Below are 72089 nucleotides of genomic sequence, written 5' to 3'. Positions count from 1 at the left end.
TGGGAGAGAAGACTTTAGAGAGGAGCTCATTGCAAGACCCCACGGTGCTGAGGAGGGGCTCAGCTGTCAAGGTCTTCTCCTAAGACTCATCTGCAGCTCCTTTGGGGGTTTAGGGAGATCTTTTATCAGAGTTCCAAGCACTTCAGTTGATTTTCAATTCTCTCCTCCCCCTGCCACTGAATTCCCATGGATGGGAGCCAGAAATGCAGGTGCTATTTATCAGAGGTACTAAACTCTGGTGCTGAGAGAATGAAGCTGTTCCAAAGGGACCTTTGAGAGAGAAATATGGGTGTCTTGGGCTTCCCTGGTGGCTCAGAGGGTAAAGCATCTGCCTGCAATGCAGGAGACCTGGGTTTGATCCCTGGGTCAGGAAGATCCCCTGGAGAAGGAAATGGCAACCCACTCTAGTACTCTTGCCTGGAAAATCCCATGGACAGAGAAGCCTGGTAGACTACAGTCCATGGAATCGCAAAGAATCAGGCATGACTGAGCGACTTCACTTTCACTTTCAGGAGTTTTAAAATCTTTTAGGTATGGACTCAAGAGGGCAGGAGGCTTTGGGCACAGGACTGGCTGTGGGGCCAGGAACCTGGACTTTAAGACAGGGGTGGGAAATGGGGAGGAGACAATGTGAGAGTCTCGGGCCACTGCTAGAAAGGTGCTGTCTACTGTGAGATCCTGGGTATCTACAATTCTTCCTCCTTTTCTGGAAGAGATATCAGGGCTCCCTAAAAAAGGACAGGATCTGTCAAAAGACAGGACAGAAAAAGGCAAGAATGTTTACTCTCACCACTTGTACTGAACTGTATACAAGAGGTCCTAGCCAGTACACTTGGGCAAGAAAAAAACATTAAGAAATACATATTTGAGAGGAAGAAGTAAAACAGTCCTTATTTGCAGATGACATGATCTTGTTTGTAGAAAAACCTAAGGAATCTACAGAAGTCTACCAGAATCAGGAGCAAGTTTCCAGTTTGTGGCATACACTATTAACAAACAATTGAAAAATGAAATTAAGAAGATAATTTCATTCACAATAGCTTAAAAAAGAAAAAATACTTAATGAAGTGCAAGATCTGTACACTGAAAACCTCAAAACATTGCTGAGAGAAATTAAAGATCTTAGCAAATGGAGAAATATACTATGCTCATGGTTCAGAAAATTCATTGTAGGAATTGTCCCCAAATTGATCTATAGTTTTGACACAATCCATATCAAAATTCCAGCAAGTTTTTTGACAGGATTTGGCAAGATGATTCTACAATTTAAATGAAAATGCAAAGGAGCTAGATAAATCAGACTAATTTTGAATCTAAACAACAGACTTAGAGCTCCACATTAAACCTTATCCTTGTTTACCATGCTTTTCCTGGTAACCTCATAACTCCACTATGAGCCTCCCCACACACAACTTTCTTCTGTCTTTAGCTGAAGATGACATTTAAGTTAGTAGCTTCGGCCACCTCAGAGAGTTAGTCATTCTTTCCTGGGTATCTCCCATATATGCTTGAAGGTATACATGTTAACTCCCTTTAAAAAAAAATGTAAGCTCGGCCAAAACTAATGAAACTCAAGCCATGATGTCTCATTGCAAAAATTCATTGAGAGACAAAGAGATAAGAGGTGGATTTGTTAGGATCCAGAGGGAAGCCACTCTTCAGGGTGTGAACCATTGCCAAGGGCAAGGGCTGGGGCCACGGAATTAGGCCTGTCTAGGTTGGTGGCTCAGATGGTAAAGCATCTGTCTACAATGCAGGAGACCCAGGTTCAAGCCCTGGGTTGGGAAGATCCCCTGGAAAAGGAAGTGGCAATCCATTCCAGTACTATTGCCTGGAAGATCCCATGGACAGAGGAGCCTGGTAGGCTACAGTCTATGGGATCGCAAAGAGTCGGTCACGACTGAGCGACTTCACGAGATTTTATTTATTTGTTCATGGCTATGCTGGGTTTTCCTGGCTGTGCAGGCTTTTCTCTAGCTGCGGTGAGTGGCAGGCTACTCTTGGTTGCAGTGTGCGGGCTTCTCATTGCTTGGCCTCTCTTCTTATGGAGCACAGGCTCTAGGGTGCTTGGGCTGCAGTAGGTGCAGCAGGAGGGCGCAACAGTTCCCGGGCTCTGGAGCACAGGATCAGTGGTTGCGGTGCGCAGGTAGTTGTTCTGCAGCATGGGTGACCTTCCCAGACCAGGGATCACACCTGTGTCTACGGCACTGGCAGGTGAATTCTTTACCACGGAGCCATCAGGGAAGCCCCTATCTATCTTTTTTACTACATGGGTCTCAACCAAGAACTCAGAAGCGTAGAGGGAAAATTGTTTTCCTCCCCCTACACCCCAAGCTGGGAATAAATCCAAATGTCCATCAACTTTTACATAATAGATAAACAAAATCTAGTACATCCATACAATGGAATACTACTTACCAGTAAAAAGAAATAAACTACTGATACATACAATAGCATGGATGAACTTCGAAAACTTGCAAAGTAGAGTCAGACAGTAAACTACATGTTTTCTCATTTGTGTAAAGTTTTTAGGAAAGGCAAAGGAATAGAGACAGAAAGCAAGTCAGAGGAGTGAAAGCGGGAATGGGAATTGATTGTATAAAATAGGAGGGAACTTTTAGGTGCAAAGGGAGTGTTCTAAAACTGGATTTTATGATAGTTGTGATGATTGTACAACTGTTTAAGGTTACTTTAATTATCAAATTGTACACTAATGATGGTGAATTTTATCGTATGTAAATTATACTTTAATAAAACCTTTTAAAATAAAGTACAGGGAGAGTGCTGGAGAGACTTTTGGAGAGAAGGTGTGGTGGGGTATGGTGCGTGTGTGCGTGTGTGTGTAGTTGTCACAGGAAGAGAGTAAACACCTACGGGAGATAGTTATGAATTTAAGTGCAGTGGAAAAACACAGGAGCTCTGTACCAGGTTATGGGTCTGAATCTGGTTCTACTACGTGTATGAGCTTGAGACAAATGACTTAACATCTTTGAGCCTGTATGAAACGGACTCATGATAAACACCAAGCATGTAGCCCAGAGCCTGACGCCACAGGAGGTATTTGCTGAGGGAACATTCTGGACCAATTACTTCTGCATAAGATTCAGGGCTTGGCAGTAACTATAGAATTATGGGTTTTATAGCAGAATGACAAGCCTCTCACTGACCTGATTTAGCACCTTTATTAATGAAGAAGCCTGGGAGCATGGGCCAGAAGCTTTCGGGTCCAGTACTGCTTCTACCACAATTGTACTATATGACTATAGCAGGATTCCTTAAACTCTCTAGATTCCTAAGATGTACCCTGCCTCCCAAATAGGGTTACTGGGATGCTTCAGAAGTCAGATCTCATTGCCAATATTAAGGGTCCTGTGTAAGGTAACAATGGTAGACAGCACACAGTGGGGGCTGGAGGCCAGCATGAAAGAAATATAATCTGACCAAGGTCACTGTGCCTATGGGCTGGGATATGTGAATGTTAGCTTAGCAGGAGGCCATGGAAATTTTCACAGACCAAATTGGCATTTGGAGCTGAGCTGGAAAGCTGTGAACACAGGATGTTACTGCAAATGGGGCTGGGGCCAGGCTGCTACCTGAGGTTTTGGCAGGCTTCACCCCCTGCCAGTTGATTGAAGGATGTTGGATCATCAGGAAACAGGGATTTTAAATGATCCCACAGGAAGGTGTGAATAACAACAGAAGCAACAAACAAAGGCAGCCAGGCCAGGTCTGACTGGGGGAGGCGGGGGCATTGGGTTGAGAGATACGTGAGTTCTCACTTTCTTCAACACTTTAGGAATTTCAGAGGAAGAACCCAGCTGGTATTCAAAGATGGTTGTGTGATAGATTCCTCCACCTCCCTTCCCTTCCTCCATCCATCTGTCCTGGAGGAGAAGGAAAAGTGGTGGCTGGAGGGAATGACCCACTTCTGGCTCAGGACACTGGCAGCCCTCCATGGGACAGTGTGGAGTGGACACTCGCTATACTTCTGGATGCCTAGCATGTGCCTTTACTTTTTCTCTAATAAGGTTACTTGGATTCTTTTGGGGGGAATTTTCTCTCCCTAGTATGTACAGTCTAGGTGAAGCTGTCAGTACAGGCATTCTGCCCTCCACTGGCCAATTAAACTCTCCCTTCTGTACTCTGAGTTGAGATGAGCGATGGATAAAGATTAGGGGGAAAAATAGCAACAACAACACAACGAAACTGCTGGGGAGTAACTGACACGAGGCCCTCACTCAACCTTTACTTATATCCACTACTTGAAACCCAGCTCTGCCCCCGTTTCTCAACTCTCCATCTATTTTTCGAGCCCCTGATATCATTCCCAGAAGTTCCATTTTGCGTAGGTTAGCTATGATCCATTTCTGTTTCCAAGGACAGACACAGAAACTGGCTCTGGCACTCTTGCTTGGGGTAGTTTTTGTAGAGGACATGTGAGGGGGCAGAAGAGCTTCCACCTTCTAACCAGGTGACCACAGGCAAGTCATTAAATCCCTCCCGGCCTCAACTTTTATAAAATGGAAATACTGTTACTTTGTAGAACTAATTTCATTCATTAGGATTAGGATTAAATGCATTAATTTGTTCATCTATTTACTATATGTCTAGCAGCCATTATTTTATTGGTACTCCAAGGAACCAGAAAAGTGATAAGACAGACATAGCATAGTCCTTGTCTTCATGGAGCACAGAGTCTCCTCGGAAGAGAGTCACTAAACTTAACGTTTACAAATGTAGTGATGTTATAATACTTCAAGGCACTGTGGGCATGGTTAATAAGGGGATCCAGGAATTCAATAGAGGGCCGCATATGGAAGGCCCTTAGCAACTGTGACTTTCTTTCCCCTTTCTTCTCCTGTTTTCTTCATCATGGTTCTTACCACAGAATAGCCCCCTTATATCCATGTTCTTACAGTAGAAGGAGGACACTCCAGAGAAATCCTGACTTGATTCAGTGACTGAAGATTTGCCTACTGTGTTAAAAGCAGAAGTTGGAAACCACTCATCCCAACAGACAGGACAACTTGGTGGGGAGTCCTTACCCCAAGATAGAGGGGGCCAAAATTTAAATGATGAAGAGAAAAGGAAGGTACTAACACCTTCAGATTTTTTTTTAAACGGAAAGCACATTAAAATATTTTTTTTCTTTTTTTTTTGACTGCATCGTACAGCATGCAGGATTTTAGTTCCCTGACCAGGGATCGAATCTGTGCTCCCTGTGGTGGAAGTGTGGAGTCAACCACTGGCCCGCTAGTGAAGCCCCATATCTTCAGAGTTGACTGCTTCTCAGGCTGATAAAGTTCAGTAGGAGTCAAGATGGAAGATGCTTGCCTAAAGTTGATACTGGCAAAACAAGAGCATGCAAATTCCTTGATCTACTAGGTACCTTTCTAGCATCACAAAGTCTCAAAAATGATTTACCCTATGTTAGCACCAGAAAATACTTTAGAGGACATTTAGGAAGCTCTTTCATTTTCAGATGGGAAGCCAAAGCTCACTGGAATTAAGTCTCTTATCTGTCGTGGGTATGTAACCTGTGACACATTTAGACATTTGCTAAACAGTGAGAGAGCCCAGACTGGTTCCTTTTTCAAGTAGACAAATGCTGATGGATATGCCTCCTGAAAATAGGTCTAGGTTAACCTCTTGAAGGGCAGGGGCAAAAGGAATGAGGCTCTGTGCTAGGTACTGGGGAGGGACAAAGATGGCAGCTTTAGAGTCCTTCTGACATAGCTGGGAAGCTGAGACACACACCACCCCATATAATCACACAAAGGAGCGATACATGCGAACTGCCCATTGGCCATGGTCCCAGAGATGCACTGGTACCACTTCCCTCTCAATATCTCTGAAACCCATCTCATCATTTCTGTCCACTTTTTTCCCCAGTCTCCTACTGGAGGTACCTTTTTCTCAGAGGCCTGTATCTATTAATAGTAATAATATCTTCCATCACAAAGACTTGAAATAATACATTCCTGTCTGTTCCTCATCCCCACATCCAGTAAGTCACTAGGTCCTGTTGGTCTGATCCTTAAATTCTACCTCATCCTGTCCAAAGACACCAAGAAGTATTCTTAATACACAGCTCTTACGTCATCCTCCTGCTCAAAATCCTTCAGGGCGCTGCAGAGGAATTTGTAGAATGAAGCCCAAACTCCTTCACTGAACATCTGTGGTTTCTCCTAATCTACTCCCAATTCGTATTTCCTCTCTTAGGTTCTGCTACTTTCCTAAATATCAGCTGTGTCTTTTATTTATTTGGTTCTTTGACATCTGAGGCTTGCTGACCCCAGGAGGGCTGCTTCTCCCAGGGTTAGCCAGTTCCTAACCCCTGAGTGTACCTTTCAAAGGCAGAGCAATCAATTCAGAGCCCATATCCCCACCACCTCCTCTATTGGACTCTCACACCAGGACTACTATTCCCCTGCCCTAAACACCCCAGGGCCAAATACCAAACAACTGGGAATGATCTCTGTGCCCCAAGCCCTCTGATATTCAGATTTGCCAGTCCCAAACCTGTTCGTCCTGTCTTGCCCACTTCTTTCCCCAGAAATCACAATAAAGCCTCTTGCCCATGCTTTCCCTGCTCCCCCTGCTCCCTGACCTGAGTCTCCCCTGAGTGGTCCCCATGGTTTGGCATGCTCCCTTCTCCTGGGAACCAGGAATATATTTTCCTCTTTTTTTTTTAATTTTTATTTTTACTTTATTTTACTTCACAATACTGCATTGGTTTTGCCATACATTGACATGAATCCACCACGGGTGTACATGTGTTCCCAAATATGAACCCCCCTCCCACCTCTGGTGCACGGGAATATACTTTCAATGACAGTCCTCTTCCAATCGGTTGTTCTTGTCAAACCTAAATAATAACAAAACCCATAAAGGAACATTATGTTCTAGAGTAGCACTCTCTTTCCCAAATAAGACCTGTTCTCCTGAACCCATGTCTTTGTCGGTGCTACTTTTCATCCTCAAAATGAACTCCCCCTGCCATTTCTGCATCTTAGGATTCTACCTGTCCTTTAATGCACTCTTATCAGCACTGGCTTGAATCACCGGTGACCAAGATGAGTGTGTGAGGTTCAGAGTGGTTCGTGACTGGTACTCTATGACAACTAGGTAGAAGGCACGGTCAGGCCTCAAAGCTTAGAAGGCTTTCTTTGTGTCCTTTTCCATCATTGTATTGGCTCAGGTCCTTTGAATATGTGCAACAGAAACAGACAGCTAGCCAACTTGAGCATAAAAAGGAGTTCCTGGAAGGATGTGGGGCGGTTCAAGTCATTGGAGGAGCTAAAGGGCCGGACCCCAGATGAATCGGGAACAAAGGCTTGCAGTCTCAGCGAGATGAGTACTTGCATCTTCACTCAAAATCCCAGTCTTCAATAGGACCCAGCTCAAGTCCACTCCGTTAGTTTCAAATAGCTGAAGGTAAACATTTGAGAGACCCTACCTAGTCAGACACAGTAAACCCCAAATCATTTGGCTGTGGCAGGGTGTTTGGGAGGGGACAAGGTGACCAAACACTACTGTGATCATCACTCCTGTGTGTGAGAGACTCTTCCCAAATAAAAAGAGAACTGTTGAGACCTGGGCACATACCCTAACTCGAGTTGCCTACAGCCATCTTTCTAATGTTTTAAATACTATGTTCTCCAAATAAAATTGGATAATGGAAGGGTTTGGTTAAAACAGCTCCAAAGCAAAGCATCTTTAACAGTTCCACAAATAGTCATTGAATCCTTATTCTGTGCAACGTACTATGCTAGACACTGGGTGGGAAGAGAAATATGGCTGGGATGTGAACAGCCGTGAGACCTGGCTCCAGGAGAAGACAGGCATATAAACCACAGCAAAGCAAGTCAGGATAAAGGAAGCGATGCCCCAAGAGGCACAAAGTGCTGTGAGGTTTCACAACATGGAGAGATTCCATAAAATTCATATATGGTGGAAAACTAAAAAAGCTCAAGTCCATATTTTCCTTCTTACTGCAACTTCATCATATGCTGGAGAGATTATGCATGGCTCCATGTGGAATGGAACACAGTGTTCTTATTTCCACCTACTGCAGCCCAGCTGCCAATTCAAACATCTGTCATGCCTTAAATGTGCACTTAGGGAAGCATCAGGTGCAGGGAAGTGTGCCACTTCCAAGCCCCTGCTTCAGTGGGCTGTGTCAACAAGGTATCTGGGAAGGAAAAAGGGAATTGCCAAAGGAGAGTCATGCCTAGACTCTGGTGAGGAATTCAGATATTCAGGGAGACACTTCTGAAAATGTATGGGCACAGATAAGAAGAAAGTTGCGTGGAATTCTTGCATCTAGGGTTAAGGACAGAGTCCTTTGCCGATAACATCACCATACAAGGAGTTTCCAAAACTTTTCATAATAACTCAAGAGCCACAGGCTCAAGGCTGGGCTGTTGTAACATATTTGGATCCATCTCACTTTATGGTACTGAGAATGAGAATTTAAACATGTTGGTCCTGTCAGGATTATGCAAGCAGCCTCTTTATTGAGAGCACCAGGTGTACCTCTTGACCTCCAGGGGTCAGGAAAGATCAGTCTAGGATCTGATCTAGGGGCTGGGAATGCCAGGGCTTCTTCAATTACTGCCAGCCATTTGGCTTAGGAGAAGCCAATGGCACCCCACTCCAGTACTCTTGCCTGGAAAATCCCATGGACGGAGGAGCCTGGTAGGCTGCAGTCCATGGGGTCGCTAAGAGTTGGACATGACTGAGTGGCTTCACTTTCACTTTTCACTTTCACGCATTGGAGAAGGAAATGGCAACCCACTCCAGTGCTCCTGCCTGGAGAATCCCAGGGACGGGGGAGCCTGGTGGGCTGCCATCTCTGGGGTCACACAGAGCCGGACACAACTGAAGCAACTTAGCAGCAGCAGCAGCAGCATTTGGCTTACCTTTAGTCAATCGTTACAGGAAGAGGCAGGGCTCTAGGGAAGGCAAAGGAAGGGAAGGCTGAAGAAGCACGAGATCTGGGGCATTCAGGAGGGAGGGGTGTTCCCTGGTGGCTCAGCAGTAAAGAATCCCCTGCAGTGCAGGAGATGTGAGTTTGATGCCTGGGTTGGGAAGATTCCCTGGAGAAGGGAATGGCAAACCACTCAGGATTCTTGCCTGGAGAATCCCATGGACAGAGGATTCTGGCTGGCAATAGTCAGTCCATGGGGTCTCAAAGAGTTGAAAAGGACTTATCAACTAAACAACAATAAAAAGAAAGGGTGCATATGCCTGGAAACAGGGCAGGAAAACACAGTAGTCATTACCTTGGTTTTCACTATTGAAGCAGGGGAGACTAAACGATCAGTCTCACCTTTAGCAGGAGAGCACCAGGAGGTGATCTGTTGAGGGAGAAAACGAGCCAGTCAGTTAATATTTCTGTAGGCCCACTTTGTGTCAGGTACTGTTGCCTTTTTTTTTTTTTTTTAACCTGGCAAATTACTTAGAGACAGAGAAAGCCCCTGTATTTGCCCCTGAAAACTTACAAAGATGTGGCAGACATTTCCTCACCCTTTAATGCATAAATGGGTTTCATCCCTAGAACGCAGCTCTCTTGCAGCCAGGTGATCAGCCTCCAGCCCTGCGTCAGAAAGCTTAGAACACTTTTGTTTGGAGGTTGAGGGTTCATGCTCATGCATGGATGAGGCACCTCAATCTTAAGACTCCAGTTGGTATTGAACGGGAGTCAGAGTGGGTAGGGGTGGATTTAATGCCCTGCTTATAGTCGTGAGACGAGCAGAGCCTCACATTTAGACTTCTGACATTTATCTCCAGATGAGGTTGTTTTATGGAACTATATGAAACATTTTGTTTTTCAAGAACAACAAAAAAAGGTTGAATATCAACAATTTCAAGGCTTAACATATAACATACATTGTAAATTATATATATGTTAAAGATGTTAATTTGTTAGATGAAATATTTATAAATTACATTTTTGTAAACCTACTTTGTCATCTTGTCATTTTCTTAAAAATAACGTATGGGGACCTTTAAGGAAAGATTTAGGGCCTTCTTGACTCTGGCTAACGCTGCCTCTACCTTGAGACCCTCTGACACACATGGGCATGTGCCTCATGTGCTGGTCAAGACCCAGAGCACATCTTTAGAAATGCTTCTTGTGCTCAAGTCTGGGCCTTTTTCTGAATGCTGCACCTCAGCCTCCTTTCTTTATCTGTCTAAATCTAACTTCTGTTGCATATTTTTATATCATCATATCTATTTGGTCACCAGATGACTGCTTACAGATATCTCTTCAAATCTTCTGCAGCCTCCCAAACTCTTGCTTTGTAAACCATGTTCAACTTCCTACAAAGTTTGACATGAATTCTAAATCCACTCAAGAATTCAGACCAACATAAAATCTATCCATTTAGAGCAGCTGCTATCAAAGCCCACCTGGCTGACTCAATGTACAGATGTTACCATAGAGGTGGGAAAAGGGCCAGTAGAGGTCCCTGCTTCCAATCCTCTTACTCTGCTTCATTGAGTTCTTCAAAAAGAACAAAATCAGTTGCTTCACTGTGATCATACTGTGTGCCTATGTGTATAGTATAGTTCAGTTCAGTTCAGTTCAGTTCAGTCGCTCAGTCGTGTCCGACTCTTTGCGACCCCATGAATCGCAGCACACCAGGCTTCTCCATCCATCACCAACTCCTGGAGTTCACCCAAACCCATGTCCGTCGAGTCGGTGATGCGATCCAGCCATCTCATCCTCTGTTGTCCCCTTTTCCTCCTGCCCCCCAATCCCTCCCAGCATCAGAGTCTTTTCCAATGAGTCAACACTTCGCACGAGGTGACCAAAGTATTGAGTTTCAGTTTCAGCATCAGTCCTTCCAATGAACACCCAGGACTGATCTCCTTTAGAATGGACTGGTTGGATCTCCTTGCAGTCCAAGGGACTCTTAAGAGTCTTCTCCAACACCACAGTTCAAAAGCATCAATTCTTTGGCACTCAGCTTTCTTCACAGTCCAACTCTCACATCCATACATGACCACTGGAAAAACCATAGCCTTGACTAGATGGACCTTTGTTGGCAAAGTAATGTCTCTGCTTTTGAATATGCTGTCTAGATTGGTCATAACTTTCCTTCCAGGAGTAAGCATCTTTTAATTCCATGGCTGCAATCACCATCTGCAGTGATTTTGGAGTCCAGAAAATGCGCTCATTTTTCAACAGGTATTTACCGAGACCTGATTTTATGGCAGGCAGTGAAGATTCAGTGGTGCAGATGGACATAATTCTTGTTATTAGGAAGTTTATAGTCCAGCAGGCGATATAGGTAAGACTGAAGATATAAGCTCTAAAAGCTATGTACTGGAGGGTACAGCACACTATGGGAGCACAGTCATGTCTTAGCATAGAGGTCTGAGTGTCTACTTGTCCCAAACACTGGATTCTACTTGTCCCCAAATCTAGACTCTAGAGAATGAGATGATAAATAAGTAAATTAGGAGGCCTGTTTAAGGAGGCAACATTTGAGGAGGGTACTGAATGGTGACAGGACCTAGGAATTGGGGAAGAAGGGTACCATGCACTAAACGCAGGATGAAAGACCCAGGAAGCTTTCCTGGAGGTGATGTCTGAACTGAGTCCTGAAGGATGGACAGGAATTATCCACGTGATAGTGGCTGGGGTTTGGTGGAAAAGTGTTCCAGGCAGAGGAAGCAGGATATGCAAAAACCCAGGAGAGAAGGGTGGAACATCTGAGAAGTTTGTGGCCGTGAAAGATGAGTGTGTGATAGATGATCATTATGTTTTGACTGTGTAAGGGCCAGTAGTTTTGTGTACCTTCTTGCCTGTTTCAGTAGCCTTACTGATCCACCAGTCCAAATTTGTCTAGACAGCTGACAGAACGTGCCAGAGGAAATCCTGCCATCTGGTGGACAGACAGATCATCACCCTACGTAAATGTGATGCTACTTCAGGGTCAGGCTCATAGCATCCCAGATTAGGGCAATTTTCCACTCAAAAGGTATAAAAGCCCTGATATGCTTTAAAAACATTAAAAGGTTAAGGAAGAAATCTATACAAATATTCCCCTGTATGGGGGAGATGAAGGGAAAATTGGGGTAGAAAAAAACAGCTGTGTACTGTGTGATTACATCCAGGGCCCATGCTCTCACTTATTCCTCCAAACAATAGATAGGCATAGCAACCCCGTTTTGCAGCCGAGGAAACCAAGACTCACAGTGAAGGCAAAAGACTTGGCTGAGTCCTTTACGTTATGCTGCCTCTAGTCAGGGTTTGTTTTTGTTTTTTAACTTGTTTTTAATAGAAGGAGAAGTGCTTTACAATGTTGTGTTGGTTTCTGCCATATATCAACATGATTGGTTTCTGCCATACATCGGCATGAATCAGCCATAGGTATACACATGTCCCCTCCCTCTTGAACCTCTCTCCCACCTCCCACCCTATCTCACCCTTCTAGTTTGTCACAGAGCACTGGATTTGAGCTCCCTGCAACATGCAGCAGGTTCCGGTTAGATAGCTATTTTACACATGGTAATGTATATATGTCGATGCTACTCTCTCAGTCCTCCCACTCTCTCCTTTCCCCACTGTGTCCTTAAGTCTGATGAACCTGTTTGGAGGGGAGGAATACTCAGACATAGGGGATTTGTTTTTCATTTGACTGTGCCTCACAGCTTGTTGGTGGGCTACAGTCCACGGGGTCGTAAAGAGTCGGAAATGACTGAGCAACTTCACTTTCACTGGGCTTCCCTGGTGGCTCAGAGGTTAAAGCATCTGCCTGCAACGCGGAATACCTGGGTTTGATCCCTGGGTCGGGAAGATTCCCCTGGAGGAGGAAATGGCAACCCACTCCAGTATTCTTGCCTGGAGAATCCCATGGATGGAGGAACCTGGTGGGCTACAGTCCACAGGGTCGCAGAGTCGGGCACGACTGAGTGACCTCACTTTCACTTTACAACTTGTGGGATCTTAGTGCCCCAACCAGGGATTGAACCTATGCCCTTGGTAGTGAGAGCACGGAGTCCTAACCATTGAACAGCCAGGGAATTCCCTCGGATTTATTTTTAATTGACAAAGGGTGAGTAAGGGGGCATTAGTTCCCCTTACTTTTTAAGTGTGAGGACCTCAGTGAAAATACTTAAGGCCCCATTTGGTGCTCAAATGGTCTTAAAAGACTGTGTTTTACTCAGTAATATATACATCAGCTGGTTCCCAAAGAAGAGAACCTCAAATGCCACGTTATGAATATAACAGACATATTTTCAAAGCTAAAAAACTAGAATGCGTTTCTAACAATTTCACACTACTTCTAGTTAAAAAGACATTCCATACAATTTGGATGCAGAAAATGTTGGAATTCTCAGAACACATCAATGAGCACTGACATTTTTGTAATAGAAGCTGCCTCAGGAAAATCCAAGATGAATAGGGTTCTGCATGTATGAAGATGAATCGCGTTAGCAAAGCATAATAATGTATATAACGGTTTACCATAGGTATTTACACATGCTTTTAAGTCCTTACTTGGCACACAGTAGGCACTAAAACCATGACTATAATAATTATAAAATTTTTGCTCACTTGCCTCTTATACAGGGATGTTAAGGGTTACTACAAACAGAATGTCCACCAGCTGTTCTCTGTCTCTGAGGTCAGCGCAATGGGAATTGGAGTGGAGAAAAATTAGAACTGATACGGATGGGAAGGGGGTGAGAAGCTGGGAAATTTTAAGACAGACGACCACAGGAAAACATTATAATCCTATAGATTTTTAAGAATATAAGGGCTGAGATTATGTTGTTGGGGTTTGGAAATAACCCCTGGTGTCAGTCAGGTCCTTAGTCAATCCCAGTTTTGACTGAGTACTTAAGTCTCTAAAGTGTTGATACAAAATGTATGTGTGGGTTGGGGAGAACATAAAACAATCTCTACCTTCTTATGATTTGAGTATAGGGAACTGAGAAAACGATCATTTGAAATGGGATGGGATGGGACTACTGAGAGCCTACTAACAGTGGATACATCTGGCTAAGGGAGGGAAAGGCAACTACAAGTCCAAAGACCACTTTAGGGCTATGCTGAACCTAAAGCCTGGCATTAAAATCTTGCCTTCACTTACATTTCATATGCAAGGAGAGATGAGGCATTTATTTTTCCTACAATTTGGTGTCACTCCCTATAAAATAAATTGTACCAAACAGGAAAACAGGCACCCTTACTAAGAGAGGTTTTGGCTTATATCTTCCCCCCAAAAGTAAATTAATTAAATGTAACTTAAATGTATTCACTCAACAAATATTCATTGAATACTTGCTCAATAAATGCCTCAGTCATGTCCAACTCTTTGTGACCCTATGGTCAGGGTCAGGTTCCTCTCTCCATGGAATTTTCCAGGCAGGAATACTCTGAGTGTAGCCATTCCCTTCTCCAGGGGATCCTCCTCCTGACCCACGGGTTGAACCCAGGTCTCCCACGTTGCAGGCAGAATCTTGCATCTAAGCCACCAGGGAAGCCCCTAACACTTAAATGCATTCACTCAAGAAACATTCACTGAACACTTGCTGATGCTTCTTCATAATACACAATATAGAGATGTAAAGATGCTGATATTTAACACATAGAGAGTAATAATGAGTTTTTTTTTTAAGTTTAAAAAAAATTTTTAAGGGGAGTACACATTTAATATGGCCATTTATGGAGTTTTAAAAAAAAAGTTAAAATGACAAAATGGACACTCACAGAACACCAGACATTCATTTCACTAACCGTGGGGAGAAGTGTAAAGGAGCATTGCTAATACTTGTCTAAAGATTACTCATATATGTATACATACAGTGGGGCTGGTTTTTATTTCAGTCAGAACATTAGTGTGTAGGAAGACCAGCAACATGCCAGAAGAAACAGAGAAACTTCTATCGGGTGAAAAAGCAGTAAGATGAGTGTCTAGAGAAATAAGAAGGTGGCTGGATTCCCCGGACCCCTGATCTTTTGCTTACAGACAGAGCTGAAATAACAATGTGAGGCTACAGAGCCATACATCTGTTTCTGATTTACTGTCTTAGTCTTGTCCTAGTTGGAGTCATTTCTAGATCATATGCTAGTCTTCAGAGAAGTTACAGAAGGAATTTATACTAAGGGTGAATACATGATTAAGCACAGATTAAAAAAACACACCATGAATAGAACATAGATAAGAAACGTAAGCAAAAGTTCTGATCAGGAAGAACTGTCAGATGGCTCTTTCACTTTCTGATGTGTGCCACTCACCCTTGCAGCTGACAGTTACTGTTCTGATTTCAGGATGTCAGAAGCCCATCCCTTGATTCATCTTCTTGGTTCCTGCTAGAGAGTGACTTTGGCCTTCTCTAAATCAAGTACTAGAGATGATTCTAGAAGCTATTTTATCCTTGATATCCCTTCATAAGATAGGATTTAATTTTCTAGTGCTAAATCCTTACCTTCCTCAAAGAATTGCTTCAGTAGGGTACAAGATGGAATCTGCCTAAGGGATAGGACAGCATCATATGCATTCAATTTAAAAGAGCATTTTGCTCATGGTGCATCAGGATCCTAAGCCATTCACATTTTGGGTATCCCCTGAAAGGTCTAGTGGCGAGGACTCAGCACTTCCTTGGTCAGGGAACTAAGATCCTATAAGCCCTAGCACAATGAAAAAAATTTAAAAAATAAACCATTTATGTCCATTTTGTAGTCATCTCTCTTGCCTTATAAAAGTTTTGTACACACTCTCCAAATAAATTTTTATGCTCATCCTTTTGAATTCTTTTACATACCTTGATAGTTTTTTAAAGTACTCAAAACAGAGATCTGGGAAAATTCTATTCTTTTAGTTCATTTTCCTCTATTGAGGAAAAAAAATTAGCAGGTCAGTTTAAGCACAAACTATTTTGCAGTTACTTTGTTCAGAACTTCACTTTTGTAATTTTCTCACCCAACTTGAAACTGCATTTCAAAGATCATGGCTTTTCACTTCAGATCTCTAAAATGTCACTATTTACTATATACTTGCCTTAGCACTGACCTTTGTGGTTACTTTGCTGAAACTCTTGCTGTAATTTGACACAGTATTAACTACTTCTGATTACTTACCTAGTTAGTACATGGGTGATAATACCCACCTTTCAAGAAAGGAAGATAGTTCAAACACACAATTTGACAAAATTAGGAAACGGCAACATCAGTTCTAAGAATATAGGAAAAAAATCTGAACAGACAACTGACATTTCTTCCTGGTGTTAGATAGTGTTCTTTAAAGACCACAGACAGCACGCACAGTTGTAGGCGGAAACAATCCATCTGCAGACACTGGCAGACAGCATTACCCGCCAAATTTGGCCACAGTTTCTTAAGATAAATAACTTTTCGGTGACGCGAAGGGCTGAAATTACATAAACAGCAGAAATTACTAAAACCTAAGCCTACGAGTTTTGTGGGTTTCAAGATTTCATGCAATCAATATTCTGACATCTGTAACACCATTTTGTTGCTAAAATGCTGATGCCAGAAACAGATTAACAACATTACTTGATGACTTTTGTTCTGATTTTGAAATAAACTAAGTTTAATTCTTTGGAATAACCATTCTTGAGCCACATTTTCATTTAGGTCATTAAGACAACCATAAGCATCTCCTTATAAGGAAAAGTTTCATTAAAAATGCTGGAGAGCTGCAGCCTGTTTCGAAAACCAATACTTGTAGCTTGTTACATTAATAGTTCTAGATGTCTATGGCTTATTAGATGAAAATACCCATAACAGCTTTATCTCAAGAGTCTGAGCAATAAGAATTTTAAAAAGCTGACAATGAAAAATAGCTGAATATTCTGGGAACTTACAAAATAATAGGAAATGGCATTAACTAGTTATCTTCTCAGTCCTTCCCTAGAAATGACTATTCTGTCTAATATCTTTTAGGGAGATGTCTGAGTTTATAAAATAGTCTTCAGAAGGCTGAAAAACCTGAAGAATATGAGAAGCTCTTTGCTAATCTTTATCCACAAAACAGCCAAAATTGAGGCAACATTATCTAGTTGGATTGAAATTCCCTGAGAACTAATTTGTAACACTGCATATCTTTCGGAAGACTAGCTCCCTTTTCCTTCCCTTGCATAACCACCAAATTCTATTCTTAAAAGTCGAATGTTTCAACTTTTCTATTCAAAAGACATTAATGGAAAGTTGAAACAATAACCCTGAATATTAAACTTTCTAGAGAATGTCTCCTTACTTGCATTTTTAGTAAATTTTTCTTCCTGTTAATTTTCTGAGAACATGTTGATTGTGAACCCACATTTCTATAAAAAATTATCTATCTTTCATAAATTACTCGAGTCAGGTCTACATCTGCTAATCTATTACCTATTATTTCTTTGAGAGAGAACTCATTAATGCCAGAAGGAAAATGTACCTAGTGGTCAATACTATTTTTTTAAAAAATGCATTTTTCAAATGAGTAGTTTCTGACACTGACATAAAAAATACGAGGATGACTTTATTAAACATACAAATTCAAGAACATTCTTTTTTTTTTTTTTAAGAGAAAAAACTATAGCATTAGAAGACAGCAGATCAATAACCATGGTATACAAGTATAATACTTGCCAAATGGAATATGGATTATGGCAAACTAACTTCAATGCTCAAAACAACAAAATGAATGTTAAATCCCCCTAAGTTGTATTATACTCTGTGACTACCAAGTGGGAAACTTCTCAGCAGACCTACACCCCTAGACTCAATTCCCTTAGTAAATCTGACATGTTGTCATTGATATATATATATATATGTAATTTTTTATGTCACAATACATAAACCTCTATCTTAGTTCTTTTTCTACTTTGCCTACTTCATTTAGCACTCTTTCCAATGCACCAAAGACTCTAGGAAGCGTCTTCCTCTGACCAGGACCGACTTACTCAAAATAGGATAGAGAGATCTGAATGGCTCTAGGCAGAGGAGGAATCTCCAATAACACTGTCAATTCTGTGTTCACTCTCCTTTTAGCAGCTACCTAATTATATCTATGACAAAATGCAAAAACCATATATATTCAGAGAAAAAGAAAAGCATTTTGAACTCTGAATCTTTACCTTGGTCCCACAGCTTCCCTTTATCAACACATTATTTTAACTTTCCAACTATGAACACAGGCGGTATTTAACAAAGTACCCAGAAGCCTTGGAAAGCACCACAAAATTTCCAAGGAGAATGTGTTTTAGATGTGGGTAGAGAAGGCAGAAAAATCAAGAGAGAAACCATTAAGAAAAACATGGCAATTCACACAAAAAAAGTATTAAAAAATGAATAAATAAAACTCAATTTTAAGTAATATCCCAATATTTTCTCATTGTTTTAGTGTTCATAAAAGGTATAATCCATGCCTCTAAAAAAGGAAATTATCTTCTCTACCTCCAGAATAATTAGAGGACCAGCATCGGGTTGAGTTTTCCAGAAATACATATAGCTCAAAAAAAAAAACAGAAAACTTGAAGGTTTTTGACTCACTGAAGTCTTTAATCCCTGTCACAACCCTCAATTTCAAGACTCATACCTTGAAGCCCTATGTACCAGGCTAAAACTGTTCATATTTCTGCAGATGGCAGTGACAAACAATTAGGTAAATGAAAGATCTGATTCTTCCTGGGTAGATCTAAAAAGATCATTTTGTCAGTCCAAGAACTATCCTAGGGAACTTAAGTCATCTTAATCTGTATTTTAGAATCTCCTAGGAGAGCAAATATTAAATAAATTAATTCACCCTGACCTGGTCTCTAATCAAGAATTTATGGCTATTACAAGTAACTCTTTTTTACTTTACCTCACAATACATAATAATAAACATTAAAGAATAATCATAAACTCATATCTTTAAAAAATGGATGCAACAAAGCTTCCGCTGCTGTTATTCTTGAAGCTGGATTCAGATCTAGGAGTTTATCAAGCAGGTCATAGGCTTCATCAGGCACCTCATCCCAGCCTTCTAGACTGGTAGCAGACGCCTCAAAATTGCCCCCACAGCCACTGCTGCCACCTTCATATGATGAACTCCCTGAGGGCTGCGCTTGAGGTGTCTGTATGCAGTGAACAATTTTATGGTTTTCTGTCTTCTCTGAAAAAGCTGGGTCATGAGAACTGCACTCCTGTATATCACTTGTTAATTTAGGAGTGTGAGAATTTACACCTCTAAGCTTCTCACAAAGTTTTCTCAAGTCTTGTGCTGGAACTTCTTTGCTACACAATATTGACTTGCCTAAAAGAGAAAAAATATACATATATCATATTATTTGAATATATCAGAAGTCTCTCCCATGAGAAACATGCAAGTCCAACTGTTTGCTCTGTGCATATATTTACACTGAATGGGAGATACAGCACCATGTGCTGTATTTTAGTTGTGTTTTACATCATGCAGTTGAAGGTCAACTCATAAAGTGGGAGATGGTAAGTAGAAAACAGTGCCTTAATAAGTAACATAAAGGACTCTCCTGACTCTGCCAAAATCTTCAGCTTCATCGTATTCTATAATCTTTAATCAGCTGCAGTTCCCATTCCCTCTTCCCCTTCCAAGCTTCTACATGTTTCTGACCACGTTTCCTGTCTTTGATGAGGATGCCCTGCACCCCCTCCACCCTATGCCCAGAATACTCCCACTTACATCACCACTCAGTTCAAGCATTACTACCTCTATGAGGCCTGACACTCTCAGAGTTGATCATTCTAAGCCTCTGTTGTATCCTGTGACAACTTCTATTATTCCTTTTGCAGTTCTGTATTGTAACCTGTATTGTAATATCTGTCTGTCTCACCTACTAGACTATGAATTCTTTGAAGATAGAAGCTATCATTTTCTCAACCAACTGAAAAACATACTCATACAAGAACACAATTTCTGATGTAACAATCTTGCTTTCCTTTATGGTTCCATCTCTCAAGTATGTATGCCGTACTTCATTCTATTACTCTCAGATAAAATTTTCTTGTAACACTGGGTTTGTCGAAAGGTTCTTTTGGGTTTTGGGAAAAACTCCAAATGAACTTTTCGCCTAACCCAATAGTTTCCAATAAGGTACAAGGTTGTAGACTGACTCTGCTGCAGGACCACAAGCGCCACTGACTTTTCCTGGTAGATTAGACCGCGCCACTCGGATGGATAATCATTTTTGCAGTGGTTCTTACTCAGAAATAGCTCTTGGTCAAAATTACTTGTTTTCTCAAACTAACAAATGTCAACCCTTTCTATGTATAACATTTTTCTGAATCATATTTTCCAGGAAAAGGTGGGATGAGACCAGTATATGTATTTCCTGAAGTTCCTCTGATAATTTTGATATGCAACTTTGATTAAGGCACACTGACTCTGGGGCTGGGCAAGAGGCAGCCCTGACTTTTGAGGTGGGTTGACTGAAATTTTGTCCCAAAGGAGTGTCCCATAGTTTGTAGTCACTAACAGCAGAGAACTTTACGAACAAAGGACATGTTTATTTGTAAAGAGAATTTTGTAATAATTTATTAAGTGATCTGCAGGAGATTAGCAAAGGTATGTGTTTCATTCTATAATATAAAACTGCTTACCAAAAGTTTTAGCAGCCTGGATAGTTTCCCTGGATCCACGAATTGTCATAATTTGAGCCAAAGCAGTTAAATCATCACTTGCTTTATAAAATGGATATCTTCCACTAAGCAAAGAAAGGAATATGACGCCTGCAGACCACATGTCAATTGCTGTAACAGAAAACACACTTTAAAAAAAAAATCCCCAATCTATGATACTTCTACATCAGTAGCTCTCAGTCTTTACTGTGCATTTAAACCCTCTTAAGAACCTTAGAAGAATTCTGGTGCCCTGCCCCAATCTCCACAGAGGTTCTGATTTAATTGCGCTGGAGCAGGGCTTAGGCATCAGTTTTTTAAGTTCCTCAGGTGCTTTTACGTAATTTCAAAGTTGAGAATCCCTGGTCTAACATCCTTAATGCAAAATACAGTATTTCCTTTCTTGAGCAACATGAGAGTTGGTTAAGTTTAAAAGGACATTTTATCACTAAGTGAATGCACATTTTATAACATCAAAATACATCCAAAGTAGCTACATAGGAAAGAAAAATTGAATGCACCCCGTGAGTTACACAGCATAGTACTGAGAGTGTTTCACGTTAGTGAAAAGTATTAAACATTAGAAGTTCATCTTCAGCCAGATGCTAACCCTAACTTTTATTGTGGAAACTTTAATCTCTGTAGTTCTTGCAGTTATGACTAAGACCAGCTCAGCCTCATGTGAAAAAACTCATTAAAAAATTCATATTTAGGGATCTCTTCTCTCCTAATGGTTGAACTCCCAGTATCACCAGCCCCTTGACCACTGCATTATCTGACTTTCTTGGTTTCCTCTGAACCTCTGCCTTCTCCTTCAATGTTTTCTCCAAGCCGTAAGGGCTGAGTTTCCCCAGAGTTCCAACTTCTATCCTGTATACTCTCCCTGACTGGCCCTTCATCTACTTCACAGCTTCAATTATTAATACCTTTTAGGCAGTCCAGACCTCCCTGAACTTCACTTACTTTTTTTTCTGTTGGACATCTCTGTGGATTTCTATAAACATCTCAAATCAATAATGACCCCAGTCATCTTTATCTTTCCCTGTACACGTTACTTCTTTATTCTCCCCTTCCCTTGGTTACTGGTACCCATTCGAATCTCCCAAGCTAGAAATCTGATCAACATCCTGGATGTCTTTTCCCCACCAGCTCATACCCAAGTCCCACATCCAATTATCCATCAAGCTTGGCCGCCTTTCCAATTCTTGACTTTCTGCTCATTCCTATTATTAATGCCTCGTTCAGGTTTTCACCACCTCTCATCTGGACCTGCACACACCTCCTCTCTGCATACCTGCCAGAATGACCCATCTAGAATACAATTATTACCATCTTTTTCCCTAGAAAAACTTTCCAAAACCTACAGGATATAGTCTAAACCATGTAACAACTGTGATCCAAACTTGTCTACCTCTCTCCAGGTTGGTTTCTCACCACTCCTTGACTTTCACCATACATTCTAGCAACACTAAACTTTTATTGATTCCTGTATGACCATGCTATTTCTTGAGTTCCTCTGCCCACGAAATCCCCAATTCCAATTCATTCTCTTCTCAGACATTCTCTCTTCTATGAACCTCCTTCAATAATCCCTTCAGGTAAGAAGAGTTCAGTTCAGAGGCTCAGTCGTGTCTGACTGTCTGCGACCCCATGAATTGCAGCATGCCAGGCCTCCCTGTCCATCACCAGCTCCCGGAGTTCACTCAAACTAATGTCCATCGAGTCGGTGATGCCATCCAGCCATCTCATCCTCTGTCGTCCCCTTCTCCTCCTGCCCTCAATCCCTCCCAGCATCAGAGTCTTTTCCAATGAGTCAACTCTTCTCGTGAGGTGGCCAAAGTACTGGAGTTTCAGCTTTAGCATCATTCCTTACAAAGAACACCCAGGACTGATATCCTTTAGAAAGGACTGGTTGGATCTCCTTGCAGTCCAAGGGACTCTCAAGAGTCTTCTCCAACACCACAGTTCAAAAGCATCCATTCTTTGGCGCTCAGCTTTTTTCATTAAGTATCCCTAAATACTCTGTATAAAGTTTTATAACCATACTTAACAGTTACTTTATAATTATTTGCAAGTGTGTCCTGACTAGAGTGGAAGCAGATGGTTTTATTCATTTTTTTAGGTCATTAGCAAGCATAGAATAAACCCACAATCAATGAATACATTTCTGTAAAGTCCATAATATAAGTGAATATAACAGGATTCATCTATTCAATAAGATGTTTTCTGGGTTCCTGCTCCAGGACAACTCTTTCAGGTTACAGACTTTTTTCTTTTTCAACATAGTCTTGGAGGTCCTAGCTACAGCAATCAGAGAAGAAAAAGAAATAAAAGGAATCCAGATCAGAAAAGAAGAAGTAAAGCTCTTACTGTCTGCAGATGATATGATGCTGTACATATAAAACCCTAAACATAGTATCAGAAAACTACTAGAGCTAATCAGTAAATTTAGCAAAGTTACAGGATACAAAATCAATACACAGAAATCACTTGCATTTTTATATACCAACAATGAAAAATCAGAGAGAGAAATTAAGGAATCAATCCCACTCACTATTGCAACAAAAAGAATTAAATACCTAGGACTAAACTTACCTAAGGAGACAAAAGAACTGTACACAGGAAATTATAAGACACCAATGAAAGAAATCAAAGTTGACATAAACAGATGGAGAGATATTCCATGATTCTAGGTAAGAAGAATCAACACTGTGAAAATGACTATACTACCAAATGCAATCTACAGATTTAATGCATTTGATAGGGATCAAATTACCAATAGCATTTTTCACAGAACTAGAACAAATAATTTCACAATTCATATGGAAACATAAAAGACCCTGAATAGCTAAAGCAGTCTTGAGAAAGAACGCAGTTGGAGGAATCAACCTTCCTGACTTCCGATTATACCACAAAGCGAAGTCATCAAGACAGTATGGTACTGGCACAAAAACAGAAATATAGACCAATGGAACAAGATAGAAAGCCCAGAAATAAACCCATGCACCTATGGGTACCTTATTTTTGACAAAGGAGGCAAGAATATACAATGGGTCAAAGACAGCCTCTTCAATAAATGGTGATGGGAAAACTGGACAGCTACATGTAAAAGAATGAAATTAGAACACTTCCTAACACCATACACAAAGATAAACTCAATGGATTAAAGACCTAAATGTAAGACCAGAAACTATAAAACTCTCAGAGGAAAACATAGGCAGAACACTCAATGACATAAATCAAAGCAAGATCCTCTATGACCCACCTCCTAGAGTAATGGAAATAAAAACAAAAGTAAACAAGTGGGACCTGATTAAACTGAAAAGCTTTTGCACAGCAAAGGAAACTAAGCAAGGTGAAAAGACAACCCTTAGAATGGGAGAAAATAATAGCAAGTGAAACAACTGACAAAGGATTAATTTCCAAAATATACAGGCAGCTCATACAACTCAATAACAGAAAAACAAACAACCCAAACAAAATGTGGGGAAAAGACCTAAACAGATATTTCTCCAAAGACCTACAGATGGCTAACAAACACATGAAAAGACACTCAACATCACTCATTATTAGAGAAATGCAAATCAAAACTACGATGAGGTATCACCTCACACTGGTCAGAATGGCCATCATCAAAAAGTCTACAAACAATAAATGCTGGAGAGGGTGTGAAGAAAAGGGAATGCTCTTGCACTATTGGTGGGAATGTAAATTGATACAGCCACTATGGAAGATAGTATGCAGATTCCTTAAAAAACTAGGACTAAAACCACCATATGACCCAGCAATCCCAGTCCTAGGCATATACCCTGAGGAAACCAAAATTGAAAAAGATACATGTATCCCATTGTTCAATGCAGCACTATTTACAATAGCTAGAACACAGAAGCAACCTAAATGTCCATCAACAGATGAATAGATAAAGAAGTTGTGGTACGTATACAGAATGGAATATTACTCAGCCATAGAAAGGCACACATTTGAGTTAGTTCTAAAGAGGTGAATGAACCTAGAACCTATTATACAGAGTGAAGTAAGTGAGAAAGAGAAAGATACAGTATTCTAATGAATATATACAGAATCTAGAAAAATGGTACTGAAGAATTTATTTATAGGGCAACAAAGGATAAACAGACATAAAAAACAGACTTATGGACATGGGGAGAGAGGAGGAGGAGGGGGTGAGATGAATGGCAAGAGTAACATGGAAACTTACATTACCATATGTAAAATAGATAGCCAAGGGGAATTTGCTGTATGGCTCAGAAAACTCAAACAGGGGCTCTGTATCAACCTAGAGGGGTGGAATGGGGAGGGAGGTTCAAAACGGAGGGGATATATGTATACCTATGGCTGATTCATGTTGAGTTTTGACAGAAAACAACAAAATTCTGTAAAGCAATTATCCTTTGATAAAAAATAAATTTAAAAAAATCTATTTAACACTATTATACTGTTTTCACAATAACAAAAAAATTTTTAATCTAACACACAATCGTGTGTCACACAAGAATTTTGAGGTATTAGACAAACATAAAAAGTTACAAGTCTTAAGTTAGCAAAGACTACTAAATACAACTTTTCCCCCCACAAAGGTAATATTAAATTACTTCTAAATCATCTCATAAATAGATAAGCAAAATGCAATCTATTGGGGGAAAAAAAAAGGCAACACTAGATTTCATTAATAATACTATCTCAAAAAGGGAATGTCACACTGCTGCTGCTGCTGCTGCTAAGTCACTTCAGTCGTGTCCGGCTGTGTGACCCCAGAGACGGTAGCCCACCAGGCTCCCCCGTCCCTGGGATTCTCCAGGCAAGAGCACTGGAGTGGGTTGCCATTTCCTTCTCCAATGCATGAAAGTGAAAAGTGAAAGTGAAGTCGCTCAGTCGTGTCCGACTCTTAGTGACCTCATGGACTGCAGCCTACCAGACTCTTCCATCCATGGGATTTTCCAGGCAAGAGTACTGGAGTGGGGTGCCATTGCCTTTTCCGGTCACACTGCTAGAACCACTTATATAATTTAGTTAAAAGCAGAAGAGCTCAAATTTAGTCATAAGTAGACAAAAATCATAAGATGAAATTTATGGCAACCAATTTAACTGGATTTTGTATTTCTGGTGCAACATACCTGTAGTTTGATTGGGGCACTTCGTCAAGACCTCTGGTGCTCTGAATCCTGGTGTACCTGCCCTGGGTGCAACCTGTTGCCGCCTTATGATGATGAAATAAGTTTAATTATTTAAGACCAAAAATATAACACTCATCAGTTTAGTTCACAGTAAACTCTACTTTGACATCTGTATAAATAAAAGTTATTATAAAGTAAATGATAACCCAGTGGGATGAAAATCCTGGATTTTGCTTCTATAGGCCTCTCCCCACACACCAGTTCCTAGGCCTTATTTCAGAAGGGCTTCAAGGTACTTTCACACATAAAAAGAGGTAGTGTAGGATAAGAGTCATAACAGAAAAATAGAGTAAAACAGGAACTCTGGGATATAAAAAATTTCTGTTTGGCGTGATTAATTACAGAGATACTTGTTCACTTATACACTTGAGTTAATTTGTTCACTTATACACTTGAGTTAATCAGGAAAGGCTCATGAAAGCTTATGAAAGTCCTGAATGGAAAAAAGGAATTCATGTGTGGCAAAAGAGTTGGGAGGTGGGAGTGAGAGAAGAGCTCTAGTATTTGGTTCAGGTTACTCTACACAGGCAGGAATAAAGAAAAGAAGACAAGCTTAAATCACCAAAGTAAAGCATGCAATTTTGAAGTTTCAAAAGAGCTATCCCTACCACTACAAAACCATCTCATGTGAAAGCAAATGTGCTTCCCAAAGAGCACATGTGTGTAAAGGGACAAGCATGACAACAGCTGTCATCTACTCTTCAAGGTACTTATCTGTATTAGTACCTGTGCTGTTCACAGAACCGCCTTTCTCCTTTTCACTCACTTATATCAATTGTCCATCAAAATCAATGTAATTTCTCATCTTGTCTGGCACCATACTGGTGGTTTTACAGCACCATCAAAACACATTACCTTGAAAGGCAAATACTGCAAACTTTATCTGTTGCGTAACAGTCACAGGTCAGGCTAGCTGGGCAAGAACTGGCAGTTTTCCTCATCACACCACTATTCATAACTTTTGTAGAAATGGTCTTCTTTTTTGTTCCTAATTTTCTAGACAGTAAATCCACAGTCTTTGACTGCTTCATAAGCTGTAAAAGAAAAGTCATAGTCTCTATTTTCACGACATTTAACATGATGCTAGTATATGCTAGTAACAGTAAAAGCAATAGGGGAAGTATAACTTTCAAAACTGCTGAACAGGCTGTTGGAATGTAAACAAACACTTGCCTATCAAAACATTTAAGGCCTTTTTAGGTTTCTGTGTTGAGTAAACATAAAAATTTACTAACAGGTCCTAGTTTGGTGAATATTTGAATTGCACTTTATTAGAACTTTCCCTGAAATGTTACAAAAGTATAAAACAGTTACGTTCTAGTGTCTAACTCCATTTCAGAACTGTAAACTGCACAATTACATCAGCTAAAATCGGTTTTCATTTGTTGCTCATGCTATCTAGCTGCTACAGGATATCTTCAGTCCATTTAAAACCATTTAACATTGATGAAAATTCTATAAACTTTACAAACATCTTTACACCATCAACTGTATCAGAAATGTGTTAGTTGTTGGGAGCTTACAACTCCAGCCAATGAGAGATAAGGCCATTCAGACATGGTCTAAGTGTTCCCTTAGAGAAAGAGCAACAATAGGCAGCTAATCAAAAATGATGAAAATTCCACTAGAAAAGTTCATACCTGGAGAAAATGAAAGCACTGACTAGATAGATGCTCAAAGCAGTAACACCTTCTGCTAAAGAAAAAAACCTTAGTAACTTACTGATAATAAAACCTAATCTAGCCATTCCCTAAATTCTCTCCAGTGTGACACTGATTGATGATTGCACTATTAAGCTACATTACTTACTTTCACTGCAGGGCTCTCATGTGAAATGGAGCTGTGTATATTGAAATTTCTTTCTCCAAAAACAGAGCGCTGGACAGAAAGGCCTACAGATCCCTCCTACAATACCAACAAAAACAAGGAAAAGAAGGATTATATCTGTAACACTTTCTGCCAGCTGTACTCTGCCATAGTTTTGAGAGAGTTAAGTGACATAAAACAAAAGCAGCTGCATCCAAGTCATCCTCAGGCACCAAAACACTTCTGTGAAAGGAGAAAATAGTCTAGACAGAGTTCTTCACTGCCATGCAGTGTTATCACAGTCCACAAATACACATAACTGAAAAATTATAAAACCACCTGCATGGATGTTACATGTTGCTGTGCAGCTAAAATGGAGATAGACACTTTGGAATTTTTTTCCTCTATAACTAACATTTTTCTTTTAAAAAGGATAATATAAACTTTACACATGCAGGGGTAAATTTATTATTTTCCATTTTTGTTATATAATACAATTGTAGTGACAAAGACATTATAAATCTACCAAACAAAATTTTTAGTTTTCAAATCATAAAACAATCCATTACAAATCTAACAAACTGAATATATAACAAGTATAAACAACATATATATATGTATTTTTTAGTTGCAAGTATCATCCTAGAATTAGAACTCCCTCTGTTGGACAGAGTACATTTCTAAAACTGTACTGGTACTTAAGAAATCAAAGAGGTAGAACCTTTCCATCTTTTCCGTGTTTAGTCTGAATTTGTGCATTTGTGTAGGGCCTTTTAACAGAAGTTTTTAGGGTAGACTGCTGATCCAGCTCTTTAGGTGCTGCTGGGCCACTCAATGAAATCTTGTTGCCGGTGATTACATAGGATTTATTTTGTGAACAGCTTTCCTGGTGAGCTTCAGACTGGACAAATTTGAGAAGCTCTATTTTAGTATCATGGGTTCCTTGGGCCAAACCAAAGTCTACCAAGGCATACCTATGAAACAAAAATAAGCATTTTTATTTCTCTGTAACATTGAAAGCTTAGTAACATCATAATATGCTCAAACCACATTCACACAGAAACTGTAAATCTTCTGGTGATAAATTAAGGATTTAAAATATTCCTGAAGAAAGAAAAGTTAAGTTTTACAGACAAGGTAAAACTTGTCTTAGACAATTTAATGGCTAACTATTGAAAATTAAGGAAAGATGTCTCCCACACAGAGAAAACATCTTTTCTCCCCTTCTTCCAACGGCTTGTGCAGACAAGGAAAGCAGATGTAAACACGATCCTTTGTTCTCTGGTGGTGGCAGAGATGGCATCATAGCAAATAATTTTTAATTAAACAAGTTTAAAATAAAAATAAATTAAAAATCATGGTCTAAATTTACAAGTCAGGAGTACAGAAGCCCAAGAAAAGAGGTTATGGTTCTATTTTCCTTACTATACGCAATATGATCCACTGTATAAACAGCAGTTGTTAAGTTGTCAGCTTACAATGCCTCTATGTATACCATCACCAGAAAAAAATAAAAAACGCAAAACTTTTAGTGTTGAAATAGGAAATTGGCTATGATGTGGGCCAATCCCCTCATTTACTAAAATGAAGCCCAGAAAAATGTATAAGGTTTAAAAAAACTAGACCCTTTCTAAGCCTCTTAGCTATTTCCACTGAGCCATGGCACATCTAACGATGTATACTGTCTTACTAACACACTTTTATCTTCTCCTTGAGGGTATTTTCCTTCCCGAACCACAGTGAAAATCTAAAACAGAAAAATCTGTGCATGGTTGTTGTGGTATGTTTTAAGTCAGAGAGATGGACCCCATAGCACAAATTCATTCAAGTATAAATATTTTCTGGTAACTTTCCATACTTACTTTTTCAAGCGCCTATTATATAAAAAATTGCTGGGCTTAACATCACGGTGAACAATACCAAACTGATGAATGCGTTTCAAAGCTTTGAACAGATTAAACATATATTCCCGTACTTCTTGAAAAGAAAGAGAATTCAAAACGTCCTAAAATAAAGTTATGAATAAGGTTATAAGATTGTTTTCAATGAAATATTTAGCCGATAAAAATTCAAGAAGTATTAAAACCTACCAAAAAGGACTCATGCTCCAGATATGGCATAGCAATAACCACATGATCATTTTTCCTAAAGCAGTATTTAACTCCCATGACATTGTCTTGCCCCCTAGTGGAAAAATGCACAATGAACTTTGGAGGAAAAAGGTCAAATGAACTGAAACTTTATGAAGTTTTTAAAAAAAATGCAATTTTAGCAATACATAAATAACACCAGGAAACTAACTTAAAGCCATCACCATATAAGATAGTCTACTCACTTAACTGAAGGTTTTTTTTTTTAAACAAAAACAGCACCAGTTATGAGGTTATAATTCAAAAACAAAGGTAATTATAGCTTTAAATGGGGAAGTGACAGAATGAGAAGGAAAAGATGACTAATAAAAATGAATTAACAAGACTTAGGATGATAACAGTAATAAATAAATCAATTAAAAATAGCTAATAATTATTGAACATTCACTACATGCCAAGCTCTGACCTAATCGATCAATCATAGTGATCAACAATTCAAATAACCTTCACAACAACCCTATAAGGATGGTACTATTATTCCCCCCTCTCCCCTTTTTTTAACAGATAAGGACACTGAGGACCAGAGAGGCTACAGAATTTCCCCAAGGTAACTAAACTAGCAGGTCATGAAGCCAGGATTTGAATTCAGGCAGTGTGCTCCAGACCTAGACTTAACCACCACACTACTCCATAGAAAAATGAGAAAAACAGGATAAACCAATTTCCATGGTTTTGAGTCTGAGTAAAACAACACAGATACTAACAAAGCATGTAGAGAAAACAGGGGGGGGAAAAGCATTAAAACTAAAACCTCATCAATTTGATAAAGATATCTAGATACAAGACTACATCTTAAGTGAGAAGTCAAGTGTAAGTCAGTGACTGTATTACAGATAAGTGATACCTAAAGTTGTGAAATTATGAGAGAAAACTGAGCCTTGGAAAAATCTCAAGTTGGAGGGCAAGATAAGGAAGAAGGGGCAGAAAGCCCAGACAGGAATGTCCACAAGTAAGTTTTGAAGGAAGGGGTGATCAGTAAAGAGGTCAATGAAAATAAGGACTGAGGAAAGGCTTTCATTCTGGCAAAGGGGAATTTACTGCAAAGTGGAATTAACTAATTTTCAGAAAGTAACTTAAGTGGAAAAGAAGAGGCCAAACAGGATTTAAGGAGGAAAAACAGAATAAATAGAATCAGAACGTAAAGACAGGTTTTCTGAAGTAACTGTCAAATAAAAAAATAAAAACCAGTATGGGGGCTAGAAAGGAAACAGGGTCAGGTAGACGTCTTTAGCATGCACACTGCTGAAGAGCTAGGAAAGAGAACCTTGCAGAAGGAGTTGTTTACAGTATAGAAAAAGGAGTAATCTTCTTCAGGGTACTAGAAGGCAGGCGCCTTACAGTAGCCACTTTACTCTCCTGTCTTCTATAATAAACAGACAGCACGTTCATTCATTCAACAGATACTTAGTGTGCCCTGTTAATCAACAGACACTATGTTAGACATTTAAGGATGTGATGGTGAATTAAAATTAACACGATTTCTGTCCTCATGAACTTTATTATCTAGTGGACAATATGGATAATAAACATGGTAACAAATAATGACAAAATGTAAGGATTTGAAAAGAGATCAAACGGTCCTGACAATGAAAAAAAAAGATCTCATTTAAATCAAAGATCACTTTGAAGTGATACTGTTGTTGCTCAGGGCAGAAACATAAGGAGTCAGCATGCAAAGACTGGCAGGGGTCTTCCTGGTTAGGGAAGCTGTATGGGGAGTGGCCCTGAAGTGAGAAAGCTCCTGACTCAAATTTGAGGAGCTAGAGAAACTAGGGCACAGTGAAGAAAGCAGAAAGACTGACATGAGATAAAGTTGGATATTTTTCAAAGAACATTGAGAAAACATTGAACAATTAGTGGAACTAACAGTATCCAATCTGAATTATATACATACATATTTTTATATTTTAAGGATCAATCTGGCTGTACTTTGACTATGGGTTTAAGAGAGGAAGAGAAGAAGCAGGTTATGTAGTAATCGAGGCTTGGACTAAGACAGCAGTTGAGAAGGTAAACAGATATGGATGAGATTTTAGATGTATTTGGGAGGCAAAACTGCCAGGACATGATGATGGATGTGGACTAGGAGAGATATGAGAAACTGAGTGTGATGATTTCTGGCTTTGGTATCTAGGTAGACTATGGTGCCATCTGCTGAGACGGACAGATGAAAACAGATTGTGGCAACAGGTAATTCTGGGGGCCAATGAAGGTGGATTAAAATTTACTTTCTGGTGTACTAGGTTTGAGATGTTTATTAGGTACCCAAATGGAAATGTCAAATAGGCAGGTGGATATACATATATAGATATATAAATCTGTTATATATATATATAAACTTTTATATATAAACATGAGTTTATATATAAATACGAGTTCTGAGGTTATATACACTTGTGGGAATCACTACCATGTATTTAAACCCATGTGGGATACATGACACCACTTAAGAAAGCCTAGAGAAAGAAAGCCCAGGATTGAGTACGGAAGAACTTCAACATTTAGGGGTCAGGCAGAAGAGGAAGAACTGACAAAGATACCGAAAATGAAGGCCAAAGAAAGCAGGGAGAAACTGAGGAATAAATAGCAGCAGAGAAGTCTAAAGACAACAGTTCAAATCAATTACGCTACACACTGCCAGGAGTTCATGTGAACAGAAAAAGGAACTGGCAAAATGAAGTCAGGGCTGACTCTAAAGGATATTAATAGTTTCAGTTTAGCACAGAGAGTAGCCTCACTCGTGCGTGTCTGTGTGTGTATGTGTGTGTCTGTGTAGTTAAAAGGGAGGTATGGAAGTGAAAACAGGTTTGTGCAGGTTAATTTTTGAGAAGTCTAGCTGTGAAGGGGAGCAAAGAAATGATGGAGTAGCTGCAAGAGGGACAGAGGTGCAGGGAGGATAAGAGATACTGTTGACAGGAACGACCTAGTAGAGACACACCAACGACAAAGACATGCTAGAAGATTCTGTTGTTCAAAATAAAAAAAGAGATGAAGCTGTTAATATCTAGGGAGATGTGAAATATGAGTTCCCCACATTTTAGACCATGGAAGACAAGGTCTATGATTTGGTAGGAAGATTAGAAGAAGTCCTAAGAGAACAGAAGTCAAGCTGAACCTCAAGGGAAATCCACCCTAAAAATTAATATAAACTTCACTAGCCATTCCAAGATTAGAGGAAAAGGGCCAGCAAACTGTAAACACCCGACTGAGGAATATGTTTAATTCACAGACAATCTCATCATCCCTATGAGCTATCTATTAATATTTAAAAATCTTAAAAATCATATACAGCAGTTTCCTACCCAGCCACTGTTAAGCACTGAAGTTCAGCTGCAATTCTTATGGGATGACTTGTTGGAATTAAGTGTTTTAGAGCAATTTTCTCTTCAGGTCCAACTTGTAACTGTGCTGTGGCCAAATAAACAGAGCTGAAAGTGCCTGCAAAACAATTTATTAGAATCTTTTAATATTTGGCTTTTAAAAATGTTTATGAGACAATGCTAAAATAATTCTTAAAAACTGCTTGGAAACTAAAATTATCATAATTTATCATTAATATTCTAATGATACTGAACAAAAAAAGCAAATACATTTGTATTAATAAACAGAACTTAGTTTTAATTTTTAATACATTCTTAACTGGTGTCACTTCTTTAGGTGATATATTAGTTAAGTAAAGTTATACAGTAAATCTGTTTGATTGGATCAGCATAAAATATTGGTATTTCTATGGTATGACCCATTCCAATAAGTATCTATCTTTCTACAATATTGCCATTTGAAATTACTATCTTTAGACCTGGATTCAGATCTGTTAGAAGTAGAGGAAAACCTACAAAATTTTTCATTTTAAAAAGTTTTTTGAACTTTAAAATTTACCATGAAACTAAACAGGAAAAAAATAAAAGACTGGGTGGTCAATTAAATTTGAGAAACACTGAGTTAAAATAAATTGATATATTTCTCATTACAAAATTTTCTAGACCTTTAATGTATTGAAGTACATCATAAATAACCAAAAAGGCACTATACATGCTATAATTTTCAAACTTATTAGCCTCAGATCACACTCCAACCCTCTGCCTCCCCAAGAATAGTTAGCTATTTGTTAGGAGGACACCAGAGGGTTCCCTAGCGGCTCAGTGGTAAAGAACCCTGCCAATGAAGGAGACACAGGTTCAATCTGCGGGTTGGGAAGATCCCCTGGAGAAGGAAATGACAATCCACTCCAGTACTCTTGCCTGGGAAATCCCACAGAGGAGCCTGGCGGGCTACAGTCCATGAGGTCCCAAAGAATTAGCAACTAAACTGTAACAACAAAGAGGACATGCGCGAGTTTTTCAGAACAGTTTTTGAATACTAAGTCAGTGCTGGAAAAAAGGTAAGAAAATTGACTTAAGTGTCAAAAACAGGTAAGAAAAAAGATGTAAAGATTTGATTCTTATATCCCAAATCATCTCATCTTCTAATTTCTCTGCACTCACTGACTCAGCCTTTTCTCATCTGACACTTAACTGTGAAAAGCAAACAATGAAGAAATGGAAGTTGTTTTTTTTCTTTTTACTAAGTTTTTATTTTCTATCTCTCAATACAGTCACCAAAAATTCTATTATCTTTTATCTTCTCATTCCCTTCCCATCTGTCTGCTAAATCTGGCCTTCATTCAGTCAGTATGATTGTGTCTCTGAATGGTATTTATGTAAACACTGACCATCCTATAAATATTGTACCAGTTTATTTATCAACTTACCATCTTAGGTTTCATATATGTTTAATTCTACCTAACTGCAATGGAAAAAGAGAAAAAAAGATTTGGCCTTCCCTGATCAAATGCCCCCACTTAAATCTTAAACTTTTTATTTTTTATAGATAATTATCATCAACAGTTATTTATACATTGATATCAATACTTTTAATAATATAAAATTATAAAGTTTCGAATAGGACTGTTCATTTTACTGTAAGTATTTATTTATTCTTCCTTTATTTCCAAGGGAAAAAGAAAAGTTATGCCAATTAGTAATATAACCATAGTCTTCATATTTTAAAAGGGGTATTTTTCCAATAAGAAATAATAATGAAAATCAAGATCATACAAAGGAAAACAGGAGGGGAAAAGAGCTTATAAAGATAATAAAGTATATACCCAAATTACCTTCTCCAATTTTGTCCTTAATCTTAAACAGATTACCAAGCTGTGGTACAGCTTCATAAAGCTTCTCAATATCTTTTTTAACACCTGTCAAGGCAAAAAAGAATTCAGTTACAATTAATGAGTATATTTTATATTTTCTTAGGTTAAAATGTCTCAAAATAATTTCTAAAACATAAATACTATGTTATATTACATTAATTACAAACAAAAATAACTAAAATAAACCTTAAAATTATAAGACTAAAAACCCATCAAATTGCTCTAACTCACAAACCTCTTGAAGGAACAGACAAAACTGAAAAGTAACTGAATCACTCATACCCAATTGCTGCTGCTCTAAAATTACATTCTGACAGACATACTGTCACTGTATAGAGTACAACACAATGAACAAGCTAAGTTTAAAAAATAACTAAACAATCTGAGCTGCGATCACTAGATGGCATGACAAGGACACAACGCAATTTTCTTGAAAACTACTTCCTTCCTCCAAAGATGCAAAATCTTACAGGCTTGGAAAAGTTTTATATATTGAATATTCACAGTATACCCTAGAAAGAAGCTCTACTTAAAAAGTATCAGGAATGTTAAAAAATATTCTTTAAAAATTGTCCCAATTACCAGTAGTATCCTACATCCTGAAAGCAGATAAATCATTACTTTTAAATAAATATAAGGTCTTTGCAAAAGCCTGCATGGTTAAAATACAGAAAGGAAATAATTCAAAATGTGTTAAATTACTGGATACAAAGGAGATTTACATACTTAAGAGTCCTCAGATTTTATTACAATATCTATGCCAAGCATTAGCTATTTTTAAAGTTATAACAACACTCTGCATCTGCAACAGTTTAAGATATTTTCAAAGTACATACACATGTATTATCTTTTCAGATACAGCATTTTTTCAGATCTATATAACAGCACTGTGATATTGGGAGAACAGACATAATGATCCTGGTCTTTCAGGTAAGGAAACCATATTCAGGGAAGTTAAGTCACTTGCCCAATTTCACAGAGGTGTTGCTGACAAGTCTATTGATCCACTCATTTAACACTGTGTTTTAAAAAGTACCCAGCAATTGGTGTATTAAAATACAAATGAACAAAGTTGGTGAAGCTCCTGTTCTCTAGGAGCTTAGTTTAGTGGAAAAGACAGAGGTTAAAAGCTCACTTTTAATACAAGATTTTAATTGTAATATTAGAAGAGTTGCAGAGTCTGATACGACTGAGCTACTGAGCACACACATACTCATACATATTACTAGGTAGAAGGGGAGGGGAATGAACATCTCTGAAGGTGCCTGGAAGCTTCAGGTGACAGTTAACCTGTGTTTTGAAGCACTTACCAAGTAGAGAACTGTACAAGAAGGCATTTTAGGAAGGAACTACTATGTATGCAAAGACAAGCAAAAGGAAAAAGGCAAGGATTACTGTGGAGGGAGGGGAGAGTAGGAGAGAAGACAAAAATTGAATGCGGTTGACAAAATTCAAAAGGAAAGACAGGATGCAAATAAGAGCCGTGTAAAGTTATTAAGCAGGAAGATGACAAGTGGAAGATAAATCTGAGGGGAAGAATACTAAGAGGTGAAAATTAAATAAGAGGCCAAGAAGACCTAATCCAAAAGTCTTTCTACTCTATCACCCCATCTAAGTAACAGAAAGAACTTACTTAAATTATTTAAATTACCCTCACAAAGAGTCAGACACAGCTTGTAGACTAAACAACTAAAACACCTTCCCATCTACTGTGCAGGTGAACTGGAAAAGCTTCATGGATTTCAATACTACAAGAGGTAATATAACAGTAATTATGTGAACCAGTTTTAGAGATGAGAGGTCTAAATCAAAATTCTGGCTCCAGCTGGTATGACCTTTCTAAAGCAAATAGCTTATATCTGTAAGCCTTAGTTTCTCCATCTGCAGAAAATGGGGTAATAATAGTACCCATGCTGCTGAAATACTATGAGGATTAAAATACAATATACAAAACACAAGCGCAGCTTTTAACACAATGTCTGACACTGGTAAATATTAAATAAATTATACTGGTGATTCTTGTGGTGGTGGTTATGATTACTAACATATTTCTTTAGGGCCTTTGCGCTTTCTGTTCCCCTTGCTTGAAATCCTCTTCCCTTTTAACTTTACATTGGCTAGATCAATCCTCAGTTTCCTCTGACATCCTACTTAAATTAGCACTCCTCCCATTATCCACTTTACCCTGTTAATTGTCTTTTGGAGTTCTTATCTGCTACAAACTTATGTTGTTTATTTGTTTGCTGTCTGCCTCCTCCCACTAGAATATAAGCTCCATCAGTACAGGCTCCCTGTCTGTATAATTCACAAAGCACTCAGCTCTTAGAACGCTGTCTGGCACATTCGTTGAATGAATGAGTTTTTACTATCATTATGGTCACTCAGACAGCTGCAGAAAAAAAAAAAAAAAAAGCAAAAGTTTATAAGTTACAACAGAGTGAAGCCAAAGACAACAGAAATCCCTTCACTATTAGCTACCACACTCCTTCACTCTGGAAACCAAAACCAAGGCCTGGGGGGAAAGCTGGCTTTCTAGCAGTCACAGTTGCCACAGTCAATTATAATCATGTCTAATGAGTGTCAAGTCCAACCAACTTCAAGTTCCAGTGTCACAGAAAAGGCATCATGAAAGGGCACTAAAATATGTTCAATTTGCTATAACATTTCTTTGATTGTAAGACACAATTTTAACAACTCTCAAATTGGAATGCAACTTACAACTGTGGTTGGTCAGCATCAAAACTTACAGAATAGGTGTCAATAACCTGGAGAAAATTTTAAAAATCAGAGGAACATTCACATTTAAACCTTAAGAGCCAAATGACTGTAGGGAGGAATTGTAGAGGTGATGAAGTACAAATCAAACATAGGCTAGCTCCACATAACTGAGCTCTTAAGAACCCATTAACAATGGCTTTTTTTTTTTAATGAATTCTTCAAAGAAATTCTGCATCGCTAATATATAAGAACAATACTAGGACGGAAAAAATAGGGTATTAATGACTGAATACAAACAGTGATTCAGAAGAGATAGATCCAAAATGTTTATTGTCCTTTTCATGTATGTACTAGAGATATATAATTATTTGTCTAGTTACAGCTAAAAGAACTCTTCCAGTAGGTATATAAAAAAAATTCTAGCGATAAGGAAAAGGCTTGTGTCACAGTATAACTGGCAGCATTTCTGAGCAGTACATAAAATAACGGTCTATCTTAACAATCAACAGTATTTAGGCATGATGAAATATTTTAACAACCTTTTGTGGTCTTTTTATTACTAAATGTATTAAAGTGTTTGTGTGTATGCTTTGTTGTATGTACATGATTAATAACACCCATAGCTTTGTAGTAGGATGATACAGTTTCATATGGCTATTTAAGTAATCAAAATTAAATAAATTTAAATTAAAAATTAACTTCCTCAGTCACACTAGCCACATATGACAACATACAAACATCTCTGTTATTGCAGAAAGTTCTAATGGACAGTGCTGATATAGACACTGAAATCTAAAGAGTCTGGAGTCAACTCCTATCATTAAACCACATTAGTGCTCAGGTTTTTAACCTGTAAAACAAAGCAGTTGAATTAGATGAACTTCACCTTCCAACTACAACATTCTATGGCTTTCCTATGAGTTCCATGTTCAGAACCTCCCTTTGCATAAACGTGAGCTGGCAGTTAGTAGTAGAGATGCTGGTTATCTGTTAGAAATAACTAGAAAGAAAATATAACTAGTAAGAAAATATTGTAATGCACAAGCCATGTGAATGACTATGCAAGCTCAATGTGTTTCCATACCACCAGCACTTACTATGCAGTTACCCATCTGTACAAAATTCAAATTATGATTATATGAAGGTTTCCTGCTTACAGAACAACTTTGATGTTTCTGAATGGAAAAACTTCCTGATAATCAAAACGAATGAAAAATCCCCAGTGTGGAAAAAAACCCCAGATTCTGAAGTGGGAGATGAGAGTTGATCTTGGAAGACAGTATTCATGTCAAAAGCTAGAAAATACTACTAAAGGCAGAGACCAGTGAATATCAGAGACCAATGAAAATACACTTTGAGGATTGGGGAAAGACCCTGAAAAGTCCACAAACTAAAATATTATTTAAACTGTTAAATATTATTTAAATGAAGATCTAGGCTTCTGTTTTGAAATTTTAACTGAATATTTTCCTTTTTTGTAATAGATCTAAATTGGTCAAAGCAACTCCCTGCTTTCACCCTCGAGGACCTATAATCTATTTGTAACATAGCAGCCAGAGTGACCATAAGTCACCATATCACTATTTTGCCCAAACCCACTAATAGTTTCACATCTTGCTCCACAGAAAAGCCAAAGAACTACCTCCTTTCCCTCCTCTTTGACTTCACTCTCATCATTCACCTCCTTGCAGTCACATGACCTTAGCTATTTCTAAATGAGAGCACGCTCCCAGCTTAGGGCCTTCACACTTGCTGAAAGCTCTGCCTGGAATGCTCCTCCCCAGATATACGCATAGCTCCCTCCTTCACCACCTTCAAGTCCTAGTTCAAATGTTACCATACTAGAGCTTCCCTGGTAGCTCAGAGGTAAAGAATCTGCCTACCAATGCAGAAGACAGGGGTTCAGTCTGGAAGACCCCACAAGCCATGGAGCACCTAAGCCTGTGTGCCACAGCTGTGTTCTAGAGCCTGGGAACAGCAACTACTGAAGCCCAAGCGACCTAGGGCCTGTGCTCTGCAACAAGTGAAGCCATCGCAAAGGGAAGCTGGCACCCTGCAGTGAAGAGCAGCCCTGGCTCACTGCAACTAGAGAGAAGCCTGCGCAGCAACGAAGACCCAGCACAGCCAAAAACAAATAAATAAGCAACTTTATTTGTTAAAAAATGTTACCACACTGACCTTCTCTGACCAGTTTACTAAAATCACAGTCTCCTCCCCAATACCATCTCCCCTCCCCCACTACATTTTTTTTCACTGCACTAATCACTTTTGAATATAGTATTTATCTATTTTCTGTCTCTATCCACTAGATTGAGGGCATTGATTTTTTTGTGTGTCTGTTTTATGAACTGATTTATTACTAGCACCTAGCAAGGTGTTATGTTAAATGTAACAGAGGTTTAAGAAATATCTATCATATAAATGAAATGCTTTCAATTACTATGGAGTAACACTGATACTCCAGGAATATGTCTTGCTTATTCTGGGGCATCATGTACTGCCTAAAATTATGCTTCCTGTAACTTGTTTTATATATAATTAAATGTAAATTAAGATCACATAATTTAGGGAGATCACCCAAATTGGACACTCTTGACAGTGAAAGGGGGCACTAATAATTACACTGTGATAACAGGCATAAACTGAAACTGTTTCAGGCAAACCAGGATGTTACCTATAACCCACTTTAGAAGTGTGGGCTAAGAGCTATTCACATAACACACCAAAAGCAAGCCTTCCAATACAGTTCAACAGTATAGAGGAGACATTAGGAGCACATAGAGTTTCTTCTTTCACTGAAAAGATCGTCATCATTTACTAAACTTGGCATACGGTAGACGCTCAAAAAAATAAAAAATAAAAAGCTTGCTGAAAATATGAAAGAATAAACTTTTGATAGTTTAAATAATATCTATTGTTTATAGATATCATTTATAAATATATCTACTGTTTATAGATAATATCTATTATAGAATAAACTATGCCAGGAACTTCATTCATTGCAGCATTTTTTGTAACAGGAAAAATGGCAAACAATCTAAAGGTTCAGTAAGAAAAGGCAATTGAATAAATTATAGCATGCCATGCAATGGAACATTAGGCAGTCTAAGCTACAGAATATTTAATTACACTAAGAAATGTTCAAGATACATATTGCTAAGTTAAAAATGGAGATTAGAAATAAATTGGCTGTGATTCCAATTTTTTTTTTTTTTAATGTATCTCTGTATGCACAGGAAAACTAAGGAAAGGTAACAAAATGTCAACAGTGGTAACATCTGGACAGTGGCATATTCTCTTTCTATATTTTCTTCTCTAAGCATGTACAATAATCAGAAAAAAAGTTACTATATAAAGAGCTGACCAATATTCCAAAACAAAGGGTCATACTATGTACCCATTATACTAAGATTTTTACTTTATATCCCTGCATTAAAACATGCCTTCAAATATTTTCAAGTACCTACTATGTGCTGAACAGAGTAAGGCTCTGGGAATACAAAGATATACAGAAATCCCACCATTCAAAAGTTGTTCATTCTATCAAGGGAAATCATACTAGATCATGAAACAGTTATGTGCCTGGACTTCATCAGCTTTATTCCTTATTCAAGTTATGTTTTTGATATAATGTTAGCTTTTTATTAAGGGTCAAATAAAAAATAACCATATGAATACAATTTCAGCATGCTTTATAAATTATAAAAAGTACTGTTTATAATGTTCAATGTTCTGTGACATAAAAGCTACAAAACTTTGGAAATCTGGAATAAAATTCACCTTACCCTTTATTTCCTAGCAGATTTTCAGAAGAGTATTAGAATAATAGCTTTTACCTGAACATTTGCTAGAGCCAAGTCAGATTCATTTATTCATATACCCTGCCTAATGTACATGTACATCAGGAGCTATACAAGATACTGCCTTCAAGGAGCTTATGGTATTACTGAAGAGGCAAGATACACAGAGTGCTTAATAATACAAGAATAATAATATAATGACTGTTACTGTATGTATCTAATGACATAGGGAAAGCTGAACCTTGAAAAACAGGTAACTGCAAAAAAGAGGAGGGGAAGAGGGAGAGTATCCATGAAACTGGATGAAAGTGGCATTTTAAGATTATTCTAGTGGCAGTGTACAAACTGAACTGGAAGATGAAAAAGGAAGTGAAAGGTGGCAGCTTAAGGAAGAAACTTCACTGTAATTCAGGAACAAAGTGTAAGGGAATGAAAGTGGGAATGGGAAGATAAAATTGGGGGACTGGATGAGGGTAGCAAATACAAAGCATAAGCCAAAAATAACTTTTAAGTGTAAAGTTTTAAGCGTAGAAACTTTAACTGGAATAATAGCGGCTTTCATCAAATAGGGACATCAAAGGGTACTTTCATCAAATAGGGTACTTTAACATCAAAGATGAGTTAAGCTTTAGTCAGAAAGCAGAAGCATGGGATGTCATATTTTTCCAGAGTTCAAGTTAAAGTCTATTTTGTAGTGTTTGTGTGTATATAGGTATATCTCATGAACAAAAAGTCAAAATTAATATTTTTGAAAAAAGCACTAAATATGCTTAAGACAAAGATGGAACAAGAAGATTTAGCTACATTTTAGAGGGAAAAAAAAATCAACAGTTAATTGGAACTCCTATTTAATCAATATTTACTGAATGTCTACTGTGTTGCAGACACAGTGCTACAGCAGGAATAAAGGTGCACATCATAGTGTACAAGATCAGGCACTGTTTGATACTCTCCTCATTTCAAGGTCTGGGTGAGAGTCAAACATTTCATGATGTACACTGAGATACAATCCTTTATTACTGCTACAGACACTTCATTTACTTTTGTCAGTGAATTCTACCTTTGAATACGTAAGTGAAAGTCCCTCCAATGTCCATTTCTAAATTCAAGCTTAATGCAATATGGTGAGTAGAAATAAGAACACAGGTCTAGAAGAGAAATTCTAGTTTGGCTATCAACAAACTGTGATCTTAGACAAGCACTAATATTTAGATTTTAGCAGCTTCACCTGTAAAACAACATGGCTGGACTACAATCCTTTTAAAGTGCAATCCAATCCTAAATCTAGATCTTATGTTTTACCGATTCGTAAAATACTCCTATATAAACATACAACTCCCTTTAAGATTCAGCGTTTTGGTTGTTTTTTTAATAACGGAAATTAGAGAATTGCTGCCTACTTATCTTTGGAAATAAACACATACCTGGTGGTTTAAAATTCTGCTCTTGTTTTTTTAATGAGCCATCCGCCTGAAACTGGCCACCAAGGGGAGAAAAAGTCATTGGCTCATCCATCCGAATCCCCAAAGCAGGCTCCATCACAAAGCAAGTGGGGTGCAAAATGCCAGCTACAGGGTCATATCCATAGGGGGACCAAAGCAGCTGTGAAAATCAGAATACTGGAGAAGATGAGAAGTTTAAATCATTTAGTGAACTAAGCACGAAAAATGCTACTGTCCCCAAAGCAAACACTTAAAAACGCACCTTTGTCCAAATCCCCAAAGGAAAGAAAACCGTGAACCATTTCTAAAGATTCCATGGGCTTCACTTTCACCTCTCAGACATACCGGCAGGGGCTGAAGGGAAAACTGCCTATCGGGGGAGTCTCCGGTGGCAGACGGCGGTGGGAACTGCAGAGGCAGCGAATCGGGCTGGGGAGGCCTTAGTGTGGAAAACGGTTTGACCTGGAGGAAGTGGGTTGAAGGAGAACTTTTGACTACTGAAAGGGAGCGCCGGAGGTTTATCCAAGGCCCCGTGCAACGTGGTGGAGAAATGATAACGTCACGTCTTGGGAGCGCCGGGCGGCAGAGAAGGGGGACATAAATGGGATCCCTCCCGGAGCCCGGCCCGCGAGCTCCGCGGGGAAAGACCTAGTCCTCAGACCCGAGACCGAACTGGATGCTTAGTGCGCAGGCGCAGGACATTCCCGCCGCGGGTCAGTGGGATCCGCAAGGGTCTGGGGGAGTAACTGAGCTGCGACGAGAGGGAAATCACAATCTAGAATTCGTTTCTAATCCCTCACAATCCCGCGCCATGGACCAAACCGTCAGAAACTCACGGTTTAAGGGAATACGGCTTCTGGGGCTTCCCAGATGCTTGGGTCGCCGCCTCCAAGTCTGCCAAACACGCCTGCGCAACACTTCCCGCCTCGCCGCTTCCAGTTGCACATGCGCACTGTAAAGCCCTCGGCGCTGTGGCATCTGCTTCTGCGAGATTGCGCAAGGGGGTTGGGTTTCTTCCCTAAGGCTCTGGCTGTCTGAAGGAACTGTTAGAGATGTAAAGTCCGGGAATAATCCTTTAATAAAGAATATAATGAAACTTAAGGTTAGGGCTTTAATAGATTTTCAGGAAAGGGGATAATTAAAAAGTCTCAGGTACTGTAGTCCTAACACATCCTGACTACAGAGACGTTGGGCACTCTGGAAAAAAAAACAACTTGACTCCCAGATTCACTTCTTTTTGTTGAGTGCCTTAGTTATCCGTTAAAATAAATAAAAAAAGGCAATTGCCAATTGTTTAGGGCTGTATTCGAGGAAATGAACCTAGTGACAGTCAGTCAATCAGTCAGTATAAATTTGAGCCCTTGGCTTTGCGGCCGGTTTCTTTAGGTTGGGCTTACAGAGGTGAATATATGATGGAAAAAACCTCCATCCCTTAATGAAGTCATATTCCAGTGAGGCAGTGGCAATAAACAAACAAATGAACAACATTCTTTTAGATGTTGGCGAGGGCTCCAAAGAAGGAAATAAAGTGGAAGGAAGTGATAGTCACCAAGAAGGAGGCACCATGATGGGAGCCAAATGGGAAAGAGATTACTTGGCAAAGGACAGAGTAAGCGCTGAGATAGGAATGAGCTTGGTATGTTGGGGGAGGGGGGGATTTCGCAGAACATTAACGTCAGACAAGGCCACTCTGACAATGATGGATTAAGAGCAAGAAAAAGATCACTTTGTAATCATGTCTGAATATAGACTAAATATAACCATTGTCCAAGCCACAAAAAGGAGTAAACATTTCCCTATCCTTGCTGATATAAGTGACTGCTGCTTCTTTGCTAATTATAATTTTAGTCTCTTTCCAGTAGCTGATACTCAAGTCACTCTCAATAGTACTAACTAAAATACACAATTATAGAATTGCTTCTGCCTTCCTACAGCTTCCAATCCAGAGCAAAGTCCCTATTCCTTGAGCCCTTCCCTCAGTCACAATATTTCAGTTCAGTTCAGTTGCTCAGTCGTGTCCAACTCCCTGCAACCCCGTGGACTAAAGCATACCAGGCTTCCCTGTCCATCACCAACTCCTGGAGCTTTCTCAAACTCATGTCCATCGAGTCGGTGATGCCATCTCATGCTCTGTTGTCCTCTTCTCCTCCGGCTTTCAATCTTTCCAGCATCAGGGTCTTTTCCAGTGAGTCAGTTCTTTGCATTGGGTGGCCAAAGTATTGAAGTTTCAGCTTCAGCATCAGTCTTTCCAATGAATATTCAGGACTGATCTCCTTAGGATGGACTGGTTGGATATCCTTGCAATCCAAGGGACTTTCAAGAGTCTTCTCCAATACCACAGTTCACACAAATTCAAATTTCTAACACCCTGTTACTGAGATGTCATATGATTCTCCATGGTGTACATTCTCATTGAAACAAGTAGTAAACCTAACTCATTCATTACAGTTGTGTTCCTAGTGGTCTTTTGGTGGAGGGCATTGATAATAAATCTAAGACACCTGTTAAGATATCTAAGTGATAATGTCAGGTAAACAAATGAATATATTGATCTGGAATGGAGTCAAGGCTGGAGACATAAATATGTCAATTATGAGTCTGTACATGAAACTTAAAATTTTTGGACTAGATGAAGTTATCCAAGCAGACTGTAGATAGAGAACTGGGCTATGGGAATCTCCAACATTTCAAAGTTGTGCAGCGGAGGAAGAAGAACCAGCAAGAGACTGAGAAGGAATAACCTGTGAGGTAAGAAGGTGATGTCATAGTAATCAAGGGGAGAAAGTTTTACAATTGAACAAGAGTGGTTAACTATAGCAAATGCTTCCCAAAAGTTAAGTAGTGAGGACGCAGATGACACAGAGGTGACAATGAATTGGCAACATGGCAATCATTAGTCTCTGGCAAGAGCATAGTTTCAGAGGTATAGTGAGACAGAAAGACTGAAGTGTATGAAGAGCAAAAGATGTACAAGTGGGACAAGTCTTAAGGTTTTGTTTCTTTGGTTGGTTGGTTGGTTGGTTTAGTTTTTGTTTTTGGAGGGGAAGATTAAAGAAACAGGATGGTGGCTATAGTTGATCAAATAGAGCAAGGGAAGTTTTTGGTTGTTGTATTGGCTGGTAAGTGTTTGTATTTTTTGTGGAAATGATCTAGTTAAAAAAAAATTGATGTTCAAAAAAAGAAAATACCTACAGGAGTGAATAATCAAGTCTAAAAATGACTGTTAACATATCTAAGTGATAATGTCATTATAGAGGAGGATGAAGGAATGGCCCCAAACCATAAGGAGAGGGGATGGACCTTTGAAAAGAACCAAGATTCCCATGCTTTTAATAGAAGGGAAAGATAGAAGATTTAATTCAGAAACAACGGTTTGTGTTTGGGTGGGAGAGTAAGATGGCTCTGACCTGATTACGTCAGTTTTCTTTCTTTTTTTTTTTTTTTCTGTTTGCTGACAGTTTATTTATAATTAACTGTATCACAAGAATTTTAAAAAATGACTCCAGGGAATGACTATGTCGACAATAAGCCAAATTTCAAGAACACCTGACTTCTCTAGAATATAAATACCTTTAAAAGTCATTATAATGTGCACAATATAGTTATCACTATTTTAGAGAAACAGAAGCTAACTTTTCATTTTCAAAGACTGATGAGCAATCATCCATTAGTTCTTGAAGTTGAATAAGAGGAAACTGGACTTGTTTTTCAAACCATTTGGCAACTGTAAGAAGCTGCTGGTCACAAAATGCACGTCCAATAAACTGTAGTCCTATTGGCAACGCTTGGCTTGAGAGGGCCATAGGGACACTCACAGCTGGCAATCCTGCCATATTTACAGCCTGTGTAAAGATGTCTTGGGCACTGCGTGTCCTGTTGTGTTTCTTGATGAATTCTGTGTACGGCACTGCCTCACTCAAGGTCATGGGAGTTAGCAGCACATCCACTCCAGAGTTAAAAACATTCACAAAATCATTAGCAATGAGCCGTCTCACTTTCTGTGCTTTGACAAAATAATTCTCATAATGTTCTTTTTAAAAGAAAAAGTATCCTGAGAGGATTCTCCCTCTCACCACATCATTGAACCCTTCTCGCCTGGTTGCAGCATACATGGCTTCAGTAGACACATCATTGTCACATCTGTGACCATATTCTAGCCCATCAAATCTTGCCATATTTGATGCCTCTTCCGATGTACACAACACAATTGAGTAACTGGTATGGGGCAGGGAGATTTCAATTACTTTGGCCCCCTCAGACTCAAAGAGATTAGCAGCTTTGGACCAAAGAGATTGTACTTCACTTGACAATTCTGGTGTAAGATATTCCTTTGGAATTCCTATACATAGTTTGCTCACATCTGTCAAACAAGTATAAATGGTTTAACAGGATCTTGAATTGTGGTAGAGTCTTCGGGATCATGCCCAGCTAGTATACCCAACACAGTGGCTGCATCATCCACACATCTGGTTAATATTCCTGGCACATCCATTGAATTCACCAGGGGAATGAGACCATGACAAGAAACTAGGCCATAGCTTGGTTTTAAGCCAACAACCCCGCAGTGGGCAGCTGGATTTCTGGTTGATCCTCCTGTATCTGAGCCTAAAGCCGCAAAGCCCATGAATGCTGACACGGCCGCCACACTTCCTCCTGAGCTTCCTCCGGTTATAAGCCAGTTTGAATCCTCATTCTCACTGTGAGAGTTCTGCTTCCTCTTTTCTCTATATTGTTTTGAATAACTCCACGGGTTTTTAACTGGTCCAAATATGCCATCTGTGCTTCCAGATCCCATAGCAAACTCATCTAAGTTTGTTTTTCCCATTAGTAGAGCTCCCTGATCCAACAACTTCTGAACTACTATGGCATTATAAGGTGGTACATAACCTTTCAGCATGTTTGATGGACAGGTTGTCTCAATGCCAGATGTACTAAAGTTATCTTTTACTGCCATAGGAATTCCATCTAAATCCCCCAGTGAGTGACCTTCCTTATGTCTTTTCTCTGATTCTTCAGCTTGCTTTAAGGCCACTTCTTCTGATACAGTAATGTACGCATTTAGAAACTTAGTTGTCTTGATAAGGAAGAGACATCTTTGACAGAGCTCAGTTGGCGTGACTTGGCCTTGTTTCAGTGCCACAGAAACTTCTCGGAGTGTCTGGCCCAACATGGTCCTCGTGCCCCGTCTGCCACCACAGGGACCAAGTGATGAGGAGGAAAACCGTCGATTTTCTTAATAAAATATGAGATGAGGTCTTCATCAAGAAGGGGATATTAGAGGTTAGAAGAGTGAGAAAGTCAGAGGTATCTTCTGAGAGTGAAAAGGTGAACTGTGGAAAGATGATGATACTGCCAGTAGGGATTTATATTTGTGTCATAAGTTTAAAGTGAGTTCAGACAGCATAGTTCAGTTCAGTTCAGTCACTCAGTCGTGTCCGACTCTTTGCGACCCCATGGACTGCCGCACGCCAGGCCTCCCTGTCACCAACTCCCGGAGTCCATCCAAACCCATGTCCATTGAGTCGGTAATGCCATCCAACTATATCACCCTCTGTAGTCCCCTTCTCCTCCTGCCCTTAATCTTTCCCAACATCAGGGTCTTTTCAAATGAATCAGCTCTTTGCATCAGGTGGCCAAAGTATTAGAGTTTCAGGTTTAACATCAGTCCTTCCAATGAACACCCAGGACTGATCTTTAGGATGGACTGGTTGGATCTCTTGCAGTCCAGGGACTCTCAAGAGTCTTCTCCAACACCACAGTTCAAAAGCATCAATTCTTTGGCGCTCAGCTTTCTTTATAGTCCAACTCTCACATCCATACATGACTACTGGAAAAACCATAGCCTTGACTAGACAGACCTTTGTTGATAAAGTGATGTCTCTGCTTTTGAATATGCTCTCTAGGTTGGTCATAACTTTCCTTCCAGGGGGTAAGCGTCTTTTAATTTCATGGCTGTAATCACCATCTGCAGTGATTTTGGAGCCCAGAAAAATAAAGTCTGACACTGTTTCCCCATCTATTTGCCATGAAGTGATGGGACCAGATGCCATGATCTTAGTTTTCTGAATGTTGAGCTGTAAGCCAACTTTTTCACTCTCCTTTCTCACTTTCATCAAGAGGCTGTTTAGTTCTTCTTTGCTTTCTGCCATAAGGGTGGTGTCATCTGCATATCTGAGGTTATTGCTATATCTCCCAGCAATCTTGATTCCAGCTTGTGCTTCCTCCAGCCCAGTGTTTCTCATGATGTACTCTGCATAGTAGTTAAATAAGCAGGGTGACAATATCCAGCCTTGACGTACTCCTTTTCCTATTTGGAACCAGTCTGTTGTTCCATGTCCAGTTCTAACTATTGCTTCCTGACCTGTTGCTTCCTGACCTGTTCTCAAGAGACAGGTCAGGTGGTTTGGTATTCCCATCTCTTGAAGAATTTTCCACAGTGTATTGTGATTCACACAGTCAAATGTTTTGGCATAGTCAATAAAGCAGAAATAGATGTTTTTCTGGAACTTTCTAGCTTTTTCGATGATCCAGCGGATGTTGGCAATTTGATCTCTGATTCCTCTGCCTTTTCTAAAACCAGCTTGAACATCTAAAAGTTCGTGGTTCATATACTGTTGAAGCCTGGCTTGGAGAATTTTGAGCATTACTTTACTACAGCATAGCATTATGTTAATTTTCTCAAGTAAGACTTCCCTGGTGGCTCAGACGGTAAAGCATCTGTCTACAATGCGGGAGACCCAGGTTCAATCCCTGGGTTGGGAAGATCCCCTGGAGAAGGAAATGGCAATCTACTCCAAGACTATTGCCTGGAAAATCCCACGGACAGAGGAGCCTGGTAGGCTATAGCCCATGGGGTCGCAAAGAGTCGGACACAACTGAGCGACTTCACTTTCACTTTCTCAAGTAAACTTCAGTCAGGAGAATGCAAATGTGGAAAGGTATAGTTGGATTTAAGTAAGGATGAGTATCACACAGAAAGGAGCAAGGTGTTTATGAGGAAATGATTGTAATGCTGCACAACAAAGTCTTTGGGAGGTGAAAGGGAAAGGTTTTAGAAGACATTAGATTGTGATAAATAGACTGAATGGGCCAATCAGTCAATAGATAGATGAGAAGCACTGGGAACAAAGAACTGGAACTCTCTGTAGTGTAAGGGTTGGTATAATGGAGGCATAAGGTTGAGTTAGAAAGACAGAGATGGTACATGGTCTGTGGAATGGTGAAAACTTGGATTTCAGACATAAGAGCATTCAAGAAGGTAATTAAATTTTCTGGAGGAAAAGTTGTGTTTTGGTGTTAAAAGATTCTAAACCTATGTTCAGGCTTGGTTATTTTGTCTAATCCAATTTCTCCCCCAATCTCATTACCTCCACCATAGTTTGGCCCCAGGGAGGGAACACCGCCCCACCTATCAACAGAAAATTGGCTTGAAAGATTTACTGAGCATGGCCCTGCCCATCAGAACAAGATCCAGTTTCACCTCAGTCAGTCTCTCCCATTAGAAAGCACCATAAGCCTCTTATCCAAACAGAATGATCTCTGTTCATTTCCAAGGCAAACTATTCAATATCACAGTAATCCAAGTCTATGCCCTGACCAGTAATACTGAAGAAGCTGAAGTTGAATGGTTCTATGAAGACCTACAAGACCTTTTAGAACTAACACCCAAAGTCCTTTCCATCATAGCGGACTGTAACGCAAAAGTAGGAAGTCACGAAATACCTGGAGTAACAGGCAAATTTGGCCTTGGAGTACAGAATGAAGCAGGATAAAGGGTAGTAGAGTTTTGCCAAGAGAACGCACTGGTCACAGCAAACACCCTCTTCCAACAACACAAGAGAAAACTCTACACATGGGCATCACCAGATGGTCGATACCAAATTCAGATTGATTATATTCTTTGCAGCCAAAGATGGAGAAGCTCTATGCAGTCAGCAAAATCAAAACCGGGAGCCAACTGTGGCTCAGATCATGAACTCCTTATTTCGAAATTCAGACTTAAATTGAAGAAAGTAGGGAAAACCACTAGATCATTCAGGGATGACCTAAATCAAATCCCTATGATTATACAGTGGAAGTGACAAATAGATTCAAGGGATTAGATCTAATAGACAGAGTGCCTGAAGAACTATGGACGGAGATTCATGGCATTGTACAGGAGACATGGATCAAGACCATCCCCAAGAAAAAGAAATGCAAAAAGGCAAAATGGCTGTCTGAGGAGGCCTTACAAATAGCTGTGAAAAGAAGGGACGCTAAAGGCAAAGGAGAAAAGGAAAGATACAAGCATCTGAATGCAGAGTTCCAAAGAATAGCAAGGACAGATAAGAAAGCCTTCCTCAGTGATCAATGCAAAGAAATAGAGGAAAACAATAAAATGGGAAAGACTAGAGATCTCTTCAAGAAAATCAGAGATACCAAGGGAACATTTCATGTAAGGATTGGCCTGATAAAGAAAAGAACTGGTATGGACCTAACAGAAGCAGAAGATATTAAGAAGAGGTGGCAAGAATACACAGAACTGTACAAAAAAGATCTTCATGACCCAGATAATGATGATGATGTGGTTACTCACCTACAGTCAGACATCCTGGAATGTGAAGTTTAGTGGGCCTTAGGAAGCATCACTACGAACAAAGCTAGTGGAGGTGATGGAATTACAGTTGCGCTCTTTCAAACCCTAAAAGATGAGGCTGTGAAAGTGCTGCAGTCAGTATGTCAGCAAATTTGTAAAACTCAGCAGTGGCCATAGGACTGGAAAAGTTGTTTCCATTCCAATCCCAAAGAAAGGCAACGCCAAAGAATGTTCAAACTACCGCAAAACTGCACTCATCTCACATGCTAGCAAAGTAACATTCAAAATTCTCCAAGCAGGGCTTCAACGATACGTGAACTGTGAATTTCCGGATGTCAAGCTGGATGTAGAAAAGGTAGAGGAACCAGAGATCAAATTGCCAACATTCATTGGATCATCGAAAAAATAAGAGAGTTCCAGAAAAAAGATCTACTTCTGCTATATTGACTATGCCAAAGCCTTTGACTGTGTGGATCACAGCAAACTGGAAAATTCTGAAAGAGATGGGAATACCAGACCACCTAACCTGTCTCCTGAGAAATCTGTATGCTGGTCAAGAAGCAACAGTTAGAATGGACATGGAACAACAGACTAGTTCCAATTTGGGAAAGGACTATGTCCAGGCTATATATTGTCACCCTGCTTATTTAACTACTATGCAGAGGACATCATGAGAAATGCTGGGCTGGAGGAAGCAACAGCTGGAATCAAGATTGCTGGGAGAAATATCAACAACCTCAGATATGCAGATGATACCACCCTTATGGGCAGAAAGCAAAGAAGAACAAAAGAGCCTCTTGATGAAAGTGAAAGAGGAGAGTCAAAAAGTTAGCTTAAAACTCAACATTCAGAAAACTAAGATCATGGCATCTGGTCCTATCACTTCATGACAAATAGATGGTGAAACAAAGGAAACAGTGACTGACCAGTTTTGGGGGCTCCAAAATCACTGCAGATGGTGACTGACTGCAGCCATGAAATTGAAAGACGCTTGCTCTTTGGAAGAAAAGCTATGGCCAATCTAGACAGCATATTAAGTAGAGACATTACTTTGTCAACAAAGGTCTGTCTAGACAAAGCTGTGGTTTTTCCAGTAGTCGTGTATGGATGTGAGAGTTGGACCATAAAGAAAGCTGAGTGCCAAAGAATTGATGCTTTTGAACTGTGGTGTTGGAGAAGACTCTTGAGAGTCCCTGGGACTGAAAGGAGATCCAACCAGTCCATCCTAAAGGAAATCAGTCCTGAATAATCATTAGAAAGACTGATGCTGAAGCTGAAACTCCAATACTTTGGCCACCTGATGCAAAGAACTGACTCATTGGAAAAGACCCTGATGTTGGGAAAGATTGAAGGCAGGAGGAGAAGGGGACAACAGAGGATGGGATGGTTGGATGACATTACCAGCACAATGGACATGAGTCTGAGCAAACTCTAGGAGTTGGTAATGGACAGGGAGACCTGGCGTGCTGCAGTCCATGGGGTTGCAAAGAGTCAGACATGATTGAGCCACTGAACTGAACTGAATTTCTCCCCAGGCAATAAATAGTATCTCTGCCTCGGGGCTCCGTTTCAGCACACAGGTGCAAGAAAGAAATGCAGAATCTCAGCCCCACCCCATACCTCCTGAATCAGAACCTACAGTGGACTGTAGGGATCCTGGGTGATTCGTGTAATGTTTGAGGCCTCACAATCACGGTTTTACAGCACAGGTTGTCAAACTTACCTGCACATTAGAATCACCTAAGAAACCACTAAAAATCCAGAAGCCCAGACCATTTATCTCAGTATTTCTGGGAGTAGGGTCTAAGCATCAGATTCTTTTAAAACTCCCCATTTGACTTCAATGTGCAGCAAGGGTGAATAATCTCATTAGTGGGGTTCAAACTTCTTGGACACCAGGCAATCTGTGGTTAAGTTCCAAATGATTATAGACAACTAGCACGGGGGAAAACCAGGCGCCCACCACTTAAGTAGACATTTAATATGAGTTGAGTAGTCTCTCACTCTGGGAAGAGTGAAGAGCCCTGAATAGTTGTGCAGTTGATGCAGAATAAGTTCCCAGAACAACTTTCAAATAATTCTGTTCATCATATCTCTGTATGGAGGTACCTACTAATGGAAAAAAAGAAGAGGAAAAAAGAAAGAAAGAAATGTTTAGTGTATAAAAAGGAAAAGTTATGGGAAGTTTTATCCTCTCCCCACTTATTTTCTTGTGTCCACTATTAAGCTGAGAAGTTGAGGCACCCTCCTAGAGACTCCTCAAAGATAAACATTGTAGGAGGCTGCTAAAACAGTTACAATTAACCTTCTAACAACACAGGTTTGAATTGTGTGAGTTCACTTATATCAGGATTATTTAGCTCAGCTGGTAAAGAATCCGTCTGCAGTGTGGGAGACCTGGGTTTGATCCCTGTTTGGGAAGATCCCCTGGAGGAGGGCATGGCAACCCACAGCAGTATTCTTGCCTGGAGAATCCCCATGGACAGAGGAGCCTGGCGGACTACAGTCCACGGGGTCAAAAAGAGTCAGACAAGACTGAGTGATTACACATGCACAGTACTATGGGATCTGAAGTTGTCTTAATCCTCAGACGTACTGTGTGCTGTGCTTAGATGTAGAACCGTGATTATGTAGGAACTGTGGGTACAGAGGGCCTCCTGTAAAGAATTTTGGATTGCACAAAGGGTCAGCACCCCTAACCCTGTGTTGTTCAAAGGTCGACTGTATACAGCTTTTGAATATGAATAAAAATTGTCTCTTAGGGTAGTTGTTATGGACTGATTATTTATGCCTCTCTCCCCTTCACATGTTGATACTAAAACCTAATCCCCCAAATTGGTAATATTGGGAGATGGGGCCTTTGGAAAGTGATTAGGCAATGAGGACAGGGCATCATGAGTGGGATTAGGGCTCTTACATAGGAAGCCTCAGAGAGCTGCCTCACCTCTTTTGCGGGTGGGGCACGGAGCAATGGTCATAGACATAGATACTGTAGTTCCTGTCTGTGAACTAGGAAGCGTGTTCTCACCAGACATTCAATCTGTCTGAATCTCAATCTTGGACTTTCTAAGCCTCCAGAACTGTGAGAAATAAATGTTGTTTAAGCCACATAATCTACGATTTTTTTTTTATAGCAGCCCGAATGGACTAAGGTAAATGAAATAAGCCTACATGCTGTAAAATAAAGTCCTAGATATTCATTGTAAAATACACATACAACAAGACATTTAGAGTTTCATGGGGAAAAAATGTTTATTTCAAAAATAAAATTATAGGGAATTCCTTGGCAGTTCAGTGGTTAGGATTCCACGATTTCACTGCCAAGAGCTAAGGGTCAGTCCCTGGTCGGGGAACTAAGATCCTGCAAGCCACATGATGCAGCCAAAAATAAATAAATAAAATCATAAATTATTTAAAAGTCAAAGAGCTGTCCAAGAGTTAACTCTGAAACTGCTGTAGAGCAGAAAGGAAATTTTGAAATACACAAAGGTCCATGAATTAACTGAAGTTATTTAGCAATTTGGGAGAGAAAAATAACTGCCTTGCAAAATCGTTATATACAGATTAAATAGGTTAGCCTCACATGCATTCATCCGTAGCATCTTGTATTCATTCTTGTATCACACTGTGTTATAATTCCTTGCTAATATAAGTCTTCCTCATTAGACTTGTTGTCTCTGTTATGATATGGACAAGGCTTGTCTTGAACATGCTCTCTCACACTGGGCTGACAGAGTGAGCATGGGCAAGTTATTTAACTTTTCTGGGATTCAGTTGCTTTGTTTACACAATGACAATAGTAAGAGTATCTATTAATACTTCAAAGAGTTGTTGCTCAGGTCAGTGAACTAATAAATGTATTATATAGAACAGTGCCTGGCATAGTGTGTTAGTATTAGCCAGGATGACGACAATGGTGATGAAATTCCCTAGACAGTACTTGGTATGTATTAAGTAGGTCAGTAAGTATTTGTCAAATGTTATTGAATTTGTCAAATAAATGAATGGATAGAATGGAATAAGTACATAGAGGAAGGAGTTATTAATTCTGAATCAGAAAATTTTTTCCAGGGGGAATTGAAGTTCAAGCTGGGTTTTGAAAATTCAATAGAATTTCCCAAGTGACGGGGGAAAGATGAGGCATTCTCTTAGGCTAAGAGGATTGATCAGGAAACTGTAAGTTTGGTATTATGTCAGCACGAATAGAGAAAGATTGGTAGGAGAAAAGCTAAAGAGTAAACAGGAACCTCATCATGAGGTTTCTTGTGTGCTGTTCTCAATATGAGGGCAATCAGTTCAGTTCAGTTCAGTCGCTCAGTCATGTCCGACTCTTTGCGACCCCATGAATCACAGCACACCAGGCCTCCCTGTCCATCACCAACTCCCGGAGTTCACTCAAACTCATGTCCATTGAGGCAGTGATGCCATCCAGCCATCTCATCCTCTGTTGTCCCCTTATCCTCCTGCCCTCAATCCCTCCCAGCATCAGTCTTTTCCAATGAGTCAACTCTTTGGAGGAGGTGGCCAAAGTACTGGAGTTTCAGCTTTAGCATCATTCCTTCCAAAGAAATCCCAGGGCTGATCTCCTTTAGAATGAACTGGTTGGATCTCCTTGCCATCCAAGGGACTCTCAAGAGTCTTTTCCAACACCACAGTTCAAAAGCATCAATTCTTCGGCGCTCAGCTTTCTTCACAGTCCAACTCTCATATCCATACATGACCACTGGGAAAACCATAGCCTTAGCTAGACGGACCTTTGTTGGCAAAGTTATGTCTCTGCTTTTCAATATGCTGCCTAGGTTGGTCATAACTTTTGTTCCAAGGAGCAAACGTCTTTTAATTTCATGGCTGCAGTCACCATCTGCAGTGATTTTGGAGCCCAGAAAAATAAAGTCTGACACTGTTTCCACTGTTTCCCCATCTATTTCCCATGAAGTGATGGGACCAGATGCCATGATCTTAGTTTTCTGAATGTTGAGCTTTAAGCCAACTTTTTCACTCTCCTCTTTCACATTCATCAAGAAGTTTTTTAGTTCCTCTTCACTTTCTGCCATAAGGGTGGTGTCATCTGCATATCTGAGGTTATTGATATTTCTCCAGTGATCTTAATTCCGGCTTGTGCTTCTTCCAGCCCAGTGTTTCTCATGATGTACTCTGCGTATAAGTTAAACAAGCAGGGTAACAATATACAGCCTTGAGGTACTCTTTTTCCTATTTGGAACCAGTCTGTTGTTCCATGTCCAGTTCGAACTGTTGCTTCCTGACCTGCATATAAGTTTCTCAAGAGGCAGGTCAGGCGGTCTGGTATTCCCATCTCTCTCAGAATTTTCCACAGTTTATCGTGATCCACACAGTCAAAGGCTTTGGCATAGTCAAGAAAGCAGAAATAGATGTTTTTCTGGAACTCTCTTACTTTTTCCATGATCCAGCAGATGTTGGCAATTTGATCTCTGGTTCCTCTGCCTTTTCTAAAACCAGCTTGAACATCTGCAAGTTCATGGTTCATGTATTGCTGAAGCCTGGCTTGGAGAATTTTAAGCATTACTTTACTATCGTGTGAGATGAGTGCAATTGTGTGGTAGTCTGAGCATTCTTTTGCATTGCCTTTCTTTGGGATTGGAATGAAAACTGACCTTTTCCAGTCCTGTGGCCACTGCTGAGTTTTCCAAATGTGTTGGCATATTGAGTGCAGCACTTTCACAGCATCATCTTTCAGGATTTGAAATAGCTCAACTGGAATTCCATCACATCCGCTAGCTTTGTTCGTAGAGATGCTTTCTAAGGCCCACTTGACATCATATTTCAGGATGTCTGGCTCTATTTGAGTGATCACACCATCGTGATTATCTTGGTCATGAAGATCTTTTTTGTACAGTTCTTCTGTGTATTCTTGCCACCTCTTCTTAATATCTTCTGCTTCTGTTAGGTCCATACCATTTCTGTCCTTTTCTGTGCTCATCTTTGCATGAAATGTTTCCTTGGTATCTTCAATTTTCTTGAAGAGATCTCTAGTCTTTCCTGTTCTGTTGTTTTCCTCTATTTGCATTGATCGCTGAGGAAGGTTTTCTTATCTCTTCTTGCTATTCTTTGGAACTCTGTATTCAGATGCTTATATCTTTCCTTTTCTCCTTTGCTTTTCCCTTCTCTTCTTTTCACAGCTTTTCTTTTCATTTCACAGCTTCTTCTTTTCGTTCATGAGGGCAATAGAGAGCTAGTAAAGAAAATGGACAGGGGTGGGGAGAGAAATAAACGAGTTATATAAGATCACTTAGGAGAGAGAGTAGAAGATAAACTAAAGGAGGAAAAGGCTATGAGCAATGTGACCTTGTCAGTAAATGTTTAGAGAATGAGTGAGCGAGAGTGAAAACTTGAAATAGGCTATCTAAAATAGTCTTTTTATGGAAACGTTTCAAAATGAATTTATTCCTACTTGATGCTTTATGCTGCACTCAAGAACCTTCTATTTTGTTTGTGCTTATTCCTCTTTGAAAGATGTTGAAAGGAGATACACAGCTAGTTTGTTTATAAACTAAACGTTTACAAGATAGCAAAAGTAACAGCCCTGCTCTCATCACTGCTGATGTGACCACAAAACTGTTATTTCTAGTGTTGCCAAATGTGGTCTCCTTCACAGGAGAAAAGAGCTGCAGCAGTAATAACTAGGTCAGTGATTTTAGTGTGTGGATGTAAGAACAAACTAGCCAGTGAAGAAGACATCCCTTCTTCTTGTGTAGCCATTCTGGAGGGAAGTGGTTAGTGAGCAGTGGAGCTCTGTGGGGAGAAGCAGTTGGAGAGGGGACAGCCTGAACCCTGGGCACGGAGGAACTTCCTAAGTATGTTCTTCTTGTCTGGGTGTCTGACTGAAACTTGATTCTGTCTTTTTTTTTTCTTTCATTCTTTCTTTTTGCTTTTCCCTGAAGATGAGCGTTAGTAGCAATCAAAGTAACAGTCCAGGAAAGGTCACTTACAAGGCACTTGCCTCCAAACACATCTCTCCTGTGAGAAAACACCTTAAACAAGAGAATATGCTGCTCTGGAGTTCGTGGTGGGAGAATATGAACAAGCTGAACAGATACTCCCTGTATATAGGTGCTAGATCAGGCTGCTAGATCAGCATATATACAGGTCTTACTACAGGGCCTGACTTAGTGCCTAGTGACTCAATCAGTGACTCAATTAATTCTTGAATTCCTGAAACTGTTTTATGGCCTAGGAAAATGAGCTTTAGAAAAGACTAAGTAAATTGCTGACAACAACCAGTTAGTAAATAGCAGAGCTGGAATTTGAATCTAGGACTCTTGGATTATAAAGGTCTTGGTTTATGTTAGACCTCAACTATATTTAAAACAAAAAATTTTATTGTGGTAAAATACACATAACCTTAACCATTTTAACCATTTTTTAGCATGCAATTTTTGCCCGGGAAATCCCATGGACAGAGGAGCCTGGAGGGCTGTAGCCTGTGGGGTCACAAAAGAGTCTGACATGGCTTAGCAACTAAAACAACAACAACAAACAAATCCAGCGGCATTAAGTCCATATCATTGTGCAGCATCGCCACCACCGTTTTCAGAACTCTTTTTTTACCTTGCAAAATGGAAACTCTATAACCGCCAAATAGTAACTTCCCACTCCTTGTTTCTCTTAACCCCTGGAAACCATCATTCTAATTTCTGTCTCTATGAATTTGACTACTCCAGGTACCATATGGAAGAGGAATCATACAGCTTCAGTCTTTTTGTGCCTGATATTTCACTAAGCCTAATATCCTTAATGTTCATCCATGTTGTAGAATATGTCAGAATTTCCTTCCTTTTGTGGATGAATAATATTCCATTGTATGCATACCCCACATTTTAGCTATCTATTAATCAATCAGTTGAAGTTTTCCCCCACATTTTAGCTATTGTGAACAATGCGGCTGTAAACTTGGGTGTACAAATATGTTTTCAAGAACTTTTCATTTCCTTGGGATATTTACCCAGAAGAGAAATTGCTGGCTCATATGGCAATTCTATTTTTAATTATTTGAGTTTTTCATACAGTTTTCCACAGCAGCTGACTCAGGTTCAGTCCCTCGGGCAAGATGATCCCCTGAAGGAGGGCATGGTAGCCCACACCAGTATTCTTGCCTGGCGAATCCCATGGACCAAAGAGCCTGGCAGGCTACAGTCTATAGGACTGCAAAGAGTCTGATGTGACTGAAGCAACTGAGCATGCACGTACCATCTTACAATCCCATCAATAGTGCTTCAGTTCAGTTCAGTTGCTCAGTTATGTTTGACTCTTTGTGACCCCATGGACTGCAGCACGCCAGGCTTCCCCGTCCATCACCAACTCCTGGAGTTTGTCTCCAGAGCTATTTCAAATGACTACTCTATCCTTCTTCCTCTTAGTTTCCCAAACTCTCCCTGCGTCTAATATTGTGCTTCCCTCTTCCACATTATTACTGATGTAATCTTTCTAAACCATAAATCTAAAGTGAGTACATCTTTTATCAGTTTAGTTCAGTTCAGTCACTCAGTCGGGTCTGACTTTTGCGACCCCATGAATCATAGCACGCCAGGCCTCCCTGTCCATCACCAACTCCCAGGGTCTACTCAAACTCATGTCTGTCGAATTGGTGATGCCATCCAACCATCTTATCCTCCATTATCCCCTTCTCCTCCTGCCTTCGATCTTTCCCAGCATCAGGGTCTTTTCACATGAGTCAACTCTGCATCAGGTGGCCAAAGTATTGGAGTTTCAGCTTCAGCATCAGTCCATCCAAAGAATATTCAGGACTGATTTCCTTTAGAATGGACTAGTTGGATCTCCTTGCAGTCTCAGGGACTTTCAAGAGTCTTCTCCAACACCACAGTTCAAAAGCATCAATTCTTCGGCACTCAGCTTTCTTTATGGTCCAACTCTCACATCCATACATGACTACTGGAAAAACCATAGCCTTGACTAGACAGACCTTTGTTGGCAAAGTAATGTCTCTGCTTCTTAATATGCTGCCTAGGTTGACCATAGCTTTTCTTCCAAAGAGCAAATGTCTTTCAATTTCATGGCTGCAATCACCATATGCAGTGATTTTGGAACCCCAAAAAATAGTCTGTCACTGTTTCCATTGTTTCCCCATCTATTTGCCATGAAGTGATGGGACCAGATGCCATGATCTTAGTTTTCTGAATGTTGAGTTTTAAGCCAATTTTTTCACTCTCCTTTTCCACTTTCATCAAGAGGCTGTTTAGTTCTTCTTTGCTTTCTGCCCATAAGGGTGGTGTCATCTGCATATCTGAGGTTATTGATATTTCTCCCAGCAATCTTGATTCCAGCTGGTGCTTCATCCAGCCCAGGATTTCTCATGGTGTACTCTGTATATAAGTTAAATAAGCAGGGTGACAATATACAGCCTCGACATACTCCTTTCCCAATTTGGAACCATTCTGTTGTTCCATGTCCATTCTAACTGTTGCTTCTTGACCAGCATACAGATTTCTCAGGAGGAAGGTAAGGTGGTCTGGTATTCCCATCTCTTTAAGATTTTTCCACAGTTTATTGTGATCCACACAGTCAAAAGCTTTGGCATAGTCAATAAAGCATAAGTAGATGTTTTTCCGGAAGTCTCTTGTTTTTTTGATGATCCAGCGGATGTTGGCAATTTGATCTCTGGTTCCTCTGCCTTTTCTAAAACCAGCTTGAACATCTGGAAATTCACAGTTCATGTACTGTTGAAGCCTGGCCTGGAGAATTTTACAGTAAGGTTGTAAATTCCTGCCCCTCCCCACAAAGACTAAAATACTATTTAAATGGAAGCACAGGCACAATTCACTCTGAAACTTTAAGCGTAATGATAAACTGTAACTCTCATAAGTTATATTGGAACATCAATGATCTTGGGCCAAATCTAGCTTGCTGCCTGTTTTTTGTACACACAGCAAGCTAAAATGAATTTCACATTTGAAAATTATTAAAAAAATTTTTTTAAGAATACTATTTTGTGACATAGGAAAATTATACAAAAACCAAACTTCAACACCATAAAGTTCTTTAGGGCATGGCCATGCTCATTTGTTTATGTAATGTCTGTGGCTGTTTTTGCTCTACAGTGGCAAGGTTGAATATTTGCCACAAAGATGTGTGGCCCACAAAGTCTAAAATATTTACTATCTGGCTCTTTATGGAAAATGATGTCAACTTCTGGAGCATCACAAAAGAAGCTTGCATTTTGGCATGAACTTACAAATGAAACAAATGCCACTAAAGCATGCAGAGGAAATTTTTACCATACAGTAAGTCAACTATTTAATATGGAAAAAGGAAAGACACTCTAGTATCTATTGATTAAAATAGTTAAGAATTGGGATTAGTACTTTCTAATTGTAGTTTCTTTTCCTTGATAGGAGTGTTCCCAATCACCCTCTCCATGTTAAAAAAAAAAAAATAGAGAAGGCAGAGTGGAAGAAATATTGCATAAATCTATATCTGGAAGTCTTTGCTAACAGTGTGACTCTGGATGGACAAAGACTTTGGTATTTAATTCCGATATGAGGAGAGAGTAGGTAGCAAATACTCAGTGCCTCTTTGAAGTGAAGGCAAAGATCCACTGAACCTTTCCTTCCTGACTTGTATAGCTGGTAATGGGTTGTGGTAAAGCCATAAAATTATTTCAGCATTCTCAATAGCAACGATTCTAATCTTTCTTAACAGTTTAAGTCACACTTATGTTGTTACTAATGTTCTAATACATTCTTTCTCTCTATCCATGTGAAAAACAGAGAGTAGCATGTGTCTTAAAATTTGGAGCAAATTATAAGTTATGCTCAGCTTCCCAGGTGGCACTAGTGGTAAAGAACCTACCTGCCAATGTAAGAGATGTGGGTTCGAACCCTGGGTTGGGAAGATCGCCTGGATGAGGGCATGGCAACTCACTCCAGTATTCCTGCCTGGAGAATCCCATGGACAGAGGAGCCTGGTGAGCTAAAATCCGTAGGGTCACAAAGAGTTAGACACGACAAATGACTTTGCAGCAGCAGCATAAGTTACACCATAAATTTTGGGGGGAGAATTTTTATAGCACCTCTTTAGAAACCTGAAACTTCCTCAAAAAAGGGTAACTGTAATCTCAGAATATGTTGGAAGGATCTAAAGAGGATCCCTTATCTACTAGCCGTCCTTGGATGGAGTGACCTATCAACTTTAAGAAGGTATAGCCACCATCTCCTCAAGCCATCAAGTAGCTAAGAAAGTGGCTGAGAGTGGCAACCAAAATATAATGGAGAAAGGAAAAAAGAGACCCAGAAGTGAAAATGCTCAGTGCCTCCTTTCATGTGACACACACATAAAGCATAATAGCATTCTTACCAAAAATGATAACATTTTAAAAATTCTGTTTTAGATCCTATAAGACAGACAATTGATTATATAAACACTCATCTTCTATATTGTAAGAAATCACATCTCCTTAATCTGTGCTCAGCTCCGGGATCTCAATAATTCTGGTCAGATGAAGCACATCTGGAACTTGTCAAAGCAAGTTAACTTTACAGGATAGTTCCTTGTAGCAAGACCCCTGGCCAATGCATTCTTTCCACCACATTTCCACTGCAGTTTACCCATGGATAGTCATCATGAATATTAAAAATGAAGGATAAGTTCCTGTAACTTTACACTTTGCTTGAACAAAGTGAACACTTTATTATAAAATCGGTTTAACAGCTAGCACCTCAAATTTTCCTGTCTTTTTTCTTATTTTTTTAAAGTTTAATCTTGAGTAGGCAGTTATAGAAAGTAATACATTCATGGAATATGCCCACTTCTCTCTTCCATGCTTTTTTGTGGTCATCAGTTTACATTTTCTCTTTTAAAATATGAATTAGGAAGTCCTATGACAAAATTAAGAGAAGAACTAACCGCTCCTCTTAAGGCACTTGAAAAGCCCTGGATTCTGTTAGCACCCAGGATTTTTGCATTAAGCAGCTTAGTCCCAGCACTGATAATAATAACTCTTCAAATACTCCAGACATTAATTTATGGGAAAATAACAATCGCTAAAACCTAGACATATAAGACGGTGTCTTTGTGTGGGTTCCCCTTAATGCCAGTAACATTTATTAAACTGTGTGATTCCAGGGAACAGGCGGAAAAGATAGGAAGGAGGAGAGGCCAAGACAAGGACGTGTTAAGGGTCTGGCCACCCCTGTGTATAATCTTGCAGAATTTGTGGGTTTGTGAAATGTGCTATGGAAATTTTCACCCAGATTTAAGAGAAGCTGCAAGTATTTATCCACTGTTTTCTGTTCCCCATAGTTTTCTGTTCTCCCTCTTCCCTTGCAGGTTGCACATGCCAGAGTGGTCACAAGCAAACCTGCTTAAACTTTTCTCTGGTGGAAGACATAATCTTTATTTAACTGGTCAACAAATAAATCTGCCCTCTTCTCCAGAGAGAAATAGTATTTCAGTTCTCCCAAGCTTTGCTTTGCCAAGTGGAAGTGTTAGTTTCTCAGTCATGTCTGATTCTTGGTGACCTCACGGACTGTAGCCCACCAGGCTCCTCTGTCCATGGGATTCTCCAGGCAAGAATACTGGAGTGGGTAGCCATTCTCTTCTCCAGGGGATCTTCCCTACCCAGGGATCGAACTCGGGTATCCTGCACTGTGTTGACCATCTGCCACCAGGGATAGATATCCTTAAAAACTCTACAGCAATAGCTATCAGTGATTCTATCACAGGATGTGCAGAAAAGTGAATAGAAAATAGAAAATTATCTTCCGACATGTGTGAGAGATGTTCAATACAAATGCAGTTTAACAGGTTTAAGTAACAGAAATGTCGAGAGTCTTCTGAGACTGGTCATCTAGCTTAAATGAGATCATCTCTGATAAACCTCTTGTTCCTGGGTTGGGAAAATTCACATAGTGAGTTGAGCTGAACTATGAAAAACTTAGAAGTTGTATGGGTCTCCTTTGAACCTTACCCATTCCCACCCATTACTGTCATGACCAGTAACCACATGAACTTATGTCATATTGACAACTTGTTCTATGCATACTGTATAAAACTGAGCTTATGTAAATTTATATTTCACACCGAGGTGGCAAATCTGCATTGTTTAAGTAGCAGGAAAGAGCCGCAGGTATGAAAATTTTAGTAGTATTCCATTATTGATGGTTAAAGTATTTGAACAATCTATTTTATACAACTTATAAGTGGCAATTTTCTTTTTAGAGTAACTTGGAGAGGAATTATATTTATTTTTAAATCACTATCACTTAGCACAATATTTGGCACGTATGAATTATTAAATAGATAAATGAAAAACTAAGGTCACCTAAAAGAAAAGATAGCAGATTGGAAAGAAACATAAGAACCAGTATTGAAGTACAAATGGCAACCCACTCCAGTACTCTTGCCTGGAGAATCCCATGGAGGGAGGAGCCTGGTGGGCTACAGTCCATGGGGTCGCAAAGAGTCGGACACGAATGAACGAATTCACTTCACTTCGCTTATTGAAGTACAGCACTGCTTGACATACTTAACAGAGTATTGCATTTTATCTTTACTTTAACATTCTTGCCTGTTCAATTATCAAGCAGATGGAAAATATTTATGGACGCTTATATGGTGAGACTACTTCACACATTTATGGTTAAAAAAAGAAACAAGCCTTGATTTTTTTTTTTCTTTTTTTTTCCAGTGTAACATTCTTTTTTGATAACCATAATATATTTGACAGGTAGCATGGGCTTCCCAGGTGGCGCTAGTGGTAAAGATCCCATCTGCCAATGCAGGAGACATAAGAGATGTGGGTTCAATCCCTGGGTCAGGAAGGTCCCCTGGAGGAGGGCATGGCAACCCACTCCAGTATTCTTGCCTGGAGAATCCCATGGACAGAGGAGCCTGGCAGGCTACAGTCTCTGGGGTTTCAAAGAGTTGGACATGACTGAAGCGACTTAGTGTTTAGTGTGGTACAATGGATAGTGTATGAGCGTCGTGATCAGATGAGGTTAGATTTAAGCTCACCTCATTATCCACTAGCTCTGTAACTGTGGATAAGTTACTTCTTCTAAAAATAAGCATTGGCTGTAACACTACTGAGCATGTTCTTCTGAGGACTAAACAACACGATGTGTTGGAAGCGCCTATAAGCGTGCTAGCATGCAGCAGCTGCTGGTTCTTGTATCAGTTCCTTTGGCTGCTGCAATTAACAGAAATTATTTTCTTGCAGTTTTGGAGGCCAGACATCTGAAATCCAGGTGTCAGCAGGGCTGCCCTCTCTCTGAAGGCTCTAGACAGGGTCTTTCTTGCCTGGTGAAACTTCTGAAGGCTCAGGTATTCCTTGGTTTGTGGCAGCATAATTCCAATCTCTGTCTCCATCTTTACATGGCCTTGTTTTCTCTCCCTGTTTTTCCTTATATGTCTCATATAAGGACACTTGTAAATGGATTAAAGCCCTACCCAGATTATCCAGAATGATCTTATCTTGAGATCCTTGGCTTAATTACAACTACAAAGAACTTTTTACTCCCCAGTAAGGTCACATTCACAGATGGGAGAGATTTGGAGTTGGAAAAATCTTTTAAGGGGACTATTCAACCCATTATAGTTACTTTCCCATTTTCCCTTCCTTCTTTAAATGTACACAGCATTTATCATAACTTAAATTAAATTGGAGTATGTCAAAAAGGATATTAGCAAATTATACCTGATTGAGTGGGAGTTGAAGTCTCAACAACAGAAAATAAGCAAAGCAGTCAAGTAATTAAAAACAACTTCTTATGACTGATGAAAAGAGGTTTTATGTGGATAGTGACATTGAGAGGGGAAGCAGGTAGTATGAAAAAGAAGGAAACTATCTATGCCTATTAAAAAAAAATTATATATCTATTTGTCTGTGCCGTGTTTCAGTTATGGCACATGGACTCTCCAACTGTGGAGTCCAGGTTCAGTACTTGCAGTACGAAAATTTAGTCACTTCGCAGCATGTGGGATCCTGATTCCCAAATCAGGAATGGAACCCAAGTTCCCTGCATTGCAAGACAGACTTATAATCACTGGATCACTAGGGAAGTCCCCCAACTTTGCTTATTATGAACCAGGCACTGTGTTGTTGTTTTTTTTTTTTCACATAAAATTTTTTAGTGCAATATTTCAATAATCCTGTTGGGCAGGTAGTAAATCAGGTTTTTATTTATTTATTTTCAAACAGTGTGATGGTTAATCTTATATGTCAACTTGACTGGGCTAAGGGATGACCAGAGAACTGGTAAAACATTTTTTTGGGGTGTGTGTGTCTGTGAAGGTGTTTCCAGATTAGCATTTGAGTCAGTAGAGTGAGTAAAGATTACCCTTACCAATTCTGGAGGGTATGATCCAATCCATTGAACAAAAAGAGAGTAGGATAGGACTTTCTCTTGTCCTTACACATGGGTGTTCCTGATCTCAGGCTTTCTAACTCAGATCAGGACTTCCATCATCACCCCTCCTCCCCTACCTCCCACCCCCAGAGTCTCAAGCCTTCAGACTTGGACTGAATTTCACCACCTGTTTTCCCAGCTTGTAGACGGCAGACTGTGGGACTTTTGGCTTCCATAACTACATGAGCCAATTCCTGTAATAAATCCCCCCCTCTCTCATTCTTTGTCTCGTATCAATTCTGTTTCTCTGGAAAACCCTGGCTAAAACACACAGATCTACCAAAGTTCAGTTCAGAGAGGTTATGTGTCTTGCCAAGTTCACATAGCTTTCAAGAACAGTGCTAGAACTAAAATTAAAAAAAAAAAATTTACCTCCATTAGTACAGATTTTAATTAAGTATAATCTTTGGTTTGTGGACATGCTGCTATCATTGGGCCTTGCATCATCTATTATTTATTTATTTATTTTTAATAGTATAACGAATACCTACAAACCTAAGAACTAGAACATTAACAAATTTATATCTGCCTATGTGTTCCCTCTATAGTTCACTCCCCAAATTCCAAGAGTTTGCTCTTTTCATTACATCATAATATCTGACATACTGAGGGAAGTGAGAAAAGCCTTGGCTTGGAGTTAGAAAACCCATGTTCACACCTCAAGTCAACCATGCAGGAGGTGTGGCTACATGTCAACACTTATCTGTGTCTGCTCCTTTCAACCTGCTTCAAGAATTAAAGACAAATTATCTGCAAGCTCAGACTCCCTCCCCACCAGTCAACTGAGAGCCCATCTTGGTAGAATATTAAGAATATGTTCATTGCAGCATTGTTTATAATTGCCAGGACATGAAAACAACCTAGATGTCCATCAGCAGACGAATGGATAAGAAAGCTGTGGTACATATACACAATGGAATATTACTCAGCCATTAAAAAGAATACATTTGAATCAGATCTAATGAGGTGGATGAAACTGGAGCCTATTATACAGAGTGAAGTAAGCCAGAAAGAAAAACACCAATACAGTATACTAACGCATATATATGGAATTTAGAAAGATGGTAATGGTAATCCTGTATGCGAGACAGCAAAAGAGACACAGATGTATAGAACAGTCTTTTGGACTCTGTGGGAGAGGGCGAGGGTGGGATGATTTGGGAAAATGGCATTGAAACATGTATATTATCATATGTGAAACGGATCTCCAGTCCATGTTCTATGCATGATACAGGGTCCTCAGGGCTGGTGCACTGGGATGACCCAGAGGGATGGGATGAGGAGGGAGGTAGGAGGGGGGTTCAGGATGGGGAACACATGTACACCCATGGCAGATTCATGTCAATGTATGGCAAAAACCACCACAATATTGTAAAGTAATTAGCCTCCAAAAAAATAAATAAATAAATACATTAAAAAAAAGGAATTTAGGTCATTGCCAATTAAGCATGTCAGAAAGAGATCAACTGTGTGAAACAGAGAACTCAAGACTCCTGAAGCAATGCACAGAAAAGTATGCCTAATTCTGAGGTATTATCAAAGCTTCTGAAATAGGATTGTACCAATGTTATGTTCAATCACTAAAGTTTTAGTGAATTTCATTTTCAAGGAATTTAAATAAACATTATGTTGGACATGAAAAAAAAAGATATCCTACCTGATATGAGACCATTTCAGGTGGGCTGTTGTGATTTAATATAAACTGCTTAAAATATTTTCTTTATTTTGTTTAAAAATAAGTAATTATATAACCTTAGTGGCAGAAAGAATACTTTACATCTATAGAGCTTCTTTTTTGAAAACAAAAACAAACCCCTTTTGAATGCTAGCATATTGGTTAGAGTTCTATGTCGGCCTGTAGGAACAAAATAATTAAAGAGCAGGGCATAGAAAATAAAAGAGCTCTATGATGCCCATGGATCAATGTTCTAGAATTCATTTTTGTAGTAACATACATCTATTGAATATAGTCTTGGAATGAAGAGTAAAAAAGATAGATGGGCCCTTCATTCTTTCTTTATCCTGAGTACAAGATTTTACACAGGAAAATTCAACATAGGCTTTTGTTTTTCTTGAGAAAGAATATTTAAGTAGAAGCTATATATGTGTTAGTAATTTAAATTCAAGCTTCAATTAATGCTCAGATTTTTACCACAAAAAAGTGGTAATAATTTTACCACAAAAAAGTGGTAACCATATGCCTTAAAGTATATGGTCATTTTGTTATAGCTAAGATGACTGTATACTTGATCCAAAACTGTTTAAGCTAGGATAATTTTGAGAGTGAAAAAGGAGAATCATCAATAATTATGATGGGACAACAGAGATAAACTGGCATTGTTCCTGGAAAACTGGAACAGATGATCACTTTAGTTATAGCTTGTTTAAACCACTACTTCAGTATTCTCAAAGTACATCATTTTAACATGTTTCACTGGTCCCCCAAAACTCTTTAAAACTATGAATAACTTTGTTTCCATTTTTACAATCTTCAATTAACCTCTAACTTAGATATACAGCACCAATACTTGAGAAAAACATTTGTTCATTCATTCAATCCCATTAACTAAAGCAGTTAATACATAGCTTTGTGGCTGGTCAACACCAAGTCAGATCCTCTACTAAAGCACTTGAAGTGGAGGGAGATTGGCAAATACATATATTCTCTGGGAGGCATTTTTATGAAATGAATGATCATATTAATTATAATACATTTTAGAATAAACTTTAAGACATAGTAAATAATTAATGTTTTATGGAAATCAGTCCTATGGACTAAGAATATGTGTGTGAATTGAGAGTCTTAAACTACAAGATGAATGTAGTACACTCTAATCCTATGCTGTCCAAAATAGTACCACAAATAGCTACTGAGTACTCAAAACGTGGCTCAGCTGGTAAAGAATCCACCTGCAATGCAGGAGACCTGGGTTCAATCCCTGGGTTGGGAAGATCCCCTGGAGAAGGGAAAGGCTACCCACTCCAGTATTCTGGCCTGGAGAATTCCATTAACTGTATAGGGTCACAAAGTGTCAGACACAACTGAGCAACTTTCACTCTCTCAAAATATGGCTAGTTTGAACTGAAGATGTGCCATAAGGATAAACTAAGTACTTATTTTTAAAACTTGGTATAAAAAATGCAAAAAATCTCATTTTTATATTGGTACATGTTGAAATTATACACTTTTATATACTCAATTAAAATAGATTATTAAAATAAAATTCACTTATTTACTTTTTAAATGTGGCTGCTAGAACATTTAAAATTGTATGTGTGGCTCATGTTATATCTGTATCAGATTGTTCTGGTCTAATCTGTTTCAAAAATGGAACTGAAGATAGAATATAAAACAATATGGACACAAGTGACCGCATAAGACGAATGAACCAATTCTTAGTGATCTTAATGTACCATGTGTTTGGCTGATTCTTGTGCAATCTACTTGTGTAGGTTCCTAGAGCCTGGGAAATCCCATCCTACCCCATCCTGATATTTCTGGGTGCACTCAGGGGTTCTCCTAAGGTTCTCTTATGAATCTTAATTCATAAGAATTATCAATCTTAGTTGCCATGTGATTCTTTTCCCTCTTCTGCTTCAGCCCCCTCCCTTTAAGCATCACCGTGCCTGGTACCATGGCAGCTATTTCCATTGATCTTGCCACTCTGTGACTTCAGAGGAACCCCCGAGGTGCCAAAATATCACCCCATCATAAATTAGGGAGAATACTGCTCTGAGCCTCTTGTGTTTCAGAGAGAGAAAGCAGAGATGTACTACTTGGGCTCGGGTATCTTTTAGAAAGTTTTAAGTGCAACAGCTTGTTTCATTATTAGTTAATGTGCATGTTTCCTGAAACATTGAGGCAAGAGTCCATGGAGGGCTAAACTGAGAGAAAATTCTGAGCAAGTAAACATTAGCCCTCTAGTTTATTATTTAGGTTCTGCTACTAGACCAAGGTTGCCTGACATCCTTTTCCTTTGTGCAGCAGTTGAAAACTGGTAGGCGTGGAATTCAACCACAGGTTTTTTTTTTTTTTTTTTTTTAGAGAAAGCACAAGGTTGCTGCTTGAATGCTTGAAGGCAGAGCATGCATGCTCTAGTTCACCACAGTTCCCACTAGTTTCCAACATGACAAGTTTTATCCTCCTGCATCACACATCTGCTATCAGGATGGACTCTGAGTTTGCACTCTCTTATAGCCTTGCTATTCAGTATGTGCTCCAAAGACCAACAGCATCATCTTGGAACTGCTTAGAGAGGCAGGTTCTTGGCATCACCCCAGGTCTACTCAAATAGAATCTGTAGTTTTAAAAGATATTACATGATTTCCATGCACATTGAAGTTTGCAAAACTCTGCCTTACAGCATTTGGCTGTCTACCTGAAGCATAGTCCTCATTGGATAGGTTTTGGCCCAAGTGATTTGCCGATCAAGGTGGTCTTCAGAGGGACTCATTGTTTAGACTGTGCCCACTGCTGCTCCAAGAAAACATCATTTTAAAACAGATATCAAACCTTGGAAAGTAAAGGCATGAACCTGTTTTACAGTGGAAAGTAAGTTGCTATCTTTCCTCTGTTGCTCTCCTATTTCCTAATATGGCTTGTTTTCAGGTGAAATGTCCCATCTTTTTCTTTCATTAGTGGCACCTACAATGTGTTTACATTTTTCAAAGACAAATAGAGAGGACTGCTGTTTTATATTTGCATCCAGTTAGGAAATAAGAGAATGCGAAAGTCTGGTTAGCTCTTCAAGAAAATTAGAGATACCAATGGAACATTTCATGCAAAGATGGGCACAATACAGGACAGAAATGGTATGAATCTAGCAGAAGCAGAAGATATTAAGAAGAGGTGGCAAGAATACACAGAAGAACTATACAAAAATGATTGTCACGACCCAGATAATCACAATGGTGTGATCACTTACCTAGAGGCAGACATCCTGGAATGTGAAGTCAAGCGGGCCTTAGGAAGCATCACTATGAACAAAGCTAGTAGAGGTGATGGAATACCAGTTGAGCCATTTCAAATCCTGAAAGATGATGCTGTGAAAGTGCTACACTCAACATGCCAGCAAATTTGGAAAACTCAGCAGTGGCCACAGGACTGGAGGCAATGCCAAAGAATGCTCAAACTACCGCTGATTGCACTCATCTCACTTGCTAGCAAAGTAATGCTCAAAATTCTCCAAGCCAGGCTTCAACATTA

At 39.5% G+C, this 72089-nt stretch overlaps 2 protein-coding genes across 7 annotated transcripts; both read right to left on the bottom strand.

Annotated features, from left to right (window-relative positions):
• Window positions 1–17487: 17487 nt before the first annotated feature.
• CDC7 (cell division cycle 7) lies at window positions 17488–43818 on the bottom strand. 6 transcript variants are annotated; one of them, XM_012175979.5, is made up of 13 exons: window positions 43744–43818; window positions 43170–43369; window positions 42890–43084; window positions 34909–34992; window positions 33056–33191; window positions 29694–29787; window positions 29466–29608; window positions 28325–28577; window positions 27607–27702; window positions 26653–26831; window positions 25738–25820; window positions 20588–20737; window positions 17488–19265 (listed from the first exon to the last, which is right to left on the bottom strand). In XM_012175979.5, exons 3-13 carry the CDS (start codon window positions 43002–43004, stop codon window positions 18868–18870), a joined length of 1731 nt encoding a protein of 576 aa, XP_012031369.2. In that variant the 5' UTR covers window positions 43005–43084; window positions 43170–43369; window positions 43744–43818; the 3' UTR covers window positions 17488–18867. The 6 variants fall into 6 exon arrangements, with proteins under 6 accessions (XP_012031369.2, XP_012031373.2, XP_042106854.1 ...); XM_012175983.5 differs by having other exon boundaries at window positions 42890–43067; XM_042250920.2 differs by having other exon boundaries at window positions 43253–43369.
• Window positions 43819–45837: 2019 nt separating this feature from the next.
• Window positions 45838–48103, bottom strand: LOC101115846 (glutamyl-tRNA(Gln) amidotransferase subunit A, mitochondrial-like). Its single transcript, XM_042250894.2, is given in 2 exon segments — window positions 45838–47276; window positions 47279–48103. Coding segments are annotated over 2 exon segments (1560 nt in total). The 5' UTR covers window positions 48078–48103; the 3' UTR covers window positions 45838–46515.
• Window positions 48104–72089: the final 23986 nt, after the last annotated feature.

The sequence above is a fragment of the Ovis aries genome, chromosome 1, assembly GCF_016772045.2.
Source record: "Ovis aries strain OAR_USU_Benz2616 breed Rambouillet chromosome 1, ARS-UI_Ramb_v3.0, whole genome shotgun sequence".
In the NCBI taxonomy this organism is placed as follows: domain Eukaryota; kingdom Metazoa; phylum Chordata; class Mammalia; order Artiodactyla; family Bovidae; genus Ovis; species Ovis aries.
Note: the sequence above shows the minus strand (reverse complement) of the source record. Positions and strands in the feature narration are given on the sequence as shown.

Bases quoted from the DNA above. Each gene is read 5' to 3' on its own strand.
- CDC7 (XM_012175979.5), bottom strand. From the start codon at position 43,004: ATGGAGCCTGCTTTGGGGATTCGGATGGATGAGCCAATGACTTTTTCT. The intron at 33,192-34,908 runs GTAATTTGGGTA...ATTGTTTTGCAG, and splicing joins TAAGGACAAAATTGGAGAAG to GCACTTTCAGCTCTGTTTAT. The intron at 26,832-27,606 runs GTAAGTAATGTA...TTTCTTTTACAG, and splicing joins ATGAGAGCCCTGCAGTGAAA to CTTATGAAGCAGTCAAAGAC.